A 68,326-nucleotide genomic window follows, 5' to 3' on the forward strand; every position below is an offset into this window, starting at 1 on the left:
TAGGACATAGTTAGGAAGGAGGGGGAAAAAAAGAAAGAAAGAAAGAAAAATATATCTCTTTTAAACCTGTATCTGTGCAGATCTTTATGCCATGGCTCTGGGTCCAGATGGGAAAGATCTCTGATTTAAGTGCTCTCAGCCTTGGGTGGTTTGGGCTGTTTGCCTCAGACGTGCAGAATCTACCACAGCCTAGAGAAACCTCCCCCTGAACTCACCTGGCTCACAGCATCTTCCACTTCCTAAAAATGAGTGGAACCAGGCTCACTTTTGCCTTTTATTTTGCCCCCTGTCCTGCCTCTTTAGCCTCTCCCCATCCCCGAAGGTTTCCTATTTCGTTTAGTAAAGCCTTTGTAAACCTGTCTGGTATTTTAAAGGGGGGGGGGAGACACACACCTAAAACACCAACCCCCAAAGCAGTTATTTCTCACCCCCAAGTCAGCCCACTCTACACAGACTGGAAGAACTGAGCTGAGCATCTGTATTAATTACACCCCCCACCCTTTTGGGTCATCTCCCCAGGGCCCTGTGTCAGGGAGGACACGGGACCCCCATGTCCAGGCTGCTGCTGAGGAGTGAAAAAAGAAATAAAGGAGAGATGAATTTTCACCTATAAAACCCCCATTTGGTTCAGCAATAAATGGGGAAGGGGTGGGGGGTTGGAAAAGCGTCTGTGAGCCTCCCAGGGAGGTTTGGGGAGCTCTTTCGTGCAGGAGGCAGCTCGCTGCTGCAGTGCCATTGTCAGGCCATCTTGAATGTCATGGCTTTATTTATTTTTATCTCTTATTTTACGAGTTCCAACCTCCCCCCCCAAACACACACACACTCCGCTTTCTGTAAGCGTTTGAGCATTCGAAAACCTTCTTTGCTCCCTCGGCGCCGTGTAACGCGAAATCAAAATCCCTTTTACAGCCAAATTTGTTAAAGGAAAAACCCAAACAAACCAAAACTCCACAGGACAAAACAACGATCGAGGAGACCGTGCTAAAACCACACCCAAACCAAAGAAAACCCCCCCAGCCAAAAAAAATCCCACCCCAAACTTCACCGAGGTAACCTAGTTAAAGACGCCCGCGATGCCTTCTTTTCTCTACTCTCACAACAACACACAAAAAAAAAGTGATTAAAATCTGTTAAAGGATTTAATTAAGAGAATTAAATGAAAAGGAAAGGGGCACAAATGAGTTGGGGGGGGGGGGAGAAAAAAAAAAGGAAGGGAAGGGGGGGAGGAAAAAAAAAAAGCGAAGCTATTCTAAACGATTAAATCGCCATTTTAACAGTATAATGGGGTTTGCATACTGAAAAGAGAAATCAGAGCTCATATCTCATCAATAATTCATAGGCAAGAGGGATCATTCCGAGGTCAGCAGACTTGTACAGCCCTCAGCTCCTCTCTGGGAGGAGAAGGGTGAGCGTCGTATCACAACACAACCCCGAACCCCGGGGGCTGCCGGGGCACCTATTTAAGGAAAACATCAGCTCCAGGGATTTCCCCCCAACTCCCCCCCTCCCCCTCCTCCCCCTCCTGGCCCTCCTTTAATTATTCTCTTTTTTTCTTCCTTTTTTTTTGTTGGTTAATATTAATTTACCAAGTCTCACTACCCGGGTGTGCTGATGACAGGCAGTAAGAGAGGGGGAGGGCTGGATGTGGCTCATATTGCTCCAGTACAGACACAGACCAACAATGTGGTGATTATGCTTTTGAGAAGCCAAAGGGATCTCTTCTCCCCCCCCTCCTTTTTTTTTTTACTCCCTTTCCCCCCCTCCTTTTTTTTAATTCTTTTCTTCCCCCTTTTCTACACACAAAAATGAAGGTTAGGAGGCTGCCGGGTCCTTATCTGCCTTGTCTTGACCGCTTGGATGGAGGCGAGGGACTCCAATCTGAGTTGCAATTCTTGTGTTTCCTTCTATTTAGAGGAAGGCTTCGATTATTCACCTATTTATTTGCAACAGTCCTGTAAATTACTCCAGCCTACACACCGCCACCCCATGACCTCCTCCAAGAAGGGAAAGCTTTCGAAGGAAACCAGCCCCTTCCCTCCAGCTCTGCTCCCCAAGCCTCTTTCCCTCCCCCACCGCTGAATTTCAGGCAGAGAAATTGCTCTTTTCTTTCCTCCCCAAACCCTTCTTTCCCCCCACCCCCTTCTCTCTCTCTCTCTCTCTCTTTTTTTGCCTTGCTTGCTTTTCAAAGTATTTTGTTTTGTTGTGTTGTGTTTATTTTAGTTTTATTACACGTCCGACCTGAAGTGAAGGAGCTGAGCGAATTAGTTAGCATTCACTCGATAAAAGTCTCTCCTCAATTAGGGAAGCCAACACACACACACAAAATACTTTGATGGGCTTTGGCTCCTCCTCTGAGGGTCTCTTCCCAGTCCTAGAATGGATTTAAGAATGAAATTTTCTTTCAGAGCGTGGCTCTTTTGCTTGGTCTGGGTTGATTTTTCAACCCCCACCCCCACCCCTCCTCATTCTTTCCTCTTTTGATGTTAAATAAATTAGATTTGGAAGGAGGTTGATAACTTAACTCGAGAGGTGTCCACCCAGCATAGTTTTTCCGTGTTCTGTTACCCTAAATAGCTTTAAAAAGAAACTATTTTGACAGGGAGCGTTGAAAGAATCAGACTAGTCGGAGGCTGGTTTTTTTTTTCCCCTTTCCCTTTTTTCCCCCCCTTCTTTGATTTATCTCTTTTTAACATGTGTATGTATGTGGATGTATATATACACATATATATATACCCTTCAAGTCAAAACAAATTACAGCTCTGGGATTTGGTGTAAAAGACGTTTGTTTGGTGGCAAATCAGGGCTGTGTTTACGTAGGGGGTAAAGCAGGCAAAGGAGTAGTGTGTGTCGGGGGGTGAATTTAGGATGGAAAGGAGGTGAAAGAGGCGACCCAGGGCAAGGGATTCAGTGCAGCCTTCTCGCCTGTAACATCCCCAAGCAGCCAGCAGAGCTCGCTTCAGACCAAGTTCACTGCCAGCAGCCACGGACCGAGCCGGGCCGGGCTGGAGCCGGAGCGGGAGCGGGACCGGTCACCCCGTAGCCACCCGCAGCATCACCCACGAAGCTCCGGGTACCCCCTGGGGAGGTGGAGACCGATGCTTGTCATCGAACTCCCGTGCTTCAAAAAAAATAATCCTAGGAGAACCTACCTTCTTTTTTATCCCCTAAAAAATGAGGAAAAGAAAGAAAATAAAGCAGAGCGGGCTCGTTACCACCGTGAGGTGCAAACCCCACAAATAAAAGAGAATTATAGCAATGCAGCCGTGGATTAAGGGATTTTTTTCCCCCCCTCCCCTCTTACTCTTTTAAATATAAAAGCAGAGAGCGAAAAAGGAAAAACAAATCAGCAATGAGTTGAGCTGGAGATAAACATCTAATTCCTGCAAAGCTCTGACTTTTGTTCTCTGCGGGGAAGCAAAAATATCGCGAAGAAACGTCCAATTGTTTCCCCCTCTTTCGGCTTAAAATAAAGCAGATAAAATTGGGAAGTCAGCTCTGCTTTAGTTTCTAGAGTCGTAGACGGTAACTCTGGTCTTGGGGGGCTTGTTAGTACAGCATTATAGCTCGAGGGGTCAAAAAGTTGAGGGTCAAAAGTTTACGCTGTGCGTGACTCAGTCTTGTGTATAACCCTGATAGACTGATGTCAGGGTGGAGGGGAAAAAAAAGGGAGAGAGAGAGAAAGAAAGCGGGGAGGGAGGGGGTGTGGGGTGTGTGTGAGGTGGGAGGAAGAGTCTGTGCTCATGGGCAGAGATGGGAGAAGATGATAGCGAGGTGGGAGCGACCTTCAGCCGTGAGCCGGAGATGTAGGAAGGGGGGAATTGAGGAGGGGGGGGTGGAAAAAGAGTTGGAGGATTTGGGGTGGGGGGGTGGGGGGGAAAGAAAGTAGATTGATTTGGGTCTCCCGTGAGGAAACGCGAAGCGACTTTTTAGTATTTTTCTAAGATAAACCCTTTGAAACGCTATTTGGAGGCGAATTAAGAGAATAGAGGGCGAAATGCATTTATTAAATCCAATTAGGTGAAGGTCCCTCTAGGATATTAACGCCAGCAGTTAAAAAAAGAGGGAAAAAAAAAATAATTCCAGCGTCAATTTTGTTTAAATTATAGTGGGGAAAAAAAAAAAGGAGAGAGCCTAACACTGTTGGTGAAAATGTGCCCGAACATCTTGGCTTGGAAACGCTTCCAAAGCCTTGGAGAATTGCCTGTATCCCTTTCCCTGGGCTCCGCAGCCCCCGAGCCAAACGCGTTTTAATCCATGCTTGGAATGAGGGCGAATATTCCCCGTAAATAAGTAAAGAATTACACCAAGAAACGCCCTGGATTTACTCTTTGCCTTTCTACCTTAACCGTAGACATCCAGAATAATGATCGATGGCTACAAATCAGCGGATTGATGGCTTTAAAAAATCCAATATATGTACTTAAAGGCGGTTTTAAGTGGCCGTTTCGTGGCTCGGATGGGTTCAAGTAGCTAATTTTGTTGCGGAGAGCGATTTTTTTTTTCCCCCCGTCGGATTTTGAATGAAATGTTCTCTTTTTCTTCCCGCCCCCCCTCTCCCCCCCCCACCCCTTGCTTGAAACGCGACTCCACACTGGTCACTGCAACAGTTTAATGAACTGATATAATAAATATTTCCCTTGGCCTTTCAAAGTTATTTCTACGCTGCCAGACTCTGAACCTTCCAAACTCTAAATATTATTTGCAGTGGGACCGGGGAAGATCTTTTCAATTGCTCCTTAAGCAAACAGTCGGCGCAAGGAAAACTCTTCTGGACACAAAAATAGGAAGAACAAAAATAATAATAATAATAATAACCACACACACACACAACCCTGCGGATTCCCCCCCCTCCCCTTCGGCTCTTAAATATTTTCAGTGCCTAAATACTTATAACAAGGGTCATTTTTCTTGGAGGGGAAAGAGAGCGAATATTAGAGCCCTGGGAAAGGCGTTCTGGAAAATCCATTTGCTTTCCCGACGCGGCTATATTCGTGGAGTAGGTGAAATTCAAGAGAACGCAAAAGCGTTTTGTTTCGCGTGATAAGGCTCGGGCTTTAATTAATTGCCGTGAATTTGCTTGGTATTTATAAAATATCACTGTATAAGGGCTACCGTTTAGTTGGGACTCGGGTGATCCATCTCTGCGCCCTTGTAATTACTGCACTTATCTCCCTAGAACAGTCATTTCTACTCCAGGTTTATACAACAGGTAATGGATAATAAAGGCCATTTGTTTTCGGGGTATTAAAACAAGCAGGTATAATTTCACGGCAATAAAAGGGGAAGGAAAAAAAAAACCCAACCACCAACGCCACACCAAATAACCAACACCCTTCCCCCCCCCGCCACATAAACACACACATCCCAACTTTCCTTATAATCTTCCCTCCTACATCATAGCGTTTAACTTTCAATTTAGGGACGTGTTGGTCTGGAGAAGGTTCATTCGGAGTGGGGGGAAGGAGGGAGAGCGAGGGAGGGAGGGGAGGAGAGAAGGAGGAAATTAAAGGTATCGTTTTCAAGGATATTTCTAATTTATCTCCCTCGCTTAGGACGGGCTCGGCTTAGCCGTGGCTGGGGAGCTGTGGGTACCGGCCACACACTTCAGGGTGGGATTTCCTCTTATTTTGGGTTGTTTTGGAGTTTTTTTTCCCCCGACTGGATAATCAATTAAACGTGCTTTTTAATCCCCATTTACTTGCCAAATGACCCCTTGAGAAACACGAGCTTGGGGCTGTTGGGGTAAACGCAGAGATGGACCTCGTAGGGATGCCCCGCTCCCTATTCTGGCCCTTCCCGCTCTCCTCTTTTACTGATCCAAGTGGTTGAGGTGAAAATGGGATTTATTTTGTTTCGTTCCAAAGGCAAAAAAAAAAAAGATGTAGAAAGCTGGCTGGGAAAAATCACGCAAGGCTTAAATCTTGTTGCAAAACAGGTGTGGGCTGTGTTCCACCCAACCCTGCAGCCACTCTCCTTCTATTTATACCTCTTAAAAGCAGCCAAGGAGCCGGTTTGCTCCTTATTAAAAGTTTTACCGTAAAGAAGCACCTCAAACCTCCAGCGCTCCCCGGTTGCTGGGCCTGGGGAGGGGAAATTTTCCCAACTTAATAAACAATCGCGAAAGATTTGCGCTTCCAAAAAGGTCGGGGGTAGGATTAAAAAATACATTAAAAATCGCCATTCTCATTGCTGCCAGAAAACAGATTTCCGGAGGAAGAAGGGGGGGGTGGGGGGTGGAAGGGGGGACTGGGGGGGGGGTTTGTTTTGTTGTGTGTGGGTGTGTGGAAATAGTAAAAGTCCTAAAACTGAGAGCGCGGAGGGGCGCGGAGAGAGCGCGGGGTGAAGCGCGGGTCACCGCGGCTCTTGGCGGCTGCGGACACGCCTCGCTGTTTAACAAAGACTGACAAACTATGAGATTAATACCAAAACTTGCGGGTTTCCCACCCCAAAATGCTCAGAGGGCCTCCTGGCGCTGCCAGGAGCAGTTCCGCTCGCCTGTAAGGACAATAGTGGTTTATACTGGGGGGGTCGGAGGGGGGGTGGGGGTGGGTGTGGAACGGAGAAAGGGGGGTACCAGAAAACCCCACCAAAGGGAAAAAAAATACAGGAGGAGAAAAAGAAGGAGAGAGGGGGAAAAAAGAATGTTCTCATGGAGAAATAATCGCAGTGAAAAAACAAGACGGGGCTGGGGGGGGAGAAAGAAGAACAGCCCAAGTTAGACTGGGGAGGGGGTGGGGGGGGTTGTTGGTGTTGGATATTTAGGGGGTTTCTATAGGGTTCTGCCTGCAAAACCTCACCAAGTTTTGGGGGAGCGGCCCAACCCCCTCGGGAATTATCCCAGGAGAGGAGCCACGTTTTGCCAAGGTAGGTACCGCCGTCGGGGTTACACCTGGGCTGAGGAAGGGGGGCGAGGGGGGACACCCCTTAATTAATGTCTCTGCTTTTGGGGCGACTACAGGAGTTTAACATCAGAAGTGGTCTTTAAACGCCCCCTGCACTGGCAGGTGCCTTTAGGAGGCTTTGAAGGAGGGTTGAGGGTTCTCTTGATTCCCTTTTAGGGGGATAACAGGCCAGGGGGGTGGGGGTGGGAGTGAAGCAGGAGAACCCCTGCTTTTCCCATGCTTTGAAATGAAAATTCCGGGTGAAATTTGCTGGGAGAATTTTCCGCGACGTGGGGCGGATTCGCAGAGCAAGGGAGAAAGGTGTGTGGGGAGGCGGGGGGGGTGGGTGTGGGTGTGGGGGAGAAAGCAGAGAGGGGGGCTGCCTTTAATTTGGGATCAGAGGAAGCGAGGGGGAGATTTCTGGGAGGTGTGGTGGGGGGAAGAGGTCTGGTTAACGCTAGGGGTGCTGGTTTGCTGGCACCAAACCCCTGGTGTCACCGAGAAGGAAAATTAAAACCGATTTCTTTCTTTCAGTTATTTTTTTTTCTTCCTATATATTTTTTTTAAGGGACGTGGGAGGGGGTTAAAAAATATGGAATAGGCCTAGTTCCTTCTCTCCAGGCTTTTCTTCTGGGTTAAAAGACTGCCAAAGTAGCGGCTGCGAGGGAATACAATAAAATAAATCAAGGAAAGGGGTTGGAAAAGGGGGGGGGGGGGGATAAAATTTAAGAGAGAAAGAGAGGGAGAGAGGTAAAAAAACAGAGGTCTAATGGGATTGGCTCAGTGCAGTTATTTTATGGCTTCCACCTACACCTTGTACAAGCAGATTTGGGTTGGCTCCTTGTTTTTATGGCAGGTTTTAGAGGGGAAGGTAAATGTTGGAGCCTGCTGCTCACTAAAGTGTCGGTGCTGGTTTGGGGGAAGGTGGGAAACTCTTTGCTCGGTGCAAGAGGCTTCTCCTCCGCTTTGCTGACCTGATCTGGATGGAAAACTGCGTTCGGTTTGGGCGTGTAAAGTGGTCTCGGGGTTCGCAACTTAGGTGGGCTTGGGTTTGCCGCTTGAAAACGCAGGTTGGTTTTTCTGCTTGCCTGGGACTGCTATGGACATGAGTCAGGAAAAGCGACTCGTCACCTCCAAAATACCTGAAAAATCTCGAGGAATCATGGCCGGGAAACCGCGGGACGCGTTCATTTTTTTTTTGGCCATAATTGTTAATTGCTAGGAGGAAAAACGGCGCAGTTTGGTGAAATCTATTGACGCTCTTTCCAAGGAATTTTAATGCGAGGAGAAGCGCAGCTTTTCCCCCCCCCCCGCTCGCCTCTCCGCTCTGGCATTTAAATGCGATTCATTCAGGAGATACTTGACCAACAAAATGTTCTGCCTTTTGAAATACCAAAAAAAGAAAGGGGGGGGGAAGACCAAAAAAAAAAGGGGGGTTGTGGGGTGTGATGGGGGGAGGAAGAAAAAGGGAGAGGGGGGGAGAGAGGATGCTGTACTTTTAATCTCTCTAGCAACTGTAATTTTAAACGAAATCTCAACATGATGCTACCCTCATTAGTTCCGAATGAAGGTTCATTACCTAGACAGTATGAATATTTTATTGCTTTATATCCCTTTTTTTTTTTTTGGTCGGAAATGAAACGCCTTTGATCTTTTTCTCGGGTTGTAAAAAGAATTGCCTGTCATTAAAAAAAGAAAAAAAACCTGTCGTCCCATCTGCCTTTACATTCTGTATTTCTTTTCATCTGCTTCTTTTTCCCCCCCTCCACCCCTCTCTCTTCCCCCCCCCCTTTCTTTCTTTCTTTCCCTTTTTTTTGCTTTTTTATAATCATCACGTATAAACCCAAAACCTTGGTTGACCTCCAAGAACGCGAAGAAAAAAAAAAGTATGGATGAAATCTTTCCTCTGCGTTATCAGAGAATAATTAGGAAGGTTTGAGGGTGGTGGTGGCGGCGGGGGGACACACACGCGGGACGGCGTTTTGCTTTCAAACATCGATTATTTGGATTCGAGTCTCGTTGCGCGCCTGGATTTAAATATTCAGCCCAGCAGCTGAGTTGGATTTCTCTCTAGCGGCAAAAAAAATAATGGCTGAGGTGGGGAGGAGAAGGTAGAAAAGTTTTAGTTTTGCTCCTCTCCTATCAGGTCTTCGGACACTGAGTTGCTGCTTTAATTAATCGTCTCTCCTCTGAAGGGTGAATTTTTTCTTGCACCGCCTTTTGATTCATTCTCGATCTCTCGAGTCACAAAACTTTGCGCCCCCTCTCCCTATTTTCTTTCCTTTTTTTTTTCCCCCACCCCCTCCTTTCTTTTTATTTGTTTCCTCCCCCAGAAGATAATTATGGCGGTAGGCGAAGATCTCTGACCGAGGAGGATGCATCTGTCTTCTATATGTACCCTGTAGATCCGAATTTGTGTAAAGGAAGTTGGGTCACAAATTCGTATCTAGGGGAATATGTAGTTGACACAAACACTACAGGTCACAATCCCAGAAGGCATTAAAAACAGAAACACCCTCCCACACTCCCCCCCCCCAAAAAAAAAAAAAACCCTAACAAAACCACAACACAAAACCCAAACAAACCCAAACAGACCAAAAAAAAAACACCAAAAGCCCAACACAAAACCTAAGGGGAGAAAAAAAAAAGGCAAAAGCCACCCACACCCCCCAGAGTCCTAAATAAAAGGGTGAAAAACAAGGGTGAAAGCCGTTTTATAGCTGAAAAGAAATACTTTGGATTTGACCTTAGCTCAACTCCAGCGCTCCCGCGATAAACTTTATCATCACTTCGAGATAAAATCTGAGCTGGGAAAGAGGAAGGGGGAGGTGGAGGTGGAGGGGGGGGTCAGAGAGGGGCGTTATTGCTGCGATTTGAAAGCCACCATCCCGCTATTGCTTTTAATTTCGCCTAATCTCAGCGCCGACAACCGAAAACAACAACCAAAATGAACAAGGGAAGGGAAGAAAAGTAATTACACGTTTCTTGCGAGGAGCTTATTGCGCGTTTGGGGTTTAATCACGGATTTGAGGGACTGAGGTGGGGGTTGGGGGGGGGGGGGGAGCGTTGAGAAGCTGCTGGTTTTGCTTTGGCTTTTAAAGCGTCTTTATTAGAAGGAGGGCGAGAAGATGCATTAGGACTTGGGCTAATTCGCTTTTGTAATTGTTCATCAAGTCCTTGATTTCTGGCTTGGAGGACGGGCTCCCGATTTGGATTTTGTTGTTTGGTTTGGGGTCGGTTGGGGGTTTATTTTTTGTGCGTGCGTTTTGCTGGTTGTGGTCGGTTTTGTTGTTTGGTTGGGGGGGTGTTGTTTTTTTTTTCCACCCGTGCGTGGGAAAAGAGTCAATCTCGGAGGAGAGCTAAACGTGATTTAGGAGCCCGGGCACCCCGAATTAGCTGATGAATTTCTTATCGATCCCAAACAAGCCCTATTCATCTCTGCCAGGCTCGGGGCGCAATGTCCCTTTTTCCCCGTATCACCTTTAGCAGAGAATGAGATGCAACCAACCCCCCACCCCACCCCCCATTCTCATAGCCCCCCCCCCCCAGAGGGACTGCTATGGATCATGTGCTGGGGCAGCAACTGGGAGCCGCACCCGTCACCCCCACCCCCACCCTCCAACCCCCCGAAAAATAATTTTTACCCTCGATTTTAATTATTTTTTTTCGCTTTTAGTTTTTTTTTCCTTTTTTTCTCTTTTCCACCCTCCTTTCCCTCCATTCCCCTCCGCCCCGAGCCAAGACACACCCCCGAGGGGTGTGGGCCGGGAGGTTGTGTGCGCGTTGCGGGGGGGGGGGGTGTGGAATTGCGGGGGCCCGGTTCTTGCCCGTGGGGCGCTGCGGAGCCCGGGACGCGACGGGGCCCATCGGGGCCAGGACCGGGGAGGCCGGAGGGGAACGGACGCCCCCCGGTTGCCTCCCCGGGGATGCTGGGGGGCCCCGGGAGAGCCCGGGCTGGGCAGATTTCCTTATCCGGGGATCGCAGGGCACCTCGCTATTGGCCCGCGTTGTCACATGGACTCCAACTTTGTTCACTTGACAGTAAGTAGGAGGGTTTCACGAAACAGGAAAAGGAGTAAAGGGGGGGACAGGAATAAATTTTTAGGAGAGACACATCTATATCTATATATTATTATTGTTATTATTATCATTTTTTTTTCGTGTGTGCAATTCTAAGAAATTAATGGCCATGAGCTCGTTTTTGATCAACTCCAACTATGTGGACCCCAAGTTCCCACCCTGTGAAGAGTATTCCCACAGCGATTACCTTCCCAATCACTCGCCGGAATATTACAGCAGCCAGAGGCGAGAGAACACTTTCCAACATGAAGCGATGTACCAGCCACGATCAGCCTGCAAGGAGCAGCTCTACTCGTCCTGTCAGAGCTCCGGCCACCAAGCAGCGGTGTTATCCCCCCGGGGTCATGTCCATCCTCCGGCCGGACTGCAGAGCCACATCTCTGAACCAAATCAGCCCTGCGAGCCGGTTACCCCCAGCCCACCACCACCCTCTTGCAGCCAAAACTCTCTGAACCAAAGCCCTTCCAATTCCTCTTGCAAAGAGCCGGTAGTTTACCCCTGGATGAAAAAAGTCCATGTAAGCACGGGTAAGTGAACTAAAGTGGCTTTGCTTTATACTGAGTAGCACCTCAAAGTCTTGTAGAAATCTTATTGCACCAGTTGTAAAATAACCATTCGTGGAGATTTACGATCGCCTGTTTGCAGAGCGGTATAATTACATCCTCCATAAATTTTTATTGCTCTGCTTGGCCATGTGCCTTTGAAGTCTCTGTTACCATCCTCCTCCAATTTCTTGCAGGCTACTTTCCCTCTCTCTCTCTCTCTTTCTCCCCCCCCCCCTTTTTTTTTTTTAATGGCTGTTGAATCTTCGTGAGTTAAGTTTTATGTTTTCGTAATTTGTTTTTAAGTGGCGGGTCGAGGAAACTTTTACTATTTTCCCTCCTCCTCACCCCCCTTCTCTCTCTCTCTCTCCCCCTCTCTCCTTTTTTTTTTCCCCTTCTCTTTTTAACCCGATATTAAATAAAAAGGAGGCTCTGTCCTCGCCTTTTTGCACGTGTCAGGGGCGAACTTTAAAGGTTTGGGGATCATTTTTTTGTGTGCGTGCGCGATGCTCCAGCGGAGGGCTGTGTTTATATATAGGCATATATGTGGATATCTAAGTGCAGATGCACGCGTAGAGGGCACGGAAAACGTATCCGGGGGACCTTGTGAAAACCTTTGGGCAGGAATAGACGTCAAAGGGATGAGGATGGAGGTGGAGAACTGGTTGTATTTTTAGCGGGTTTGCGGTGTATTTTTGTTTTTGAAGCGTTTCCCCACCGCCGACCCCCAAAGAATGCGTGATGGTTTTTTGTTGTTGTTGTTATTGAAGGGGGGGGGGGGGGGAAAGGACCCATTAAAGGAACAACAGCTCAGTAATTCTTCTGCTTCTTTTCCTTTCTTCTCCTTTTTTTCTTTTTTTTTTTACCCCCCTCTTTTCTGTTTGCCTCCTTTGTGTTTGTTCAGTAAACCCCAATTACTCAGGAGGGGAACCGAAACGCTCCCGCACAGCCTACACCAGGCAGCAAGTCCTGGAGCTGGAGAAGGAATTTCACTATAACCGTTATCTCACCCGGAGACGCAGGGTCGAGATCGCCCATTCCCTCTGCCTCTCCGAACGCCAGATCAAAATCTGGTTCCAGAACCGGAGGATGAAATGGAAAAAAGACCACAAGTTACCAAATACCAAGATCAGGTCTAATTCTTCCAGCTCCTCCACCAGCCTGCAGATCCCACAAGGAGGATCTCAAACCCGATCCCATGGACCAGCCACCAGCTTATAACTATTCCTGGGATGGATGAAGGGATGGGATAGATGGATGGAAGGATGGATGGATGGATGGATGGATGGATGGATGGAGCGTGTTTGTGGCGTGAGGTTGTGTGTGTGTGTAGGGAACACATGAGGATATTTTTTTGTGTTAAATGCTCCAAGAAGCAGAAGGGAAGGAGGGCTGCTCTTTATTTATAGGGGGAACAGAGGGAGGCTCAGCTGCAACAAAGCAGACCGGTGCTGTTGTGCCTCTCTTCCATTAAAAGGAGACTGTAGATAGTAGTTTTCAGATTTGGCTAAGATGGATCCTTGTTTCATCTTTAATCACGCCAAGCTCTGCCCCATTTGTCATGTTTACTCTCCCGTACAAAGGATGGACCTTATGTCTGCTATTACCTCGACAACCAGCGCTCACTTTAATAAATGAGGCTCAGTTTCTTCAAGACGAACTGGATTTTCTCCCCCCCAACCCATCCCACACCCCCGCCTTTTTTTCACCCCCCTTTTCTTCCCCCCCACCCCGTCCTCTTTTTATTTTCTCGCCAACCATCCAAACCCACAAAGTTTGTGCTCCGCTATCCCCAAACCACCACAGTTCTACCACAGCCTTGAGATGGAGGTTGGGGGGGGAGGAAAAAATAATAGTCCAAACCCAGGTCCAAACCCAATCCAAAATCCTTACAGGGAATGGACTAGGGACGGGAAGCGGGGAGAGAAAGAGGGGGGGGGACGGACTCACGGACACAGGGAGTGTGTGGAAGAAGGAAAGGGGGACACTCTGGAACATAAAAAAGAAGGAAAATTAGGTCAAGTGGTTGGTGGACAAAGACAGCGAGAGAATGGAGAGTGATGTAGGAACAACCCCCCCTGCCATTTTATTTTGAGTCCAGCAGGTTGTGAGTCTGGGGAAGGGGGGTGGGTGGGGAGAGGGAGAAGCGAGGGGGTTTAGGTTAGAAACTGGGTGATAACAGTGGCACCCTGGCCTCACCCCCTCCACCTCCCCAGCCCAGGGTAAGGGGTGGCGGTGGGGAGCTCCTCTCCCACTGTCTAGCCCAGTCCTGTACTGAAAATGTGAATTATGGCCGGGGGAGGGGGGTGTGGGGGTGGGTGAGGGCTTGCCCCTCTCGGGGTGGGAGTGGGGAGCACGGGGTAAGATTGGGGTTTGGGGAGGCTCCCCCGACCCCCCCCCCCCCCCCCCCAACCGGCTTGGCTGCTTCGTCCTCTCCCTTTGTCCTTCGGGATGTGCAGATTTTACCTGTAAATAGCAGAGAAAAGGAACAACAAGAAGCCTAATTGGAAATAAATCTCTTTTTTTTTTCATTGTGACTGTGACCTTGAGTAGTTATTTATTTTGGGGGGGGGGGGGATGGAGTGCGGGGGGGGGGGGGGGGGGGCGGTGTTGTCGTATTGTTCTGTGTGAGGAGAAAAAAAACAACCAACCCAGGAGAAAAAAAACAACCAACCCACAACAAAACAACAAAAACCCACCAAGGCAACCTATTTTAAAGAAATTAATTAAAAAGCAGGTTTCTTACAGGCATTTCTGTTGTCAGTGGCCCAGCCTCAAGTCCCTAATGAAAACAAAAGATGTTTGACTGGGGTCTATCAGCCTTAAGTACTGTTAAGCCGCACATATGATGATTTATTTGTTTCTAAGCAGATATTAATATGCTCATCCCAAACTGGGCTCAGACAAAACCAGAAGCACTCATTAGCGCCTTGCTTCGCTGTAAGGAATGGGCTGGAGCGATGGATTTCTCTAGAGAGACCTCTCTCTTTAAGCACACCCCCCCTCCTTCGCCTCCTCCTCCCTCTCCTCCTCTTTCCCTCGCCCCAAAATCTCCTTCTCCAAGGTAGTTAATGCATTAATGAGTCTAATTTTTGCACAGATGTTTCTCGGTGTTTGCAGGTTTTCTGTGTATTTTGATATTACAAAGGAGCTGGCTCCTGCGATAGCTCATGGCCTGACAAGCAAATAGATAATCAAGAAGACAAATGGCTTCTTTTGTGAGCCGCAGCTCTTGTATTAATTTTCATTTTCTTTCTCATAGAAAGTATCGAAAATAACCACTCAGGACGAAAATAACGTTCCAGTTCTAAGTTAGAAATAAAGAAGAAAAGAGAGAAAGAGAGAAAGAAAGAGAGAAAGAGAGAAAGAGAGAAAGAAAGAGAGAGAAAGAAAGAGAGAAAGAGAGAAAGAAAGAGAGAGAAAGAGAGAAAGAAAGAGAGAAAGAAAGAGAGAAAGAAAGAGAGAAAAAGAAAGAAAGAAAGAAAGAAAGAAAGAAAGAAAGAAGAAAGAAAGAAAGAAAGAAAGAAAGAAAGAAAGAAAGAAAGAAAGAAAGAAAGAAAGAAAGAAAAGAAAGAAAGAAAGAAAGAAAAGAAAGAAAGAAAGAAAGAAAGAAAGAAAGAAAGAAAGAAAGAAAGAAAGAGATTAAAACAAAAAAAAAGTGGTGTACTCAGAGGGGGGGTTCTTGGTGGGCAGGAGGCGGGAAACCTCCACCAGCAGCTGGGAGAAAATCATTTTCTTCTGCTCGCCTCCAAAATAAACCGGGTTTGTGCTTATTTGTTCAACGGCCACGGAATTCTTCGAGTTCCCCCAAGCCGGGGCGAAATATTTCCCTCCTCGTTATTCAGAAACAAAGGCAGGGCTCGAAATATTTCAGTGGGGCGGGAGGGAGAAGAGCGGGGGGTGGTGGTAGGGGGGGTGGTGGGGAGAGAGAGCTCATGTGTGTTTGTACCTTATTCCTAAGTCACTGCGTAGCCACCTTGCAAATAAACTGTCCCCCAAAGCCTCCCCTGCCCCCCAGCTCGAGCAAAAGGCCTCGGTTCTTTCTTTTGTGTTTCCCACCCCCCACCCCCCCCCTTTTCCTATTGACATTTTAATGCTTTTAAAATAATATTAATGCAGTCACATGGCGCGGATGTTGCAGGAGAATTTGATTTCTGGGGGGGGGTATTTGGAGTTAACTATGGTGGGCTTTAGAGGTAGTCACAGCAAACCTTTAAAGTTTCTTTTTGTCGTTGCTGTTGTCGTTGCTGCTGTGTTGGGGGGGTGTTTTTTTTTTTGCCTGCGTGTCGTTCACACACAGGGGTGTGTGTGTGTGTGTGTTAGGGGGGGTTGGCAGGGGCTGTATTTTATTGCAACGCCTAAAGGTTGGGGTGTTTTGTTGTTGTCCTTGCGGTTTATTTCCCCGTTCCTGGCTTTGATCTGCTGGGGGGGTGGGGGGGTGGGGGTGAGGGTTGTAAAGAGGGTGTTATTTTCAAGATAGGGCTTCGAAGAATGCCCCAAAAATTGTTCTGTTCTTTTTTTTTCCCCTCTTAAGTCTTCCTTAAAAAAAAAAAAAAAGCATATGCTTCGAGGAATGCGAGGTCTATAGAGGGGAAATCAAAGCTGGAAAGTATGAATAGGATAGAAGGGGGAGAAAAGAAGATTTCTATAGGACCTAAAAGTTCACAGCCATTATAAGCAGACAGAAGCCAAGAAAAATGCGCGAATTATACAGAAAATCATTAATCACTTCTTTTCTTTAAATACTTATCCTTTTCCCATTGTTATTCAACAGCAAATCTCCGCAGACCGTCTGTTGGGAAAAAAGCACCCGGAGTCCTACCAGAATCTTCCGAGAGAAGGGGGAAAAAAATATATATATATATATATACACCTCTAACATAATAATATTAATAATAAAATCTGGATCGTAAAGGTGAAAGCTTTGTTTTTGGGGGAGAGAAACCCAAAGCAAACACATCACCCCAAAACCATCTTTTCCCCCTACCACCACAGCACCCCCCCCCCCCACCCCCCCCCACCCCTCCTTTCCCCAGACCTCTCACTTTGGAAGAAACCACCCAAACCATGAGGGCCGACTCTGGGGCGTTGGAAAAAGGATGTGGGAGCGAACCAGGTAACAGAGCTGCTCTCTTGGCATGCATTTCTGATCGGTTTATTGCCTCCTTTCAGGGGAACGCGAAAAGGAAAGAAAAAAAAAGGCGAAAAGGGGGAAAGAAAGAGATTAAAAAAAAGAGGGCAGAAAGCAAAAAAAAAAAAACCACGTGAAATTGAGTGCGGGTTTTTTTGTTGTTGTTGTTTCTTTTCCCTTCTGTTTTGCTTGTTTTATTTTGACCGATGTGGGCGAGGGGAGCGGGTAGAGAAACTTTGCGGGCGGGTTCTTCCTTGTGGCGAGAGGACTTTTTCTTTTCCTTTTCTCTCTCCTCCTCTTCCTCCTCTTCGATTTGGGGCTTTGCGGCTTTGGGAGGGCGAGGGGGGAGGGGGGGGTGGGGGCTTGGCCCTGCGGTGTTTTGGTGTGGGAACCCCGGGCAGGGCGGTGGAGAGGCTGAGGGGTCCTTCCCGTGGCGGGGTTTTAGGGTTACAGTTCTTGAGTCATTTTCTGCAATGATTTCTTTTTTGGTTTTCCTTCTCCCTCCCACCCGCCCCCACCTCCCCCCCCACCTCCCCCACCCGCCTTTTGATTTTCCGAGCAAATCCTCCTTGCCCGGTTTGGAGAGGGCTTGGCAATGTCCCGAAGGGGACAAGAGTATCAGGAGTGCGGGTGACCTGGGGGTGTCTTTGTTCCACGATTATCGGTATCCCCGGGTGCGGTTATCCCGGGTTAAGGATATCCCGCGGGGTCCGTGTGTGTCTTTGTCCCAGGAACGGGGGTGTCATGGAGGTGCTCGGTGCTTCGCGGTGGTTGCTCCCTCATCATGGGAATTGTTGTGGGGATATTGTGACTGAGGAAAAAAAAAGGGCTAAAAATTGGGGAGACAAAATCCAGCTCTGGCACGCCTGGATCAGGGGATAGAGTTCACGCAGAGGACACGTTTTCTAGGCGATTAGCTGTGTATTGCAGCCGGGGACTGACCTCGCAAACCCCTTGACCTCTCCGAGGCTGGACATTGTGCTGGGCAACCGCTCAACCCGCAGTTCAGCAAAACTTTGCGTGTGCGGGGTCCTGCCGACCCCGGCCCTCGCCGCGGGCCTGCCCGAGGAACCAGCACCGGGAGAAGGTGTGGGGGAAAAGAAAGGACTGGAGAAAAGATTTGGATTTGGGTTTATTTCTGCTTTTCTCACGGTTTAGTTTGTCTTTTTTCCAAGCCTGGGCCCGACAAACGTTTTCCTCTCTGATTTGCCTCCCCAAGAGCTCGGTGTTTGCTTGGGGTTTTGGCTTCTTTGTAGGAAAGAAAAAAGAAAGGAGAGAAGGAGGGAGGTGTGTGTGGTACTCTGTCGTGTTTGGACTCTGCAGAGCGGCCTGCCTGCTCTTGGCTTCACACAAATAATTCGGGGGAAAAACCGATAGACCGAAGCCCTCCGGACCCGCCGCCTCTTCCCTCGTCCACATCTCATCTCGCTTCTTATTTTCAGAAATTCCTTTGTTTCCGAGAGTCCTTCTCCGTCCTCACCACCCCCCCCCTTCTACCCTCCCCCATGCACCTCCTCCCACTTCTCCCCTGCCCACGGCTCTTTCAAAAGCCTTTCTGTGCCCAGCTGCAGCGCGGAGCTGCGCGGAGAGGCGCGGAGCACCCTATCGGCCAGGGTGGCCTTTCCCTGGGACCCCAGAAGTGGGACCCACATCTTAGAGCCCCCCCCCCCAACAAAGGGCTGCTGAACCCTTTTGTTACGTCTGGGTCCAAAAATCGGACCCCAAAAGAGGGGGTTTTTAATCAGAAAAATCGCGTGTAACAACCCAAGTGAGATGTAGTTAGAGAGAAAGAGGGGAGGGGGATTAAATATATATGTATGTGAATATATGGATTCATGGATATGAGGTGGTGGGGATGGGGAGGGGGGGTTGGCTGGTACGGGCAGCCGGGAGAGGAGAGGGTTGTGCCGCCCCCCGGTATAACGCTGGGTTGCTTTAAAGCCGGTCCGAGCGGCTTGGGAGTTTCTCAGCCCCGGTGACAGATTTATGATCCGCAATAAGAACGGCGTGTTTAAATCCGTAAATCAATCTCGCTTTCTCACTATATAAACGTTCATTTTCTCTTTAGAAAGCAACCGGCTTTGATCACGGCACCTCGGAGGGCGAAGCTGCGGTTTATGGCCGTGTTTCCGACCCTTTGAACTGGGGGCTTTAAAAAAAAAAGAGAGAGAGAGAGAGAAAGGAAAAAAAAAATCCGCAAACCAAAACGGGTCCTTCTTTTGCATGAAACAAACCAAAAAATGCCAACGGAGGTGCAGGGGGAAAAAAAAGAAAGGGGGGAAAAAAAAAAAGGAATCAGCCCCATTTGCTGCTCGCTGCCTTTTATTTTATCTTTTTTCTCTTCCCCCCTCTCCCCCCTTTCAAATTTGATTTATTTATTTCCCCGGCTTCATTCACAGGGACACCTCTCTTTATGATTAAGGGGGAAAAAAAAACAACAAGATAGAGGTGGGTTGTGCGAAGTGAAAGTCGCGGCTTCTGAACTGACCTGAAGTTGCCCCAATAAACATCCCACCGCCACCCCCTCCCGCACCACCACCTTTTCCCAAAGTTGCCTCCCTCCTGGGATCCCTCCTCCCAGCTACAGGAGTCCCTTTTTAATCGGATTTTTTTACCCCCCCCACACCCTTCCCCGGTTTCCTCCCACACCTTGACCAAACGTCTCTCTTCCGACAGCCACTTTCACTCGATAAAATCGATTCAGAAATAATCGAGGGCTTTTGAAAATGAAGCGTTTCCCCGCTCACTCCTTGCTGGCCGGAGGTGGGGGGCCTACAGCCTCCTGCCCCCTCCCCTCCAGTCCTCTAGGGTCGTGTTAAAATGGGGAACACCCCATTTTTAGGCTTTGCTTTTACTGATTTTTATGTTTAATCAGAAGCTCCCTACAGGCTTTACCTGTGAAACATTTCCCTGCTGGGCTCTTTTCTGGCTGGGGGGGGCCCAACCCAGACACTCCTCATCTCCCCTCAGATCGGTTTAGAGGGGGAAACTCCCACTTCTAGACTGCTTGCAGTCATTTTTATGTTTAATTCGAGCTCCCTCCAGGCTTTACCCGCGGAGCTGAGGGTTCCCAGTGGGTTTTCAGCGGTGCTGGGGTGCTGGAGTGGGGTAGGGGTGGAGGAGATGCTCTGCCCTGGATTGTGCCGTCCCCCACCCCAGCACTGGGGAAAGTGGAGTCTCTGGGACATGCTCTTGAGGCTTTCATGCTTCACTCTCGGCATTTTTCTCGGGTGCCAGTTTCCCCGCGTGGCCGTGGGGACCCACCCCCTTCTCCCTCCACCCCCCGCGTTGGTTCTGCCAGCACGGTGCCAGGACTGCCAGCTCCGCGGCTGCTCCGCGGCTGCTCCGCGGCCTTTCCCAGCCGCTCCCCTTTGTTGCTCTTTTTTTCCCCCCCTTTTCTCTTTTCTTCCCAGGATCCTTGTACTTGGCAGCTTTCCTCAGAGTGGAAATTTGATTTTTGATTTTATTTCTTTTTAATGCAATAAAGGCTGGCCAAACAATAACAGCAGCGAGGGAAAGGGGGGAAAGAAAAAGCCTGGAAGTGAAGCAAAGGACTAAAAACAGGAGTGAAAATATTCTCAGCTGGTTTAGACTGGGAAACAGTTGTGCTATTCACTACAAGATCGTAAGAAAGAAAAGAAATCTCGGTGTGAGGAGAGGAAAACAAAATAACCCAAACAAAACACACCAAAACCCGCACAACACAAGAAGCTCGGCGTGGCTTAGCTGAGCCAAAGTCCAGCAAAGCCAAACCCCAGGGTAGGTTTAGAGCAGGGTTTGAGTGCTCTCAGCTCTTCAAAAGGTTTAGAGCAGGGTTCAAAATGCTCCCAGCTTCAGGAAGGGAAGGTTTAGGGCAGGGTTTAAACATTTCCAGCTCCAGGAAAGGTTTAGAGCAGGGTTAAAATGCTCCCAGCTCCCAGCCAGGAAAGGTTTGGAGCAGAGTTTAAACACTTTGTGCTCCAAGGAAGGTTCAGAGCAGGGTTAAAATGATCCCAGCTCCATGCAGGAAACGCACAAAGCAGGGTTTAAATACTCCCAGCTCCTGCCAGGAGAGAGGATGAAGAAACAAACCCCAGATCGTGCCCTTTATTAGAGCAGAGGCTCAGAGGTGGGTGCCCTGAGCGCACTCTCACCCCACGTTGGCACGGCCGTGCCAGGCAGCCCTGGGGAGGGGGTGATCTCTGTCCACCCAGAAAAAGCTTGGTTCACTTCGAAACTTCTTTAACAAAAAATCCTGTTCCGGTGGAAGGTCACAGTGGTCCTTTGAGTATGAAACTGAGAGACCCCCTTCCCCCTTCCCCATCACGTGATTCATTAAATAATTAATGCAGAGGTTGCAGAATAGATATGTATTCGTCAGGAAAATCGCAGACATGGTCTCCTTGTGTCTGACGTGAAATTCAACTGTCCTTTAAAAAACAAGCCTATAGCTGAGGGAAAGGAAGGAGGAAAAAAAAAAAGAGAGAGAGAGAGAGGAAAAAAAAAAAGAAGGGGGGAGAGAAAGAGCGAGAGGGAGAGAGAGAAAAGAGGGGGAGAGGAGGAGAGAGGGAGAGGAGTCTGCAATAAAACAATTCTCAGGAACCACGAAGCCACGCCGAGGGCTGGATTATTGTAAGTAGCAGGGGCTTCCCAATTCCGAGCGTGTCTGTATGTCCATGTAAATTTATTGTTTGTTATTAATGTTATTGTCGTAAAATGTGACAAATCGCCGTCTTCATTTCCTCCCATTTCTCTTCACCCGGTGGTATGTGTGTTTATACCCATCGAGGCATTTCATTGATATTTTTAGGAATATTCCTCTCTCTCCCTCTCCCTCCTCTCCTTGCAACCTTCTTTTCTGTTTTTTTCCCCCCCCTCCCTCTTTCCCTTTCCCCCCTCTCCTTTTCTCTCTTCCCCCTTTCTTGATTTATTACAATAAACATGTCAGCAGCAGCGCGGCTGCCATTGTGTGTGTGTTTGGGAGCGAGTTGTGTTGTTTATAGTGGTGTCCAAGATAAATCATTTCTCGAGTGAAAATGATGTGCGAGCGATGATATTTTAGAGCGAGGATCTCTCTCTCTCTCTCTCTCTCTCTTTGCCCCACTCCCTGGAGTTGATTATTTCAGGCGATTTACAGTAATAGATCAGCAGCTAATATGAAAGCTCTGTAGCTGGGGGTCTTAAATTACAGCATCTGTGATTACCAATTAAGGAGAGATTTGTATAAATTTGGGATTGCGGGAACGCCTCGTTGGCATATAAACCTAGGAAAAGAGCACGACCTTAATAGCAAAATTACAGCTCGGAGTCCTGCGTTGCAGCATCCCCTTTATCAACGATAACTCATTTACTCCCCAGCTCCCTCCTCTCCCCAGTCTTCGACTGGATTCCTCACCGGAGAGCGGGCACAGGTTGCTCTAGCAAGAGCAAAGAGATTTCTGGAGGTGCTTCATTTTAAACCAAACACAAGAACGAGACTCAACATGCAAATAATTAATAATAATAATAATAATAAAAATAATGGATTGCAGCAGGAAAGCTGCAAAGTAGCTGCCTCTGAGAGAGGCTCACTCCGGTCCCGCGCAGGGAAGGGAATTCGCCCATCAAAAGCAGAACAATAGGGATCTGTGGGAACTGGGGCGCTGCCGGGGGACCCCGGCAGACCCCTTCGCTCCTACAAGCACTGACAGAAAGGGGAATAAATTCATTGCGGATGCTTCACTCTGCTTTTCTAGCGGGAGGATAAACTTTGTGAGTTTCTTTTTTTTTGGTTGCTAAAGCGCCCGAATCTCAAAAGGCTGAGGAGGTGATGGATGGAGAGAGCTTCTGATGATGAAAGTTGGAGACGGTGCTCTAAGGAGTGTTTTTTAGGAGCCGGGCCTGTTATATCTCAGTTTTAAAAACAAATGAGCTCCGAGGAGAAATAACACTAAAATTAGCCTTAAATAGCAGCAGAACCTGGCCGGCAGCTGTTAACCTTTGTAGTGATTCCTCTGTAGAACGCAGCTGAGCTCTAGCAGGGAAATCTCATCCAAGACACAGAGGTTAGGGAACGAAGATGAAGCTTTGGGGACGAGCTGCGTGCCCCAAAGAAAGGAGACCGATACCTGTTTCACTGCCAGCGCGGAGAGCGAATACTCCGCGGAGAACAAGGGAGGTCAGGCGCTGCCCTTTCCCTCCCATCTCCAAACTGGACCAAATTGGTCCTAGCCGGGAGTGTTGAAAGGGAAGGAGGAAGTGGGAGATGGCGTTTTTAAATATTTTACAAGCTCCAACATGAGAGGAGTCAATAAAACTGACAACAGGAGCAAAGATTAAATGTTCGCACCCGGATTCTGGGATGAGAATTCCCGGCTTTTTCCCACTTTCCTTTTTTTTCCCTCCCCTCTCTGCTCGCCAGCCCCAGCTCACCCCACCCTAGCGCGGATATTTAACTCTGTCTGACAGAGTAAACCTTTATGTAGTAAAATTAGAGCAACTCAGCGACTTTCATTAAATATTAAGGGAGATCCAGGGACGGTGACTGAGCCAGAAATACAGCATCCTTCTCTGTCAAGCCCCATATTAATTTAAGTTGGCGGTTTCAAAAGGATGCAGACCTCCCCTCCCCTCTTTCCCCCCCTTCCTTCCCTTTATTTTATTCGGTGGTATTTTTGGTTTATTTTGTTGCGGGTTTTGTTTTGGTTTGTTTTGTTTTTCCCCTGTCGATTTGCGATGTTGAGCGTGAGAAATTGGCCCTTGGTAGGGGGGAAGTTGGCTCGGTGTGGGGAAGCTACCACCCCGCAGCCCCCTCCCTGGGCGGCAGTCCCCTCTAAATCAATACTAGGGCTTTATTTATCCCCGGTCCAGACGTCTTTGTGCGAGTGTCCTTTAATAATCAGATGTCAGGAGGAGATGGGGTGGCCGAGGGCTGCCGGGTCGCTCTGGTCCAGCCTTCATGCTGGGGACACAGCTCCTACCCCAGGACACCCCCTTCCCGGCTAGGGAGGGGAGACTGGACCCGGGGTGGGTCTCCAGACCCCAAATATGACCCTGGATAAAAGCCCCAGACCCCATTTAAAGAACTCAATGTCAGCACAGAAGCTCAGATCCTGGATAATGGCTCCCTGCCACCATTACGAGATCCAGAGACAGCACCCCATAACAGAGACAGGACCCCAAACCTCTTGAGAAGAGCCTCCAACATTGGAGGGGATCTCAGATCCAGGACAAAACACAGATTAGGGAGGAGACCCCAGATCCAGAATAGGACACAGACTCGGAAGGGGACTCCAGACCCAAACTGAGAGCAGGGCCGGGCGGTGGAAGCAGAGCTCTCCCCATCCTACTCCGTCCCTGGCCGGGGGCTGTGGAAGGGGTGCAGGACAAAAACGGGACTTGGGTGATGCAAAATGTCCCTCCGTGGGGGATCCGGGCTGGGAGGGCCACCCGTTACCATCATTACTTCTCTGTTACCCCCACCCTAGTCCTTGTTTATGACTCGGATCCTCAGCGCTCTGCCCCACCCCTCCCCCTATCCTCCCTAACCCCCCATATTTCCCTTCTCTGCGGTTAACAGGGATCCCAGGGAAAGGGTTTAGTTTCGGGCAGAGAAACCTGGAGCAAAAGCCTTTGCCCCGCGCATCCTCCGCGCATCCTCCGCGCATCCCCGCCACCGCCTCTCCCAACCCAACAACTTCAGTCCTCTCCCAGACCGACTGAAAAACAACGAGCGAGTAATTCCTTACCATATTCAAGCTGCATTTCTTTATTAGCTCGCTGAAATGGAGGTGGGATTTTGTTTGTTTGTTTGTTTTTTTCTCTAGAAACCAGCTTTTGGGCTTTAGAATTTTGGTGCCAATGAGCTGGAGGAAAGGCTGTTGCTTTAATTTCGGTGCCTTTCTCCTTGCCTGTCATCTCCTCAAGAAGCTCCTGGGCTAGCAGCGCTGCCAATCCCTGTTTATCTCATCTCATCCCCAAAGAAATTTCCCTCCCTTCCCTCTCTGCCGGCCTTTCCCGAATGCCTTTTTATTTCCACCCCCCTCTCTCTCTCATTTTTTTTTTCTTTTCCGCGGAGGAAGCTATTAACGCTGTAAATATGAGTCAACAGCACCTTAATTCATAATTTATTGCAGGCGGTAGAGGAGAGTTATTTAAGATCAAAGCATCGCGGAGGGCGAGGGCTGCGAAGCTTGGAGAACAGGGAGCGGAGCGATGAAGGAGGATCACTCAGAAACCTGTGGCTTAGGCGCGGAGCGGACGCGTTGGCATCTTTCTCCCCACCCCACCCTCCCTTTTCGGCACTGTTTTCCCTTGAAAAGGGGTTTCACGTTGCCCAGCTCCCCAGAATCACCCCCGGGCAGTTCAAGAGAAGAGGCTCAGGCCAAAGCAAACCCAGCATCACCCCAAAAGCATACCCAGCATCACCCTAAATCCGAGGCCTGAGGAGTGGCTTGGGGAGGGCTGGGAGCGAGTTCAGCCGCTTCATTCTCCTGTTTAAAATGGGAGTCACAGACAGACGAGACAAAAGGGAAGAGCCCGGTTAAACAGGGAAAAGTTTGGGAACCGTGACGTTTTACTTTGATGTGTTCTCCTTTTTTTTTTTTCCTCTGTGTGTGTGTTGGGAGGAGGGAGAGGAAAGAAATAAAAGGCAGCGACCACATTTCAACACTTCCCTGCACGTTAGCATCCCGCTTGAAAAGGAAAACTGTAAATCAGAGGCGATGGTGCAGATTTGACTACTTTTGGGTTTTTTTTGCTTAGAGTAGATATGAGGGGAGGGGTTAAGCAGAACACCACCACCACTACCCCTCCCGGTCGCTATTTCGTCTCCTTTTGATGTCCAGCTCAATGGGAAATATATCAGAGTTTTATTGGCAGCGGTATCTAGAGGTCAGGGAAGAAGCCTGAAAAACTTCGGGTCAAATTCTCCCGAAGCAAGTCCCGCGGAAATCAATGGGGAACGGTGATCCAAAGCCTCTGGGCTGGGGGTGGGGAACAGGGGGAGAGGGACCAGCCACCACCACCCCGCCAAGCCCTTCTCCCACTGCTCCGATACCACGGCTGGTCCCCGGAGCTTGCGAGCCCGTCGCCCAGTTCCAGTTCCAGCCGCTCGACGCTGCCCGTTTCGGGATGGGTGGGTGTTATGTGGGGGTGGGGAGGGTTCTCTCTCGCCTCTCCTCCCGTTTTTTTGGGAGCAGGAACCGTGCCATGGCACGCTTCTCCCTTTCACCAGCATCCAAGATCCATGTTTCCTCTCCCCGTGCTGAGGTCAGCTCCAGCAAAAACCAGTCTAAAAATAACCTCCAGGATCTGGGTTGTTGCTACTGGTACCTCTCCTTCTCTCTGCTTCAGACTTCAGAGACCACAATACTCCCTAAAAAAAGGGCAGGATTTAATGGCAGGGGCTGCTGAGGAAGGGTCGGTAGGGCGAAAGAAAGTAAGAAACCCGCTGGGCTTCGCATAACTTTTATTCCCCCCACACACACCATTTCTTTCTCTCTTTCCTTCTTTCTCTGTTTTCTTCATTTTTTCCCCCTTTCCCCGGCCGAGACATATGGAATCAATTTTGAATCCTGACATTGAAGGCTGGCCAATTCCTAGTGGCTCTGAAAAACCAGAATCCATTTGGTTCCCTTCTCTCCAGCACCCCTTGTCACTCAGTATTAGAACAGTCTTGCAACATTTTTAAGTCTTTATAAAGAGAAACAGCTTTCCAGACAGATACCGAGGATTTGGGAGTGGGGTGGGGGGGGGGAGGGGGGGGTGGGTTTTGGTTTGGTTTTGCTTTTCTTTTTGCGTTTGTTTTGAAAGAGAAACTTTCGTGCAATCCTCCCCTTCTCCAACCCACCCCCCCCCCCCCCAATCTCACCCCCCTCCCCTCGGTATCGGGGGAGGGGGTCTCATCCTTGCGATGCTTTAAGGTGTTTTGGGAAAGTTTATCTTTTTCTCCACTTCAAGTTGGAATCGAGAGAGTCAAAAACCAACCAAACAAAAAAAAGGATCTTTGAGGGGGGAAAAAAAATCCAAACCGGCCGAGAAAGCTGTCAGCAAGATCCGCCGGGGTGCAATAAAGTAGTTTCTTCTCCTTTAATTTGCCTGCTCCTCGCCATCACCCCGATCCGGTTCCTTCTTCTCCGAGCCTTGGGTCGGCCAGTCTCACAGGTAAGAAGTTAAAACAAATAAATAAAACCAATGCTGCAGCTCTGCTTTTCCTCCTTCCTCAGCTCCGGCTCTGGGAGATATAATTAATTGCTCCAAAAAACCCTCTGACAGGCTTCTCCACCGCTCACCCTGAGCTGTAGCTGACTTTTCTCTCCCGGTAACAAATTAAGACTGATGCCTCGGCGAAGATGAAGAGGAGCCCTTCCCTCTCCTCCCTCCCCCCAAAAATATGATTTTGCAAGGTCCAGATTCGAGACTGACCCAGAACTGCTTCTTTTCCCCAGCGATGTTTGTCCGGGATGCATTTGTTCAAGGTTTAGCACCTCTCTCCCCCTCTCTCTCTCTCTCTCTCTCTCTCTCTTTCGTTTGAAAAAAGAAACTACAAAAGCCCGTTGGAAAAGCGGGGTGTTAAACTGAAGAATGTATGTGAGGGTGATTTATGGCCCTACGAAGTTGTTTTGTTTACTTGAGGCAGACCCTAATTACGAGGGCTTCTTAAAAAAGAAAGAGAGAGAGAGAGAGAGAGAAAAAAGAAAAAAGGAAAAGATTTCCCAAGCTCTGTCTATGCCCGCAGCGAGTTTTCCCTCCCCAAGTCTGGCTGTAGTGGCCAGATGTGACTAACAAACATCTGGTTGCTTGAGCTGCTTTGCCTTTTAGCTGTCCACTGCGTTTGACCAAAATGGGTAAGACTGGGGTTAAAATATTCGGTTGTAAAAGCCGCGGGATGTTGGGAGAGTCCGAGCCGGGAAATACTGGGGGTGGGGGGTGGGTGGGGGGTGGTTTAAAGAGGTTCAAGTTTTGTTTGGGTTTGGGGGGAGTGGGGGTGGGTAATAGCCTCGAAAATGGGTAATTTCTCTCAGAAACGCCTTTTTTTTTGGGGGGGTGGGAAGGATTGAACGGGAAAGGGTCAGATTCCACGTGGGAATAGTGGATGAAATATTTTCTATGGACTTGTGCTATTAATTTCTGGCTCTAAAAAAGAGAATTCTCCCTCCTCATCTCCCACCCCCCCCACCCCTCGAACACTTTGAAGAGCGAGGCAGGGAAATCCTTTGTATGGAGGATTAAAAACCCCCACCGACAAATCGAATTCAACCTGCGAAGTTGCTCTGCTTCTCTTCTACCTTCTCTGCGCTCTCTTTGGTTCCTTTCCCTTCAGAGAGAGATAATAACTCAAAGGACAAGCTGCCAGCTCTAAAAATGTCCTCATATATTGTGAAACCGGGAAAGTTTTGACTCGGTGTCTAATATTTCCCGAGGCAAACCGGTATATTGGCAGAGAGCAGGAGCTGGGATGAACAAACGTCTGGGTTGGGAGGTTTGTTGGGTCTTTTTTCGACCTTTTTTTTTGTGTGTGTGTGTGTGCGCTGAAAATTGCTTTGCATTAAATTTCCTCAGCTTGAGAATTATCTTTACTCGCCTCCAGCTAAACCTGATTTCTCTGCCCCCCCCCGCTCTTTTACCAAGCTCTTGATCTGTTGGCGAATGAAATCTGAGAAGAAACCGCAGGCCCTAAGTGGCCGTAATTTAATTGATTTTATCATAAATCATCAACTTCATGAAGAACCAAAAGTTTTCATTGAAGTAAATTGATATTAATGGAGACTTTCTGAGATGTAACCGTGGAGATCTATAGGGTGGCGGCGGTGCTCCTGCTCTCCGCTCTTTTGGGACAGGAGATTTGAGGGGGGGAGGTATTCTTCCAGCCTTCTAGCTTTCATTTCTCCCACCCTCCCTAAAGCATCGACTGTTTTTTTTCCAGCGTGGGGAAGCTGATCCCAGGTTTAAATGGGGGTGGGGTGGGGTGGTGGATCTGAGGGCTCAGATCCTCTGTAGAAATCCAGGAGCGCCGAGATGAGGCTTTTATTTTTGAGGTGCTGAAGCCCGGAATAGTTTGGTTTCTTCGATTTATTCCTCTAGGTGGGTTGTCCCCTGTACCCAGGGGTTTGGTGGGCGTAGGGATGGGATATTTGGGGGGAAAACCCACGCGTGTCGCGGGGAAGTGCAACCCGGCTCGGCCAGCATCGTGTTAAAAATAGAAATAGGGTTTAACCCCCCACCCCGTTTCCGTCTTCGTGTCCTCTTCTGCGTTCAGCATCGCTGTTCCCACAGCTTTTCCTCCGGATTAAAAATTAACTAAGAGCTCGGGATGGCTGAGAGCCCTTTGATATGGTGATGAGTTGACAGAGCGATTACCCTTACAGTAATCGAGGATTTTTTAGCGCAGGGCAGTGGCCTGAGGGTTGTGCGGGGTGTTTGCGGGGTGCGGGGAGGACGTAGGAGTCCTCCTGTGGGATGTGGGATCCACACGATTCCCTACAAACCATGAATACTCGGTGTAAACATCCCGAAAAACAGAGGAATAGAGAAATTCCTCGACACCACTTCTCTCTCCCTTCTCTTGAGGCTCCCTCCTCATAAAGTGTTAGTTTTTAGGAACCCTCAGAAGGAAGCAGGTAAAATGGAATCGTTTCTTCTCTCAGGTTCCTTCTCCCCCATGCCCAGCTCGTCCTCCAGCAGCGGCCGAGTCCAGGAATCAGGCGAGTATCACTGAAAAAAAAACCCAAACTCCTCCTTTTTCTCACAGAACCTGCCACACTGCTAACATGGGCGCACGGTCCTCCGGGAGGAGAAGGAAAGACAGTGGGAGAAAAACTTTGAATCATACTTTTTTACCCCACCCCACCTCTTTTTTTGTTTGTTTTTCTCCTTGTTTTTTTTTTTTTTTCCCCTCTGAGGAGGAGGAGGGTAGGGGTTAAAGTGGGAAGAAACCAGGAGCCTGGATGTGAGCGCAGGAGCCATGTCCTCGGTGCCAGGGCCAGCGGAGGCTGTCTGGGCGCAGCTCCTGGTGGGACTAGGAGCCCATTCCCCGTGCTTCAGGGCGCTGCCCCACTGCTGGGAAGGCAAAAGAGCCTCTCTCCCTTTCCCCCGCCTCCCAACCCCCTTATTTTTCCCCCTTCTTTTCCGACGTTTCTTGACCGCTGAGGCTTTGGGAGCGGAGGCTGCTGCGGTCGCGTCCCTCCTTAGGGTTTGGTTGCTTCTTTCGCTTTGGGGTGAAAAGATTAACAAGGAAACGTAAAGAAAATAAACAGAAAGCAAAAGCAGCCCAGAAGGGCCCCCCAAAAAACCCACACCAGAGCAAACCTCGGCTGCGGCTCGGGGGAGCGGGAGGCATCGCCTGCCAGAGAAGTTCGAGGAGTTTGCTGATGGGGGAACTGGTGGGACTGGAGGAGGGGGAGAGCCTAACCAGTTCCTAATTCTGTACAAAATGGGCAAAAGGTTGACGTGTCCCAGTCACGTGAGCGCATAATTCAAGCTATTATTTTGGCATTTGGAAGAGGAGGGGTGGAAAGGGGAGGTGGTGGTGGTGGTGGTTAAGGGCGTGGGGGGGGGTGTGGGGGGGAGAAAAGTAGGGAAGGTGATTCCCAGCCCATCTCTGTTGAGCTGCTCCCAAAATAGCTACTGGTAACGGGCTGGTATCGCAAACTGCCTCTTCGTGTCACCCCCCACGCACTCTCTCTGTCCCCCCCCAAAACCCACCAGCACCTTACACCTCACCCAGGGGTTGAGGAGAGGCTGTTGGCGATGGGAGGACCCATAGAAGAGGGGGTGCTACTGGGGTCAGGGCTGGGGGGTTGTGTATCCGCCCGGTTGTTGTTTTGGGTTGGGTCGGGCTTTTTATTTTTCTTTTTTAAAGATAATTCCAAAGCACTTCCGCTGATTGATCATTAACCTGGTGAGTTATTGCTCTTCTAAGCAAAGGTCAGGGGGAGAAAAAGGTCTAATCTCTCAAGGCAAACCCACTGCTCACTCAGTTTCATTTTGATTTCTTATCCGAGCTGGCTTCTGTTTGGGGTTTCAGAAGGTCCTGGAGCCTCCATAATTCTCTCTTCCTTCTCACAGCTCTCTCCTCCCTCCCTCGGGCATACTGGTTGCGGAGTGGGAAACCCCCAAATCTTTCTTTTTTAGAGAAAAAAATGAACTAAGGGAGGGAGAGCAGCCCCATGGGAGGAGGCGGTGGGTACTACCCCGGAGAGGGGGGTGCGGAAGGAGCAGGGCCGGGCTGGACCGGCACCGCCTCCATTGGAAAATGAATGCAAAAAATCCCCAACAAATCCCAAACAGAGAGGCAAAAAAACCGCAAATGAAAAACAAAGACCATGGGGAGGGGGAGTACTTCTCTCTCCATCCCTCCTTAGTTTGTTCTACGAAGGAATAAATGGAAAAACAAAGCAAAACCAAACACAGCCCCCCTCCCCTCCGTGCTGGAGCCTTTTTTAACGCCAGCTTCTTTTTTTTTGCTTGTTTGTTTCTCTTTTCCCCTCCTCCCTTCTTCATCCACTCCAAATGCCGGCGATTTTTCCCCTCTTAATTTTTTCCCCCCACCACCCACTTCTCCCTTTCCTTCCCAGGCCTGGCGTGGGAGGAGGAACTGGCTGGCGTTCAGGCAGCTCTCAGTATAGAAAGGGTGGTTTATCCCCCCCTTCTTTCCTTTTTTTCCCCCTCTCTCTCCTCTCTCTCTCTCTCTTTTTTCGTTTTCCCTCCTCCTTTTTACATATCTCTGTGTGTGCTCTACAGAAGGAGCTGAAACCCAGTTAAAGTGGGGGGTGGAGGGGGCGGAAGGGGGAGGAAGGAGGAGGACGGCTGTGATGTAAGTGGAATATTGCCAGGGCTGTGTATTAAACTGTGCGCTCATGTAATAATAATACTAATAAAAAATACAGCGATAGGCCCCGACTCGAGAAGGTCACGAAGCATCCGCGGGTGATTTATGGACTCGGGGATGTTGTCACAAGCAGAGCAAGGGTGTGAGGGGAACATTTTTATTTGAGATTAATAACATCAACATACAGAACGGAAACAGGATTATTAAAGCGACTGAATGTTTCCCCAAACGAAAATAATTCTAAATGAGATTGCTTTTTCTCTCTTCCCCCTTCTTTTCTCCCTGCGCCCGGCCCTCCGTGCCAAAGCTGCGGTGATAAATCTCGGCGTGGCTTTAAAAATGTTTACGGCTCCATACCGTTAATTCTGATGGCAAATCGCTGCTGGCTGAGCGGGGTCCTCGTCTGCCACAAAGCAGCTCAGTGTCGTGTGTGTGTGTGTGTGTGTGTGTGCGTGTCCCCCTCCTCTTTTCGTGGGGACCACGTTGGAGAAACAGGAATGAATAACAAGCACATATTCGGCAGATTTGATGCTTCTTGCCTGTCTTTTAGGAAGCCGGCCTCGTCTTTTCCCTCCTGTTCTCCTGTAGTTGAGCCCCGAGACAATCAGCTGCATGCATTTAATTTCCTAAGCGTATTAACTCTGAAATTAACACCAGAATTTAACCCCAAACTCCCGATATCTAGAGAATGTAAATTACGTTCGGGTTCACCGCCAGCCGTGGGCAAAACACCCACGGTCCCCATCCCTAACACGAAGTGTTTCCCTCGCCGAGGCGGGGTGAGGCATGGGAAGGGATTTCCACAAGAGAAGGTGGGAGGAAAAGTCCGGGAGAGAGGGAATTGCATCAAAGCCAGGGAAATAAACTTGGGATCCACCGCCTGCGATGCGAATATCGAGTTATCGATGGGGATGGAGACGATGCAGGCCCTGGAAATGCTGCGGTGGCTCGGATGGGAGGTGATCTCAGAGGAAATGCTGGGGTGGGGTGGGGGGGGCTTTTGTTCATTTGATTCCATCTTCTCCCCATTGCCCACCCAAAGGTTTCTTCCTATCATGAATCCCTTTGGCCACGTTTTTCTAACCCAAGTTTCATACTTCTTTTTTTTTTTTCCTCTCCCCACCCCCATCCCCCCTTTTTTTTTGTTTTCCTTTTCCCCTTCTCAGCTCTTCTCGTTTCTCCAAATCCAGCGCTGCCTCGGGTTTGCTGGACCAGACATCCGAGAACTGGTGAGTTTGGGATGAATGTCCTACCTGGGCCCCCTGTCTGTGTCTGCATGCGTCTCCGTGTTCTCCCTCTGTAATCCCACTCGGGAGCCATTCCTTCGCCGAAGTCACCCAACATGACTTCTTTCCTTCTTTTTTTTTTTCCTCCCTCCCCCCCCTCCACCCACCCCCAAAGGCGGCCGCCCTGGATCTCAGCTGAGTATTTTCATTTTGCTACTGGCTTGTCTTTAAACTTCGGTGATTTATGGCCGTTAACTCCGAGGGAGTGTTTTAAAAGGAAGATATTTCCTGTGCTCCCTTTGAAGGGGGAAACCCGCTCAGATCGCAACATTTGCTGCTGATTTCGTGGCCAGGGAGTTACATTTTTAAAGGAGAAAGGCGGGGGAAAAAAAAAAAAAAGAAAATAAGAAACAAAATAAAAGGGAAGAGGAAAAGCTGCAACCCAAAGACATCAACACGCAGGGGACCTGAAAAAAAACCAACCCCACCTACTTACAGGAGTTCAACATATAAACGTGCAACGACCTTCTTAACAGGGTTGGGGTGTTCTCCCTTTTTTTTGTGTTGGGTCAGTTGTTAGTGAAGGTTAAACCAAAATTGTTGCACTTCAAAGGAGTTCCTTGCAGAATCCGAGGTGCTTCTGATTGCCTGGGTCCTCCAAATAGGGCACTGGAGATCCATATTCACCACCCTGTAAGAGTGCTTCACCTTTAAAGAAGTCTTGAATACTCCACTGCTCTTTTTCCTCTTTTCCTTCCCTGGAATTTCCACGCCGGGGCTCCAAAAATAGGAAGCATCTTGTAGCAGGAGATTTATGTTGGGTAAAAAGTCGGATGGGAGGGAAAACAACTCTCCCCCCAAAAGATCTCCATAACGGTGTCCCCTCGTTGAGACCCTCCCGTCTGGGATCTGAAGGCTGCAGACACAACAATAGCTGGAACCACCATAATTTTATCCATTAACTGGAAAATCTTGGCTGTCCAACTCAGAGTGAGTCCTCTCCAAAGTCAGATGTTTGCTGGGACACGCTCCCTTCTCTTGCCAGAGTTATCAGCCTAAAAGGTGCACACACAGGCAGAAAAAGAAAAGGGGTGACAAAGCCCTCTGCCCCCCGACGGCTCATACCTTCCCAGAGAAGTCTGCAGAGTTTTTGTGATCCCTCTTTTCCTTGCTCTGCCAAAAAGCAAATTCCCCCCCGTCAGCACTTCACCCAAAGGGGCGAGAGGAGGACTGCCAGGAGGGAAGAGAATCGGGTTGGGAAACAAAAGTAGCACTTGACTCACCCACACACAAAAAAAAGTGCAGACACCTAAATTCCTCCTTGCCCTGCCTTCCTCCCACTCGTCACCGACTTTCCCCCCCCTCTAAAAAAACACCACCACAATGTCTTGGCTAGTTTCAATTCCCAGTAACCGGGATGGGAGCCGAGGGAAGAGGCGTAAATCTCAGAGGCGACAGAGCAGCGCCTTGCACCGTGCCAACGGCGTTATTAATAACAGCAATAATAGTAATAATCAGCTTTATTATCCATCACCTCGCTGCTTTAGCCTCCCCCGGGGGTGATTTAACACCCCCACCCCCTCAAATCTACGTCTAGCCTTCAGCGGGGGGCGAGGGGGATCCCCAGGAGCCCCCAGAGGTTGGGACGCTCCAACTTTATTCCGAAGTTCCGCGGGGCTGCGGAGTTGCAACGCGAGAGATTCCTGCCCCTGCTCTCCTCCATTTTTGCAAATCTCAGGGGCTCCCCCCACCCCCACCCCGAAAAAACCAAGTGAGTTTGATATGGGGTGGGGGGGTGGGGGTGGGGGTGTGCGCTTTGCAAGGAGCCAAACGCGGCCGAAGGGTTTGGGGCGGAGAGGATTGGAGTTGGGGGGGGGGAAGGCAGAGCTGCAGCTATTGAAAGAGCGGCGCTGGCCGGCGCGGAAAGGGGAGAGGAGGGAGTGTGTGTGGGGGGGCCACACTATGACTATGTTGAAACGGTTTATTAGCATAAATTGACACCTAATTGTTAAACACGTGAATCAAAGGCAAAAGCTTTGCCATCTCTCTGCCTAGGCCTCTGTCCACCGCGGCTGCAATTAGCATAATTTTTCACTAGTGACGCTGTTTGGGAGGCTCATTTCGCCCGACAATCCTAACCCAAATCTGTAGTTTTAAACATCCCCTCGGCTTTTTTTCTCTTCCCCTACCCTCCCTACCCCCCACCCCCCCCCACCCCCGCCGCCCCGCTCCCCCATCACCCCGCCATCCTCTCTTTACCTCACCCATTTCTCCCCCCCCCCCCACACCCCCCCAACTCCCCTCCTTAGGCTGGATTCTTTTCGTTATTATTTTCATCCCAGCCAAGCATTGCATAGTTAAAAGAGGGGAAGAGGAGGAGGGGGGGGGTGGGGGGGGGTGTTGTGTTCAGCTTTTCTTTCTTTCTTTTTTTTTTTTCCTCCCTTCTCCTTTCCCTTCTTCCCCTTTGCCGTGCTAAAGCAGAGGCCATTGTTATCACTGAGCAGCGCCTACCAGGCTAGAGGGCAACCAGAATCTCAAGGTTTGGCCACTTAAAGCCTTCGTGGCTTTTTTTTTCCACACCCCCCCCCGCTCTGCACATCTCGGAAGCTGGAAAGCATCTCGATTCTTTTTTTTTTCCCTCCCTTGTTGTTGGTTGTCGGGGTTGGATTTTTTTTTTGCCCCCCCTTCTCCTCTTCTCTCTTCCTAAACGGAGGCAGAAAGACAATCTGAGCTGCCGTAACCGAAAGCTCCACTGGCTGAACCCCCTCCCCCCGCTCTGTTTTGGCTTTTTTTATTATCTTTTAAAATATATATATATGTATACACACCTATAGATACGCATATGCTGGATTTTTCGCCTGGCGTTGATTCCTTGAACGTTTTTAAAGGAAGGAGGGGGTTGGAGCTGAGCGCGGGGGGGTGGGGTGGGGGGGGTGTTGGAATCATTCCTTGCTTATTGATTGCGTGGATGCTGGATGTGAAAATATATTATGTCTGCCTGTGCTTGGCTCGTCAGAGACTAAGGTAAGCCGGACTCAAATAGGCTATCACTTTGTGAATGGCGGAGTATATGTCCCAATGATTTATGACCATATGACTCCAATCTCGGTTCAAGAAGAGTTCACAAGCTTTAAGCTTCCTTCCACGCAGAGACTCTTTTGCAGCCCTCACCCAGGGCCCTTTTTTTTCTCTCTCTCTCTCTCCCCCCCCCCCCCACCCCCCCCTTACTTTTCTTTCTTCGTGTTACAACTGGGGAGTTCTGGTTGGGGTGAAGCTGGCTTGTGGGGGGAGGGAAAAAGGGAAATTTTAGGAATGTGTCTCTGATGTTGCAGGCAGAGCCCACCGCAAAGGCAGCGGCCGGGGTTTGAGCTCTTTCCTTCAGCGGCCGACCTATTGTTAAGGGCAGGTTTAGAATATTTATTATTAATAACGATTTAAATGAAAAGCGGGGCTCTGCCCGGTTTGGCTGGTGGTGGGAAATCTACCTTGGGAGGGGGGGCAGGGGGAGGGGAAAGGAACTGCTCTTCTTCATAAACACACTCAGGTCGGGAATTTAGGATTTCCAACATGGAGGGGATGGCTTTGCAGCAGAATCCCTTTGCCTTACATTCCTTATTTTTTTTCCCCCCTCGACTGTTTGATCATTATTATTTTTTCCCCCCTCTCCTCTTACCTCCCTCCCCCCTCCCGCCTTCTTTTTAATTCCCCCCCCACCCCCTTCTTCTCACTTTCTCCTGGATTTATTTATTATTTATATTATCATGATGATTATAATTATTATTTTTGGAGGAGGGCTTTTCGTTTCAACCTGCCTAAATCCTCGCCCTCCGAAGTTGCAGCGGGCAAAGAGTTTGTGGTTTAAATGTTACCGCTCCTTGCAAAGTGAAACTTGGAACGGGATGGGAAAGAAAAAAACAAACCCCAACCAAAACCCTCCCCTCCCGAAAAGGGGGGGGGGAAAAAACAGAAGGAGAAGTAAAAGCAAGCCGATCCTTCCCGAGTTTAATTGGAACAGGAGATAATCGAATATTTATTATTCTGCCTCGGATTTTTTTTTTCCTCCCTCTCTCTCTTTTTTTCTTCTTCTTCTGGGTGTGTGTGTGGGGGGGGGTGTGGGGGGTTAAACAATTCCTTGGAGTAAATAATTAGGATCGCGGCCGTCCTGGGCGAAGATAAATGAGCAGCATTTGTGAGGCGCTGAGAGATGAGGTACAAAGCAAAACCTTCTGTGGAAGCCACAAGCCGGCGAGCATTTGGGAGAGGAGGGTTGTAAATTTATCTTTATGGCCGTTTAAACAACAGCAAGAGAGAGAGAAAAAAACCCAAAACAACAACCCCAAACCAAACCCAACCCAACCGAAAAAAAAAACCCACCCCGACCCCAAACCAAAGCCTCATCGCTGTTATTTTTAGCTAGCTGCTCCAGCCGAGCCTCTCACCTCGGTGCTGGGCTCGGGTTTGGTTTGTTGTGATTTTTTTTTGGGGGGGTGTGTGTGTGTGAATTATTTTGTTTTGGTGTGGTTTTGTGTTTTTTTTTTTTTCCCCCTCCCTGTGGCAGACAGAAAGGCCTTGGAGAAATTCCCACCTCTGCCCCTCGCAGATATTTGCAGGGAAGCTATTCATAATGAAGGCGCTGCTGCTTGCTAATTAATTCACAGCTCGGGTAGTGGAGTCTACTTTTTAATAAGACATATTTATCACGGTGAGGAAACCCAAATGAGGCTACCAAAAAAAAAAAAATCCCCAACCCATCCCAACTCCCAGCCAGGATATCACCCCGGCTGGAAGACAATAATGCATCTCCGTGGAAGATACGATACAGACTGGGGGGAGAAGGCAGAAAGGATTTAATCGCTCTTAAGAAGCAACAAAAAATCATCACCAAAATAAAAGCCAAGCAGTCCCTTCGTGAGCATAGTGTCTAGGGCTGGTTTCATGTGACATGACAGAACACAGCAGTCAGGGAAGGGGGGGGGGGGAGGAGAGGGAAAAAAAAGCCCCAAGATGTTATTTATCGTTGAGTTGTGGCTTCTGTTACACCACCCCTCCCTCCTCCCCCCTCCATCCCTTGGAAATATCGTGTTGGACTTTATCTGCAGTGAGTTTGTTTTATTTTATTTTAAGGGAGTGAAAGAGCCCAGATAAAATGAAATATACAAGAGAGACAATTAAATACACGAGGGCTATCAATTCCAAAGCAGAATGCAGAGTGGCTCCTTGCAAACTCGGAGCTGCAGAGAGCTCAGAGCTTGACCTTTTTAATATCTGTGAGGTGCAAGATGGGCCCTTACAGAAATAACCTGCAGATTATTTTTAGGGCAAGGTGGCTTTGCTGTTTCAGGGGGTATTTCTGCTCTGTTTTTCTGGTGGAGGAAGTTTATGCTTTGAGAAAAGAGAAAGAGGAGAGAAAAAGAGAGAAAGAGGAGGGGAAGTGAAAGGGAAAGGAAAAGTGAAAGAGGAAAAGAGAAGGAAGAGGAAAAGAGAAGGAAGAGGAAAAGAGAAGGAAGAGGAAAAGAGAAGGAAGAGGAAAAGAGAAGGAAAAAGGAAAGAGAAGGGAAAGGGAAAGAGAAGGGAAAGGGAAAGAGAAGGGAAAGGGAAAAGAGAAGGAAAAGAGAAAAGAATGAATTAGAGAAAAAAATAAAAGGGGAGAGAGAAAGAGAAATAAAAATAGAAAGAAAAAGGAAAAGATGAAGAGAAATAAAAATAAATAAAGAAAAAATACAAAGGCCAGAGGGAAAATTAAAAAGAAGAAGAAGAAGAAAAAAAGTAAGGTTTTATTTTGTGATTTGAGGCTCTGGAGTGAGATTTTGAGGGTTTTGGAGCTTGGCTTGAAGGAAAGAGGAAGGATGAAAAATCACAGGGGTAGAAAGTTAAGAGCAAATGGCCTGCTGAGGTGTTTGTTTTCTAAGGGGGAAAAAAACCCCACCCAAATCAAACCAAACCAAACCAAACCAAACCAAACCAAACCAAACCCCCACACCAGCAACTAAACTGGGTTTGGAATCACATTTTTGCCAGTGGTAGTTGCAGACTGGGGCCTGAGGAGTACAAAGCAGTGCAGGGGGGGATGTTTGCTAACTACAACCTGTGCTGCTAGAAAGAGAGAGAGAGAGACACCAACAAACAGCCCAAAGCAAGCACATTGCTGAAGCCATTGCTTTAAATCTGCTTAAAATACATGTCCAGCTGAATTCCAAAGGTGCTGGGGGAGTCCCTGTGCCAACAGCAAATAGAGCTGATTGTGCCAGGACACTGTTACCTGGGTAAAAGATTTGCTGTTTTCAAACTAAAAGCCCCAAATAATTTGGACAGAGACCTTTCCAAGAAACTGGGCAGAACCTTCATTTCTGGTGGCATAATGCCTTGCTGGTTTTCCTGCCTGTGAAAGGGTGGTGTGAGGAGGTCAGGGGTAAGAAAGCAAGGCTCTGATTCCTTTCATGCTTGTAGCTGGCAATTATCTGCTCTGTATTCTTCTGTTTAGGTTAATTCTCTGCGTTATCTGCACCCCTGTGCCTGTGCCTGACACATCTAGGTGCTCATACACATCTATGGGGGTGATCTGGGGGTGCACTGATGTGTAATAGCTAAATACAGAAGTCAGTAGCTGCGTGCTGATGAAACCACGTGTGCTGATAGAGCATGTGTGCGCTTAGACTTCCTGGCTGCTGTCCTCTAAGGAATAAAAAGGTGCAAATAACCAACCAGCCAACCCACCCACCACCAAACCAACCAGGAAAAAAAAACCCCAAACAGCTAACACCCCCTCCCCACCCACCCATCCCCTCCAAATCAGCTTTTGCACTGTAACATTTGCTGAGCCTTCTTCAGCTGCACGCAGGATGAAATCTGCTCCAAGCATCTGTTCACCCTGTTCTGCGGGACCCTATTCATGTCATAGGCCTTTCAGGCTCCAAGATGGATTCATAGGCTGGGTACTATTATTGTGTGTTTTCTCCTAACCTTTCAGGTCAGCTTCCAATAGACAGCTGGAAACGGCCTGTCACGTGGCCTTGGGGTGCCAATGTTCTGCCATAGGGGTGTCAAGACCCTGGTAGCCGGAAAAATCCTTTTGGGGAGTCCCAGAGATGCAGAAGACGACTTACTACGACAGCTCCACGCTCTTTGGGGGTTACTCCTACGGGAGCGCCAACGGGTTTGGCTACGAGGGTCCCCAGCAGCCCTTCCAGACGGCTTCCCACGTGGAGAACGACTACCAGAGGTCCGCCTGCTCCCTCCAGTCTCTTGGCAACACAACCCCGCACGCAAAAAGTAAAGACCTGAATGGGAGCTGCATGCGTCCAAGTTTGCCCCAGGAGCACCATCCACCTCCCCCAGTCTCACCACCCCCAAACCCCGCCACCAACAGCGCCAGTAGCAACAGCAATAACCAGTCGGGAAGCAGTAAAACTGTCCCCAGCAAAGCCAACCTCAGTGCAAACGCCAGTCTCACCAAGCAGATTTTCCCCTGGATGAAAGAATCGAGGCAGAACTCCAAACAGAAAAACAGCTCCCCCAGCACAGGTACACTGCTCTGCTTTTGTAACCCAACCCCTTCCCCAACAGCAAGGTAACGGAGTCACTGCTCAGAGTGGTCTTGTTGGGAGGGAGGGGGGGAAAAGGGAGAGGGTCCAGAAAGGATCCAGGTGGTAGGCATAACCCCCGAGATTGCCACCCCTGCTTGAGGAGGGGAGATTTAGGCTGGATGTTAGAAAGAAATTCTTTGCAGTGAGGGTGAGGAGACTCTGGAGCAGCCCAGGCAGGTTGTTGATGCCCTCTCCCTGGAGCTGTGCGAAGTCAGGTGGAATGAGGCCTTGAGCAACCTGGGCTAGAGGAAGGTGTCCCTGCCCATGGCAGGGGGGGTGGAACTAGACCCTCTTCAAGGTCCCTTCCAACCCAAACCATTCTATGAATCTATGAACCCTCATGCCCTGGCCAGGCTGTGCAAGCTTTGGCCCATCCCATAACACTGGCTGAACACATTTGGGTTATTTTTGGTTTATTTTAAGCACATCCACACCACCACAGGGAAAATAATAAGCAGGAGTTTGTGTGCACAGAGACATGAAGACATGCATCCATCACTCAGGGCAGCAAGGCTGGAGCAGAGCCCTTGTTCTCTCTTTAAACATGGTTTAGTGGGCATGGTGGTGTTGGGTTGAGGGTTGGACTTGATGATCTTAAGAGGTCTTCTTCCCAGCAAAACAACTGTGTACTTCTGTCATCCTATGGTTCTGTGATTCCATGGTTCTGTGATTCCATGGTTCTGTGATTCCATGGTTCTGTGATTCCATGGTTCTGTGATTCTGATTTAATGATTCTGATTCAATGCTTTTATGATTCTATGATTCTGAGTCTATGATTCTATGGTTTTATGATTCTATGACACTATGATTCTATGATTCTATGATTCCCTGAGTCTTCTCACCTCCAGGCACAGCCATAAGCATGGTGCTTGGGGTGGGGGTGTGCACACAGAGGGCATGTTCACAAACAAATCTATGTCCTGCTGTGCACATCCCTCTAACGTGGCCAGGAAAGAAAAGCAGTGTGGAAATGTCACTGTTCTGTCCAATAGGTTCATGCAAACTCTGTGGCACACCCACCTGCCTCCACACTGCTGTAATTTATCTGTTTATAGTTTGTGTTTATCTCACCAAAAGGTAGGTACTGAGCAGTGCACACAGGAATGTTCGTGCTGCACCAACGCAAGAGCCAGGAACAAAACACCTCCCCGTGCTGACCTGGTGTTGGTGTTAATTGGCTTTGCAGTGGTTCCCTGTCCCTTCCCCCTCTCCCCCCCAACCCCTGCCAAATATTATTTTCTCCAAATTATCTGTTGGAAATAATTGACTCCTAAATAAATGGCCCTGGAATCCTTTTCTCCATGACATGATCAAATTTTCATAAAGCAGGGGCAGCTTTGGAGAACAGAACTCTTAATAAATGACATGATTATGGAGTGCAGGCTAATGTGAAGGGGTGAGGGAAAAGGGGAGGGTGGGGGTGGGGGGGGGGGCCTGGGGTCGAGCCCATGTGCCTGTTCCAGGATTTATTAAGAAACGATGCATTCAATTTCTGCATGTAAGTAATTATCTTTCATTTCATTTCGTGGCCAGCAGAAACCTGCAGTGGTGAGAAAAGCCCTCCAGGCTCCTCGGCCTCCAAGAGAGCCCGAACAGCCTACACCAGTGCTCAGCTGGTGGAGCTGGAGAAGGAATTCCACTTCAACCGCTACCTGTGTAGACCCCGGCGGGTGGAGATGGCCAACCTGCTGAACCTCAGCGAGAGGCAGATCAAGATCTGGTTTCAGAACAGGAGGATGAAATACAAGAAAGATCAGAAGTCGAAAGGCATGGGGTCTTCTTCTGGAGGGCCTTCTCCCACCGGCAGCCCCCCCCAGCCCATGCAATCCTCGGCTGGATTTATGAACGCCTTGCACACCATGAGCAGTAACTATGACGCCCCCTCACCGCCTTCCTTCAACAAACCCCACCAAAATGCCTATGCCATGTCAACTAACTACCAAAACCCCATCAAAGGCTGCCCTTCCCAACAGAAATACGCCAACACCGCCCCCGAGTACGACCCCCACGTCTTACAAGGGAATGGGGTGGCCTACGGGACTCCCACCATGCAGGGCAGCCCCGTCTATGTTGGAGGTAACTATGTGGATTCTATGCCCACCTCTGGCCCATCCCTTTATGGCCTCAATCATCTGCCACACCACCAGGCTGCCAACATGGACTACAATGGGCCTCCTCAGATGCCCCCAAGCCAGCACCACGGACCGTGTGAGACCCACCCCACCTACACAGACCTTTCCACGCACCACGCTTCTTCTCAGGGCAGAATCCAAGAGGCTCCCAAGCTGACCCACCTGTGATAAGGAGCAGGGGCAGGCTCAGGTGAAGCGGATAGGACCCCCAACCATGGGGCCTGGGAGAAGGGAAGAGGGCAGGATGGGCTTCAGGAACATTTGTGTTGAGCAGTTTTCTTCCTTTCTTTCTTTGTCAGGGTGATTGCTACCAGGGCGTTGTGCTTGCTGTTAGTGTTTTTGGGGGTTCTTAGGCACAGTTTCCAACCATTTCAGTATCTGCTGCCAACAGCAGCTCTCTCTCTCTCTCTGAAGAGATAATACTTCCCATGTTTCAACACAAATGCTTCTGAAACGGGTTTGGGGTAGTTGTGTGGGAAAACAGCAGATTTTAAGCAGCAACATCCTTCATTTCCAAACGAAGTACAGATCATCACTGCTAACTCTTGGGACACTGGGAAGGAGAAGAGTCAACCAGCCAAGTCTTGACAGTTGGTGCCTCTCCATCTACCTAACTTGAACCTGTACCTATATATGCAATCAAAAGAGGTTCACGAGCAAACCACCCTCCTCTCCAACTCCTTCCCAAGAAGAATCTGGAGCTTCCCTTTCCAGCCTTCAGAGGAGTTTCACTGAACAAACTCCCCACCAACCCCACGAGTAAACTGCAAATATACACCCCTGCCAACGCTTGGGATTCACACTCTTCCCCTCCAGACCCTGCACCTCCTCTCCAAAGGAACACCAGTTGAAGAAATTAGGATGAGAATTGCAAAAGGGTTGGGGAAGACACAACCAAAAAGGGTTTGAAATGTCAAAAGAATGTCTAAACCCTCCCAACACTAACAGCAGCCCAAAGAGAGGAAGAAAACGTTGACAGGTTTGGCTATTTCCCCATCTTCACCTCCGAGGAGACGAAACCTCCCTCCGACAGCGCCGGGCTGCTGGGGGTTTTTGGGGTGCTTTGGTTTGTTTTGTCGTCGTTTTTGGGGGTGGTTTCCCTTAGGGTTCCTTGACAGCGAAGCAATCTTGAAAAGACTTGGAAGTCCTACACGCTTCTTTCCTCCTCCTCTTCTCTTGACCTTACGTGAAAACAGGGTATCTTTGAACACATGGAATGTCCTCCGACGGAAGCAGAAGCGAAGCGCTCTCTCCCCTCTGCCAATGCTTCCTCGCCTGGACATCTTTGTTGCACTTAGAGTTTACATATAAAGGGTATGAAAAAGAATGAAAACAAACCCAACTTTGAAGGGCTTTTTGTCCAGCTCAGTCAAAAAGGTCCTTCAGTTGGTGTGTGTTCTGGTGAACATTCAGATATATTTATTGGTTATAAGCCAGTTTAAAATATTTTGTTCCCTTTTTTTCCCCCTTTATTTTTTATTGTTATTATTATTATTATTGTTATTTTTTCTTTTGCTTTTGGTTTTATTATGAACTTTTTTGTTGTTGTTGTTGTTGTTGGGGGGGGTGTTATTTATCCCCAATATTATGTATTTATACGAGGGAAATTAAAAAGGGGGGGAAAAAAAAAGGTGGGGAAAAAAAAAGGTGAAAAAAAAAAGGAGAAAAAAAAAGGTGGAAAAAAAAAGGTGGGAAAAAAAAGGTCGAAAAAAAAAAAAAGGTGGAAAAAAATGGTGAAAAAAAAAAGGAGAAAAAAAAAAGGTGGAAAAAAAAAGGTGGAAAAAAAAAAGGAGGAAAAAAAAGGTGAAAAAAATAAAAGGAGGAAAAAAAAAAGGAAGAAAAGAGAGAAAAAAAAAACACCACTGGAAAAAAAAAAAAGAAGAATAAAAGGGTAAATTTTGGGGGCTTTGGTTTGGGTTTATTTTAGTATTTACTTGTTACAAAGGACATTGTGTTTCCCTGTCGTTGTACAACGAGCTTCTTTTAGTTATTGTCATTTAGGAGGACCAGTAGTTTTATGTTACCTTCGTACTTATGGATAATGTAATTAGTTCTACTGGAGGCATGAGAGCAGAACCCGACTGTAATTGTATAGTCCTGAATTAGAAGAACTATAGAGAATCCTTTCCCTCCCATCTCACCTCCCTCCCCCTTCCCCTGCCACCCCTTCTCCTCCTCCTCCTCCTCCTCCTCCTCCTCTTTGGAGTATCTTTCTTTGTTCCTACGGTAGTTCAATTTGATTTCCTCGCTGAAGGGTTGTCTGTTGAGCAATTCTTGAATAAACTTTCTGTTATCAATTTTACCTTGTCCTAGCAGTCGGATTTCAAGGCAAATTGAACAACAGCAGCAGCAGCAGCAGCAACAAAAATCTGCGTGTGGGGAGGGAAAACCAGTGGAGAAATGGCAGGGGGAGAAAAAGGATTCCTCAGCATAGTCCATAGGCTTCATGGCTGGGATTTCTGGGGTGGAAACGTCAGGATTTTGGGCCGAAAAAGTGCTAGGTTAACCCCTGCGCGGCTTCCTGCGCGGTCTTTACGCGGCTGCGGCCACAAAGGGGGGAATCACGTGGTGCTGGGGTCGGGTTGCTATTGGGCCGTAAATGAAAACAAAGGAAAAGGATTAATCGGAGCCGGGGGGGGGGGGGGGGGGGGGGGGGGAGGGAGGGGAAAAGAGAAAATAAAAAGGAGAATAAAAAAGAACAACAATGGAAAATAATTAATCAGGAAATTTAAAATGGGAGAAAAAAGAAAGGGAAGGAAAAGAAAAAGAAGGGGGAAAAAGGAAAGGGGAAAAAAGGAAGGGAAAAAAAGAGGGGAAAAGGGGGAAAAGAAGGGGGAAAAGAAGGGGAAAAAAGGGGGAAAAGAAGGGGAAAAAAGGGGGAAAAGAAGGGGGAAAAAGGGGGAAAAAAGGGGGAAAAAAAAGGGGGAAAAAAGGGGGGAAAAAAAAAGGGGGAAAAAAAGAGGTAGGGATTCCATGCAGGGAGCTTAAAGTGAAGAGAGACTAAATTGCTTATAAATAATGATTTTACTTATAAATAAGGATTATTAAATAAGGATTGTTAAATACATGTGCACACCCACACACATGTGCACACAACCCCCCAAGACCCACACCTTTAAAATCGTTCTGAAAAGCGGAGGGGGGGGGGGGGGGAGGGGGGGCAGGAATAAAAGCCTCATCCAAAGGTTACATCACCAGCAGAAGGGAAAAGGAATGAATCCCCCCCCCCAGCAGCACAAGCAGATGGGATAAAACTGTGAATAATTTGCTTTTTATGGTCTAAAGCCCCTAAGAAAACTTATCTTAAAGCAGCGAGGAGCAATAAAAGTTTTATGGTTGTGGGAAGGGGGTGAACCACTCAGCAGGCTCAAAATGTTCTGTTTCCAGGGCTGATCGAGAGGGGGAAAGTTCCCTTTGGGAGGAGAGGAAAGGGGGAATTGGATTGCTATGGGGAATAAAAGGTGAAAAGGCTTGGAAAAGTACTCAGGAGAGGAAAGGGGGAATTGGATTGTTGTGGGGAGAAAAGGGGGGAAAGGTTTGGAAAAGTAGTCAGGAGAGGAAAGGGGGATTTGGATTGTTGTGGGGAGAAAAGGGGGGAAAGGTATTGAAAGTATTCCTCAGACTCAAAATGCTCAATTTCAGGGGCTGATCAAGATGGGAAAAGTCCCCTCTGGATTCAAGGAGTGGGGGGATTTGGATTGTTGATGGGAAAAAAGGGTGAAAAAGGCTGCAAGAGGTACTGAAAAGGGAAGAAAGAAAAGCTGGGTTGTAGAAATAAGGAGTGTGTGCCCATGTGTGTTTTATCCACCTGTGTGCACTGCCAGGGCCATCCATAGGTGCCTGGATAAAGCCAGAGGGATAAAAAAGTGGAGTGGAGCAAGCTCTGTGTGAGAAATGGTGTCGAGCTTCCTCCCATCCGTGTGAGCTCTCTTAATAAATGAAGTTCCAGGTTAATAATTACAACCTTGGCGCCATCATAAATAACGGTGGAAGAAGGAGACAAGGGCTTGGATTTTCCTCTCCAGGATGGGGTTGGGTGATGCTTGTCCATGCAGAGAATAATTCCCCCTTCGGGGATACTATCACTTAAGAGCATAAAAGCGTGGAGGCTGGGATCATCTCAGAGAGCAAGAGCTTGGGGTTGATCATTTCCCCCTCACCCTTCACCGTGTATATTTTGTCCTCCTGCATCCCCATCGCCACTTTGCTGAGGTTTGTATCAGGAATTGGCTAAAAAATCAGGGGGGAAACAACCACCACCACAACAACAAAGGGTAATTCCAAGGCTCAGAGTGTGATGCTCGCAGTGTTTCCATAGGCTCCTTCTCCTACAACTCCTCACATCCAGGGTTTGATTTGTGGCACTGCATTCAAGCAGCAGGCCTGGGTTTGTCTTACAGTTAGCACATTTCTCTGTCATTCACTAACCCTCTGGATTTATTCTCCTTCCCCCTTGGGCAGGGAGATCTTTTTTTTCTTGCCTTGTTCCTCTGTGTGGTGCGTGGGAAAAATCTCTCCTTCCCCCAGAGCTTCTTTTTTCTCTTTGTTGACTTTTTCCCCTCCTTCTTCCCCCCCCCCTTTTTTTTTTTCTCTTCTTTTTCTCCCCTCCTTCATTCTTCTTCTTTTATTTTCTTTTCTTTCTTTTCTTTCTTTCCCCTTCGTTTTCTTTTTTAATCTTTTCCCCCTGCAACTTCAGTATCAGCAAACCCAACCAGAACAGTTGGAAGCAGCTGGAAAGATTTTTCCCTTCGCTCCTCAGTGAGCCTCTCTGTCCCTTAAAAAGGAGGAACCAGCAGGTCATGACAAAGCCTGAGATACAACCCCCCCAAAAAGCCACTTTAATCCAAAACAGCAAAAAAAGTATCAAAATGGAACTGCTCATTTTTGCATCCACCTTCCTCTGCTGAAGTTGAGGGGCTTGATGCTGATCCCCATGAGCAGGCAGAAAATATTCTGGGGGATTCTCCCTCCAGCCGAGCTGCATTTTGTCAAGGTCTTTATTATTTCCTTCTCTGAGCTAGCTCCTCGGCTTTAGATGTGTTCTGTGCTCCTCAGAAGCCTCCACCACCCACACACAGATGCTTGGACTGACAAAAGTTTCCAGGCTTCTCCCTGCGTGAATGCAGCCTGCCCAGTCCCTCCCTGCTGCAAAATGGGAGAAGTGGAGCTTGAACAAGCTCCCAACCAACCAGGCTGCCGTTCTGCTGGTTATTTTTTGCACTCCCCTCCTCAGGATCTGTATTTTCCAGCCTTCCCAAATTCAAACCCTGGGATTAAGCCTTCAAAAATCTCTCTTTCTTGTTTTTTTCTTTGCTTTAAGCAACTCGTTGGCAACAGCCGAATTTCTTTGCCGAGAGAGTTAGGCCTGAGCTGTCAAAAGTCTTTCGAGAAAAAGATTGATCGTTTCTCACTTCGTCTTTTTTTTTTTCAGGGGGTTGTGAGGACTCAGGCTCTAAAAGGAGGGCGGGGGGGGGGGGGGGTGGGGGGGGGAAATAACTTCCTGGGAAATGTTATTTACTTATTTTGTAAACTCTGGAAGTGGTGCTGCTTGTTGGCAGTAAGGGGCAAGAAAAAAAAAATGGGAAGGAAGAAACGAGATTGCAAAGATATTCGTGACCTTAAAACATGTTTGGGCTTTAGGAGAGTGTAAAGAATCCATTAAGCCTGGCTCTGGGAGCAGAAGGATTCTCTAAAAGTCGTTTAACCAGGTAAATGAGGCTGCACTTGACTCGGAAGTTCACTTGATTTCCTAAGTGCTCGCATCCAAACGCAGAGCCAAAGCTTCCCGCTGCCTGGAATTTCCCAAATGCCACAGGAAAGATGGGATGTGCGAACGCACCCAGGCGGCCCAGAGCTCGTCCCGGTTATGCTTCCCTGAATGACAGTGGGCACGTCGGAGGGGGCAAAGCCCTTTTTCCCACGCCTGTCCCCCCTCCCGCGGGGGTACGGACTTCTGGGAGCTTAGCGAGGGTGTCTGGAGCAGCCCGGCACGGGCAGGGCAGGAGAAAACAGGCAGGGCAGGCAGGGACAGAGGGAAGGCAAAGTAGGAAGCACAGGCAGGTTAAAAGCAGGGCAAGGAGTGCGGGCAGGGCAGGGAGTGAGGTAACATCGGGCAGGGACAGTCGGCACAGGCAGGGACAGTCAGCACAGGCAGGACAGACAGAGCAGGCAGGGACAGGGAGAGCAGGCAGGGACAGGGAGGGAAGGCAAAGTGGGAAGCACAGGCAGGTTAAAAGCAGGGCAAGGAGTGCGGGCAGAGCAGGGAGTGAGGTAGCACCAGGCAGGGACAATCAGCACAGGCAGGGACAGTCAGCACAGGCAGGACAGACAGGGCAGGCAGGGACAGGGAGAGCAGGCAGGGACAGGCAGGGTGGGAAGGAAGAGGCAGGGAAGGCAGAGGACAGGACAGGCAGGGACAAGCAAGAGAGGAAGGAACAGTCAGGACAGGCAGAGACGGGCAGAACCAGGTAGGACAAACAGGGACAGTAAGGGACAGGCAGAGACAGTCAGGACCAGGCAGGGGCAGGCAGCAGCTCCCTGCCTCCAGCCCTCCAGCCCCACCAACCTGAAGCCATCCGAGGGGTGATGGAGGTGGGGGGTGGGTGTGTGGTTTAGAGGCTTTTCTTAGGGATCTTCTGTCGCCTTTTTTTTCCTCCCTTTTGCCTCCTTTCTTTTTTTTAATCAATTAAAGAAAATAAAGCTTTCTGTTTGCCAGCAGGCCCCGCCTGCCATTGGCCGGGGCTGGCCCACGTGACCAGGAATTGGCTGCAATTTCGCCCCAGTCTGGAGTTTAATAGAGCAAGGTCCCCATCCGCCTGTATTATCAGCAATATAACAATTATAAAAAGCCCGAGAACCATCATCATCACTGCCATAAAAACTGAGGCCCTCAGATTTCTTCCCCTCTCCCCCTTCCTCTTCCTCCTCCTCCTTTTCCCTCCTCCCCATCCTCCCCCCCCCCCCCCTCCCCTCCTCCTCTTCCCCTCCCGCTTTTTAAACCCTGGGCCCTGGAAAAGCCATGAATTTTGAATTTGAGAGGGAGATCGGGTTTATAAATAGCCAGCCTTCGCTTGCAGAGTGCCTGACGTCTCTTCCCGCTGTCCTGGAGACATTTCAAACTTCATCAATCAAGGACTCGACATTAATTCCTCCTCCTTTTGAGCAAACCGTCCTCAGCCTGAATCCTTGTTCCAGCAACCAGGCAAGACCGAGGAACCAAAAAAGAACATCTCATGGCCTGCTCCAGCTCCAACCCCAACCTCCGGCACAGCCTGGCCCTTTGGCAGCAGAATTCCCATGGATGAAGGAGAAAAAATCCTCCAAGAAATCTACCCAGGCTCCATCCTCTTCTTCCCCCCCATCCTCATCATCCTCGGTGCCGGTCCCTGCCGCAGGATCTCCTGCAGGTTGGTATATGGAGGGTGGTGAGGAGGTGTTTGCTGAAATATGAGAGGATCTGAAGAATAAACCATCCCCCCCCCACCCTCCCCACTCCCCTCCTGCCGCTCCAGAGCATCCCTACCCCACCACCCCCTCCCAAAAAAAACCCCTGGACTTTCCCCCCCGAAACTTGCATCAAAATGCATCCAAGCCGAGGTGGGAAGGTGGGAGAAATATCTCCTACCTCCTCCCCCAGCAAATAAAAAAGCAAATTGCTGCAACTTGTGCGAAAGCCAAGAGGAAAGAGGGGGCTGAGGGAAGCGGGCTATTTATTAGCTCCAGCGGCAGTGGGGGGACAGGGACATCCGCGACCTGGCAGCTCCTTTTGCTTCATTTTCCCTCCCAGCCCTGCATTTGTATTTATTTTATTTTATCACACTTTACAGAGGGAAAAAAACCAACAAAACAAACCCCCACAAAGCAACCAACCCCCTAAAGAGCAGGGGAAGGGTGGAGGGAGAAATAAAGGCGGGTGGTTGAGGGGAGGGTGAGCAGGATGAGAAGGTGGAAGGAGCAAGAGCAGGATCCTCAGATACAGCAAAATAAATTAAATACACCCCCAAATCCTCCCCCTCCCCCTCCAGACCTCCAGTAAAGCCTTTTTCCAAGGTTTGCCTCGGCCAGGGAGCTCAACAGCCCTGCTCGGGGACCCTCCTTCCCCCGGGATTTAAAATGTTTTAAGGCATAATACACCATTTGAGTGTTTTCACGGCCGCGTTCAAGGAAATGCTTGGGCAGGAGAAGGGAGGACACCAGGTAATTCAGGAATAACGAAATCAAAGCCCCGCAGAGACCCTCCCGAACTCCTGGCATAAAGGAAAACAAATAAAAAGGAAGGAATGGGTGGGAATTCCCTTTTTATTTCCCCGCGAAGGTAGCAGAGAAGAAAAGCCTCCAAAGGAAGAGGCCATTGAGAAAAAGAATTTCTTCTGCTTGGGGCAAGGGGACCGGGGAGTGATTTCCAACCCTCTTCCACGGTGGGAAGAGTTTAATTAAACATTTATTTCCTGCCTCCCCACTCCCCGCTCCCAAATCTCTTTAGTTCTGGGCGCAGCTCTGCCCTGCCCGTAACCGGGAGGGGACGAATCCAACCTCACTTTTTCTCCTTGAAGAGTGTAATTTTCTGTGTGTTTAAGATATCCAGGGATTGGGAGACAGTGGTGGCTCCAGGAGGCTGCGGACCGCCTACACCAACACCCAGCTGCTGGAGCTGGAGAAGGAATTTCACTTCAACAAATACCTCTGCAGGCCCCGGAGGGTGGAAATCGCTGCTCTGCTCGATCTCACCGAGCGACAAGTCAAAGTTTGGTTCCAGAACCGTCGGATGAAACACAAAAGGCAAACCCAGTACAAAGAAAACCCTGACGGGGATCTCGCCTACTCCAACCTGGATGAAGGCAGCGACCCAGCGGAGGAACCTGAAGAGAACCCAACGTTCGGGTCGCTTCCGGAGCCCTCTGGGTCATTCCAAAGCGAAAAGCAGGGCAGTGAGGAACCCGGCAGCCCGAGAGGGTTCGGGGGAGACCCCAGTACCGCTGCCGGCCCCTCGGACCGCGGTTACCCCGAGAGCCAGGACTCGCCTTTGTTACCAGAGCTGAGCATCTTCTCGGCAGAGTCCTGCCTGCAGCTCTCGGAGGGGTTTTCCCCCGGGTTCCAGAGCTCCCTGGAGAGTCCCGTCCACTTCTCCGAGGAAGACCTGGACTTTTTTACAAGCGCACTTTGTACTATAGATTTGCAGCATTTAAATTTCCCATAACCAACCCCCCACCTCCCCTGCTCCCCATCCCGACTGGCCGTTTCTAACCTTTCCCGGAGCACCAGCCCCGTCCCAAACCGCTTCCAGTTCCCCCCCCAACACCTCCCCAGCCTCCTTTAAAGGGTGAGGGGGACATTCCCGAAAAATAACCCCAAACCGTCTCTCCTTAATCATCCCATCCCACCCCTCCCAAACACTTTCTTCTCAAGCTCCTCACACTGGGGGATGCGAATGACCCTCTCAGTATTTATTCTCCGAGGCAGACACGAAAGAGCAGCCCGATTTTGGCTAAACACAGGTATTTAATGAAAGTTTCGTGTTAAACTCTTCTTTATTTTAAGGGAAGCGACGGATAGTTCTCACTCACATTAAAGAGGTTCACATCGCCCCCCTCCCCTCGCCCCCGCCCGAAAACCTTTGTGAATCCTTTCAGCGACTTTCTCAGGAATCGGAATGAGACTTTTAGCTTTCGTAATAAAATAAATAAATGATAATTAAAAAAAAAGAGAACTAAATAAATAAATTAAAATAAGCCAGAGGAACTTTCCTTCCTCTTTTTTAAGTTTTAGATGTAGACTATTTATTCAAATCCTTTATTAGGCAAAGGCAAATTATTTATTGTACATTATTTTCATAGGGTAAATAAACGTCTTTATAAAACCAGGACAAGTGTATGGCTATCTATTTAATTCCCAAATGTGCCCCCCCCTTTTTTTTCCCCTCCCCCTCCTCTCCCCACCCCCAGATAATTTTTCCTTCCCCTTTCCCGCTTTGCAGGAAAACCTTCCTCGTGTGCTTCGAGAGGGGAGACAAAAGAAATTGCTTCCCAACTAACATTTCGAGAGGATTCGGTGGCAGACAAATTCGCTCTCGCCCGTTTTGTTCTCATTTTCCTTCAGCTTGGGGGTTAATTTGACTCTTTTCCCCCCCTCTCCCCCCCCTCCCTTCCTCATGACTCGGGACATTTGTTACCAATTTGAACATTCGCCCTTCAATTATTGTTTTGTAACTGTAAATTCCTCCCGTAAGGAAGTCAGCTGGATAAAGGGATGGGAAAAGACACAAAAGGCAGCGCTGGGAGAGGCTTGGGGGATCGCGGAGCCCCCGCACATTCCTGGGGGCTTGCGGGGGCCGCTCGGCGATTTCTCCCAACACTTCTTCTCCCACCGGCCGGCCTGGATAAGGCGAGCGATGCTTCTAAGCCTTCAGTCCTTTCCTCCTCCTCCTCCTCCTCTCGTCTCTTGAAACAGAAAATGCAGCCGGGCTACATCGCAGTTGGTGTTTTAAACATCTCGGACTCAATAAAACAAAAAAGGTAATAAGGGAGAATTTGAGTAAGTGCAAAAAAACAAATCCAGCCCGGAAGGGTGATGCCTGAGGGGTGTTAATCAACAAATAAATGTTATAGAAGCAAAGGAGGTAAGAATTTAGCTTTAAAGAGGGTTTTTTCCTCTCCTGCCTTTCTTTCTTTCTCCCCTCCAGCAGCACAAGCCCTGCACTCTGCCTCGGCCTCTCACAACGTGCAATTTTAAATCCAAAACTCATATATCAGGGGAAGAGGGCTGGGGTGGGGTATGTTGTTTATGTGGGGGTAGGGAGGCTTATGAATGAAAAGGGGTCAGCGCAGGAATCAATCGCGGTGACACCCCAAATAAATCACGTTACGTCTTTGCTAAGTCATGGGTGTTTCCTCAGCCACGGCAGAAATTTGGTTGCCGTTCGAACGGGGTCCGTGCGAACGCAAGGCGGAAAAACGACCCCGGGGAGGGGGGTGTGTGGACGTTGGTGTGGTGTGGGGCAGGGAGTGGGTGTCTGGCCATGGGAAAGAGGACAGACCCCACGGTGGTGGCTTTAAAATGGCGCAGGGAGCGGTGGTGTGGAGTGAAGCAGCCATGACAAGCAGCGTTGTCACCAGTCCCTTTCTTCAGGGTTAGGGAAAGGGGAGGGGGGGCGCAGCCCGCCTGGTTCCTCCGCCCCACACATTCCGTCCCCTACCACGGCCTTTGGGGTTTTTCTCTTGGGATTGCTGTGTCCCCACACAGAAATCCAGGCCCTTTCTAGTTTGCTGGGTGCTGGGAGTTTGCCTGGGTGCTGTCATCACCGGCCGGGAGTCCCTGGGGAAAAGCTGGAGTCCGAGAAGCCTCCTCGTTGTCTTTTCTTTGGGATTAGAAGCCTCAGAGCCAGGCTTGTTTTCTGCTTGGGGTTGTAAAAAGAAATAAAACGAAATAAAACAAGCCCTCGACAGATGTTGTCGGAATTGCTGCTCGCAGATCTGGATTATCTCTTCCCGCTGTAACAAAGAGAGTGTGTGTGTGTGGAGGGGTGTGTGTGTGTGTGTGTGATATTTTACGGCTACCATTTTACCCTTAATAATATTGCCAGCTTCTTCCCCTCCCAAACCAGCACACGTTCCAGCATCCCACTCCGGGAAGGATTAGGTTTATATTGAAAATCGAAGTAGGATGCAATTAAAATCTGCAAGCGAGCGTTACTTAACACCTCCCCATAAAGAGAAGGAAGAGCCTAGTCAGCCTGGGAGTCATCACCCCCCCGCAAAATCATGCTGCCCTTTCTCACCTACTCTTCTCTGCTCTGAAAATCCCCGAACCATGCTGGAAGAGGAGAGGCGGGAGGAATCCCAGGCACAGCCCAAGCACCACAGAAGGCTATTCATTATCTTTAAGTTTATTTAATGTCTCCAGCTTCTGGAACATACTCAGAGGCAGCGTTGGCACTGCCAGACGTTGTCTATCAAAGCGCCATTTGTTCCAGTGCTTTACATATTTCCCCTCTCTCCCTTCCCTAACCCCATCCCCCTCGCAATCCTCAATACAGGCTTGTTGGGGGATGGCAGGAGCAGGGAATCAGATGGTCGAGGCTGGCCCACGCCAAGAGCCCCGGGCTAGGGAGGCAGCGCTGGGTTCACAGCGGTGGGGGCCACTCAGCCCTGCTCGGTCCCTGGGCAGGGCAGTCCTGCAAAGTCCCCGGGGCTGCTCGGTCCTGCCTAGTCCAAGGGTCACAAAGCCCTGTCCGGTCCTCGGGGATGCTCAAACCCTGCCCGATCTCAGGGCTTCTCAGTACTGTTCAGTCCAGGGGCCACACAACCCTGCCCGGTCCCCGGTGTCACTTAACCCTGCCCAGTAACGGGGCTGTTCCGCCCTGCCCACTTCCCAGGGCTGGTGCCCGGTCCCCGGGGCCTCTCAGCACTGCCCGGTAGCCAGGGCCACTCAGCAGTGTCCAGTAACGGTAGTCACTCAGTTTTGCCCGGTCCCCAGGGCTGTTTCCCTGGTCCCCAGGGGTGCTCAGCCCTACGCTGTAACAGGGACCACTCAGCGCTCCCCACTTCCAGTACCATAATAGCCCTTTCCGATTCCCAGGGCCTCTCAGCCCTGCCTGGTCCTAGGGCTGCTCCGCTGCGTTACGGTTTGGCTCATGGTTCCACACATCCCCTTTGGCCCCACCAGAGAAAGAAGCCTCTTGTTCAACTTCCAAACCCGTGCCCAGACAGATCTTTCCGCAAATCGATCTGGCAGCGGATTTCCACCAACACACACACCCTTTCCGTGGGGAAGGGAGGAGGGGAAGGGAGAGGCGCAGAGGAGGGGACACGAGGGGACACCATCCTCTGCAGGATCCCTCCGCCTCCCTTGTCGGGGCTGGGAGAGGGCGAGCCGGTGTGGGACAGGGGGAGGCAGAGCAAGGGTGGGACGGGGAGGGTGTGGGGCAATGGTTTCCACAACCCCCCCAACGCAAACCCTGACACCTTATCGATACAGATCTCTAACGAGGGCCCTTCTGCAGCTCATAATGACTTCTCCAAGTTGCTGCAGGTCTAGAAAGCATGCCAGTCACAGCCACAGATCAATTCGACACCCACGGAAAGTGACTTAATAAATGGAACCTCGCCAGTTATTATCCTTGCTAACAGCAGGCCCCTTCTTATTTGTCCTAATTAGCAAGACTGAAATGTCGGAGGAAAGAAGGGGGAATATTCAATAAAATCTAAATTATTGAATGACTGTAAGATTCCACCATTAGTTCAGCCATTCTTTACCTTCTTCCAAATGTCAAACAAATGGGGGATGCATATTTGCAACCCTGCCCTTCTGTTCTCCGCGGCTGCGGGGCATATATTAAGCATATTAAGCATATTAAGTGTATTCTGCTCCCGACCGTTGTCAAAACACCGCGATTGCCTCACGGTTATTAACCTGGAAACATGCAAATGAGACTCGCGCGGCACGTGTGGTAGGGGATGCTAAAGTAATATTTGTCTTGTGCTGATCTAGCCTGCGAACATGTTTGCTAAAGAAGCTGCTCGAAGCTCTTGGAGATGTTGAATCAGCCTCCCTCAGAGCCCCGGCAAGGCTCAAGGCGTAAGACTTCGCTGCTTCGTTTCATTCAGATGAAGTCAGCGAGGCAGGAGACTTTGAGGGATGAGAAGTGGAAGAGTTAACTTCTTTCTCCTGAGGAGTCACCCTCACCTTCCTCCTGAGCTTTCCGTCCCCCCAGTGACGGCTGTCACATCCTTTCCCAGTGCATCCAGTTGCTGGGACCTGAGGAACGCTCCTGATGCTCCACCACCCCCAAAGGAAGGAGCTGGCAGGGGGGGGACTTTCTTCTGTTTGCCATCCTGGCTCCTCCTGCCTCTGTCCCAGCTTTGCTGGTTAATTTTCTCCTCTTTATCTACATGGAACAGTGTCTGGTCCAGAAAAAAGTACTTTCTGGAGTTCTTCGGGGTGGATGACTTTAACTGGTGCTGGTTGATGCTAATTACTCTGACCTAGTAATACTAGAAACGTTGGTGATGTTGTTAATAAATTAATGCCCTTGTTAAAGTGAGGGTTTGGGTGGAGCTGGCCCACACCGGGCCTGCTAAGTTCTGGATCTATTTCGGGACCTCTTCCCAGGTTCAGTCCGGGTTCTGCACCCTCCGTGGAACTTCCTGAGCCCGGCCTTGATGAACCCAGACCCAGCCACGATCCCTGAACGATCTCTGAGCTGTCCTGGGGGAGGGCAAGGATCGTTCGGAGGGGGCTGGTCCTGGATGAGAAGCCCAGTAAGAGAAGGAGCATCGCTGGAGCCAGGGGCAGCGGGTACAGAGGTCACCGAGCAAAAAGGGTTGAATGAACCTCATTAGTGAGAACACCCATCTTACCGACACACCTCTGCCCTGGGGACCATAGAAAAAGAGCCAATACAAGCCACAAGGAAACAGGACATGTTCCCCAGAGCAGTCGGAGAACGAATTTGATGTTTTGGAGCAGGATGAGGTGGGATTCGAGGGGTTTGTACCACCCTGAAAAGGAAAAAAATGTCAAAAGAAGCATTTCTTCCCCAAATTTTCCACTCGAAGTGTTGGTCAGGATACCGAGGACACAACACTTGTCACTTGTCCCTGGCTAAACCGGCTCCCATCCACCACCTGTCCATCATCCCCATCCCGAGACCCTCCCGGCGTCGGGCTGGAACTGGTCCCTGTGCCGGTCCCCATCCCGTTCCTGTTCCCCAGAGCGGCAGATAGAGTTATTAGATCTTATCTTCATTATTCCTCGTTTATTCTGCAGCTCAGAACAGCCCAGTGCTGGTAACTCACTGGTAGGATTCCTTCTGCGTTGCTTTGAACTCCCAAACTCTGTAGCATTTCCCCCCCACCCCCATACATTATATTCTCTCTTCATTTTTTTTAGCCCTAAATATAGCTCAGGAGGCTCCGACTTCACCAAGACACACGCCTGGGCTATAAATTTCCCTGACAAATTCTAGGGACAAATCCTCGTTGGTGATAACCAAGTCTGCAGCCAAAACCAACCCCCCTAGCGCCAGCACCGCTTCGTATAAATCACCCCGGCAGGAGCCAGAAGTGACATTTCTTATGCACGACACAAACTTTCTCCGCGGAGAGTTATTTTTAACTCCCAACCGAAGCATCTGAAGACTCTGAGCACTCCGGAGCCTTTGGAAACGTCTCGTATTCCTTCTCTGTCGCCTTGCCCAGGAAAAAAGAAAATCTCACAAGAGAGGCGGCTGCAAACCGCCCCAAAAGGGTCCAATCTTCCATGTCTGAGCTATTTGAGAGCAAACTCATTTTTGTTTCCTTTTTATGTTAAGGAAGAGGTGAAACCTCACCTCGTTGTTCCCTCCCCAGGCTGCTGCAGCCCCGAGTTTCGTGGAGCCGCCACTTTACACCCTATTTAAAGGGTAAAACCGCTCTTAGGAAAAGGTTTATTTTACTAAATGAGGTCGATTTTACTCCTTGGGGTTGGAGTAAAATATGTGGGCTTCCCTTACTCCCTAAGGTTGGAAAAAAAAAATACATGGAGTTGCCTAGGGGAGGAGTGTGGGGAGATGTTTCCACCGGATAAGATCCCCCTCGGGTTTGTTACATCGCCTCTGGATGGGTGGAGTGGCCAAGGGATGCCCTCGGTGGGCATGAGAGGTCCCCCGCCGCCAACAACTCCACGGGAAGACAATGTGATGCTGCTGTGAGCTCCTCGTCTCCTATCTGCTCATTAGATAGAGCTGTGAGGAGTTGAGGGGGCGTGAGGGGAGGGGGGCGGTTCAGGCCCGGATCTGCTCTCGAGGTTGAGGAAGCAGCTCTGTCCAGAGCGATCTGGACCAGCGTGCGTGCAAGTGCCGTGTCCTCCGCTCCCAGGGATCGGCCGAGCCCACTTCTGGGCAGCATCATTTCCAGGAATCAAAGAGCTAAAATTTGGCCGCTCACCCTCTATCCTCATCCATCTCCAGGTCGTTTCTTTTAATCCTCTTGAGTGAAAGGCGGCAGCATCGGCAAAACAGTGCTGCCTGTGTTTAAGGAGGCGAGGAATAATTAGTCTCCCTCAGTAAGTGGAAAGTCAAGTAATAGATATAATGAAAGGCTACAAAACTGTTTGGGAGAGTGTAGGACAGAGCTCGAATCGTCTGAGAACCTCCAACAACGTTTTATTTGGCCACTTTCCCTCTCTTAACTTCCCCATAAAAGAGGTTTTGAGGAAACAAAGGTGCCAGTGATAGAATTCGTCTCTCCCGGTCATTATTTATTAGCAACAATCTGATTTTTCTTTCCCCTCCACGTTGTGAAGCACCGAAAGTGGCTCTCGAACCTCCTCCATGGGGGGAATGAAACCAAATAATCACAGAATCGTTTTGGTTGCAAACCAAGATCATCACGATCCGAGATAATCGAGTCCAACCATTCTCTAATTCTACGAAGTCTGGTGCTAAACCATGTCCCTCAGCACCACGCCTCTGCTTCTTTTAAACACCTCCAGGGATGGAGATTTAACCACCTCCCCGGGGAGCAGCAGTTTGGTACCGTATCCAGGGCAAGAGGCTATGAAATCCATGTTGGGAAGCAATTCCCGAGCCATTCCCAGCGTTCCTGCTGAGGTTTTGGCTTCCGAAAATCCCAGGCAGTCCCCACAAACCACTGGTTTGGGGAAAGACCTTGTCACCTGGGGGTAGCACAACCCGAGCCAGGTGGCAGGGTGGGATGGAGCGCAGACACCTGCCTGGGGCCACCGGCCTGGCATCTCCAGAAAGGAAGACTTAGGGGACAACCCAGCAGCCCAAATGAGGACTCAACACCCTGAAATCTGCCCGTGGTTTGCTGCCGGGACTCCCCCAGCACTGAGAAGGGGGCTGAATAAGAAGAGAAGCTGTGGAGAGGAGCAGATGGCGAGTGGTCCCGCAGTGCCCGGGGACAGGGGGGGCTGGGAAGGCAGTGGCACCTTTTTGGCGGGGACAACCGGCTCTGACGCCCTATCTTTTGAGATCTGATAGTTACCTCCCCACAGGAACAAAAAAAAACCAAAACAAGCCTTTGCCAAGGTGATTTCAGCTCCACACATGCTCTGCTCGGCTCTATCTTCACTTATCTCAACAGTATCTCCACTTTCCCCCAAAAGCCGGGGCTGGAGCAGCTCCCAGGAGCCCGCAGACTTCACGTCATGGGGATATTTGCTGGATTTCGTGGCTGAAACGGTGATTCCGTCCTATCCGGTTTTCCACCCACCAAAGGAACTCGGCGCTTTCACCTCAGAGCTTCCTCTGCTCTAAACTTCGGTTTAGTTTGGCTGGGAGGAGCTGGATGGCAAAACTTTTCCCTCCCCGCCAGTGAGCTCTTGGAGCTGCTGTGCAACTCCAGAAGACGGCTGAGTTTTAGAGACAATAAAGCATCCCTCAAGGTACCAAAGGAGTGAGTTCAGGGTGGAAAGTTAACAGACAATACGGAACACTCGATTCAGGGACGAACTGAGCATTTATCCTCTCCTTGTTTTCATTTTACACCCATAAATCACCTCTCGTAGGCATCGTTTAAATATATCGTTTAAAGATATCGTTTAAAGATATCGTTTAAATGTATCATTTAAAGATATCATTTAAATACATCATTTAAACGTGAGTGCAATGTAAAATAAACCACCCTGGAATGAAATTAAGAATCGATTTCTCTTGCAGGGGGGAATGACATGAGAGTTGTTTCGGATCTTCATCATCACTTTCAGTTGTTTTTTTGGAAGAAAACAAAACCCCCAAAAAACAGGAGGTAGAGAATCGCAGAGAACATTTGGAACCAAAGAGGTTTTCCTCCTGTCTGTCTCAGCATCAGCAGAATCGGCGGAATAAATCGAGGTGCAGCTCTGGAAATGGTTTATTTCCCTTCGCTCCTTTTTATTGAGGGACCAGAGGTCTGATTGGCTAAACCTCGCGTTTTCTCTTGGTGGGGACTTAAAGGAGGGAGGAAGGTTTGGTGCCATCGCTGCCTGTGTCGCGGTTTCTTAACAAATGCTACCCCAACGTGTTGCATCAGCCGAAGCCACCCGCTAAAGGACGTGTTTATGCTTTTCAAAGTGAACTTTTGGCCTGGGGAGGGGGGGGGGGGGGGGGCAAAAAAAAAAAGAGAGCCCTCTTGGTTCTTCCTAGAGGCTGAATCACCAGTAAATATCCTGACAAGTAACAAATGACTGTGGGCGTCATATTGTTGGGTGCTCTTGTCTCCCTTCTGCTAACAAGTAAATAAATGTTGCCTACCTATGTTTCCATTCTCTGAGGAGTGGAGTGGTCGGCCTGGAGTCAGTGTCTTTCCACCTACTCATCGGCTGGACGCTGCTCCAGCCTGGCAACAGAGATGGGGAAAGATCAGCCCGCGTTTGGCATGGAAAAGCTGAACTTAACGCCCCCCAAACTGGTTAAACTCCTTAAACGTGCCCTGTTTTCAGCAGCAAACCTTTGCATGGGTGAGTGGATGGGGAGGAAGATACGCGGACAGCCACGCGGAGCGTTTTTAGCCCCATCCCTCTAATTATTTGGCGCGGTATTTCTCCAACAAAAGCCAGGCTGTCCTCCTAACTTTATTTCATCACCTCATTAGAATATTGATTTAATTATATCGCTTTTACCCGCACCGCTCCTAGACACAAAGCGAAGGAAAGAAAAAAAATTCAAACACATGGAGCCTGTTTTTCTTAGGAGCTTTTAATCAAACTCCTCAGCCCAGAAAGCACCAAATGTGTTCAAGCTGATTATTAAGTGGGGGGGAAAAAAAAAGTTCGAAATGAAGGAAAGAGCATCCTTTTGTGCCCTGAGGGGAAAACAGAGCAATCAAGACCTCCCTACCTCTTTTCCCTCTGTCTTTTTTTCCTCACACGGGTTGGGCAAAACCTTCCCCCCCCCCAAGCTGGAGTAAAAGGAAGTTCTGCCGAAATTGGCTAATCGCATAACTTGGGGGCCTTTTTAGCACTTAAAACAGTCATGGATGGTTCTAATTCTTCTCCCCCAGCCCCTCCACCTCCCCGCACCCCACCTCCCGCCTCTCTTTTAAAGTCTTTGAGGAAAGATTTTTTGACGTATTCGTGTTGTTATCAGATTGATGGGCAGGGTTTGATTGAAACCCCTTTGTCATGTAAATGTCAGGCCCTTGATGGATGAGCTCAGAGATGTGACAAACTTCGGGAGCCACTCGCTCATTGGGCTGGGGATGGACCACGTGGCCGCCTCCCCTTGTCCCCCTCAACCCCCCCCACCCCCCCAACGCACACCCCAGCCCCTCCGAGGGCTGCGGGGTTCGAGGGCCAGCGATGCATGGAAGGAAGTTTTACAGCTTTGACATACTACCTAAAGGTTGTAGGGCAGGCGGGATCCCCCCCAAAACAGGCTGACCCTCCTCCATCAGTGGCAGATGGACAATACGAGGATGAACTCCTTCTTAGAGTATGCAATTTGTAACCGTGGGACGGGCGCCTACCACCATTTAGAGCAGAGCTCCTCTTCCTTCCCCTCCTGCTCAGGTAGCCCCGGCAGTGACACTTTTCACGGAGATGGTCGCTTTGGGGTTGGGGGGAACGCGGTTGCAGCTGCCCATCTCCCCCAGCAAAACCCCAGTTACTCCCCACCATCCTCCAGTCGTTCCGGTCCCTTCGCGGGCGCTGCCCCAGCCGCTGGGTACCCAACCCAAAGCTGCGGCCCCAGCTACGGGCACCACCAGCTCTACCTCAGCCAGCAGGACGCGGATGGGGTGTACTTCCAGACGGCTGGATACTCCGCCAGCGCGGGATCCAACCTCGGCTCCGTAACTGAGAGCTACTGCACCCCCGGGCCGTACCAGCAACAACACCACCACCACCTTTACGGACAGGAGCAACCCAGCTACTTGTCCGGCGTTTACAGCAACCTCTCACCTTCTTTAAATGAGGACAAAGACCCTGCGTGCCCCTCGGAGCCCTGTCCCAACGCCACGCAGACCTTCGACTGGATGAAAGTGAAGAGGAACCCACCCAAGACAGGTGAGTTTGGGGAGCTCTGGGCGAGGATGGGGAGGAGAGAGGTAGGGAGGCAGCTCCCCAGCCCATGAAGGTTGCCTTCTCCTTCCCCCGGAGTTGGTACCCAAGGTAAAGTGGGCTCATCTTGCAAGGAAACACAGATGGTTTGCTTTGGGTTTCAGTTTTTTGTTTCTTTTTTTGGTGGGGGGGATTATTTTAACCACTTGTTCAGCGCCGAGGGAAAAAACAGCTGGATATTTTCCAGACACATCTGATGGAAGGGCCCTGAGCTCAGTTTCCCACAGGCCCAGTGAGATTTAAGCCCAGCTTGGGATAGGAAAAGCTCCGGGCTTCCCGCTTCTTCCAGAGTCGTGGTTTCCATCTCCTCTATTGTTCAACTTCCTTCTCCACAATCTTCCTTAAATCACAATCTTCCCTCCTCCTCCTCCTTCCATCATCACCCTCCTCTTCCACTCCTTCCCACGCACGTTCAAGTCTTATGGCAGTTTGGAAAGAACTTGGGGCTGGAATGGTTGTAAGGGAAGCGGGGGGCAGCCCTGCAAAGGTTGTATTCATGGACTGAAGGATAGGGATAGGTGAGGATCCAAGAGGGAGCATGAAGCTTCATGCTCCGGGTGGTGGAGGGACCAAAAGTCTAAGGGATGAGGGGACAAGGGAGGCGCGGGGGGCGGGGAGGGGGGTGGTGGTGGGGAATCCAACATCCCCCATCCCCCTCATGCCAGAGAGAGAATTGTTCTGGCTGCTGCTGCCCTGTTGGTGTTTGCTCGTTAACAGCTAAAGTGTCGGAGTACGGACTGCTGGGCCAGCCCAACACCATCCGCACCAACTTCACCACCAAGCAGCTGACGGAGCTGGAGAAGGAATTTCACTTTAACAAGTACCTCACCCGGGCCCGGCGGGTGGAAATTGCTGCTACCTTGGAGCTCAACGAAACCCAGGTCAAGATCTGGTTCCAGAACAGGCGGATGAAACAGAAGAAGAGAGAAAAAGAAGGTCTCGCTCCGACTGCTGCCTCCAGGTCTGCAAAGGACACCAGTGAAGCCTCGGATCAGTCCAACTGCACCTCACCTGAGGCCTCCCCCAGCTCCGTGTCATCCTGAAAGAAGGAACATAGGGACCAGCCAGGGGCTGCCCTCGGGGGATTGCCCTCCCTGCAATCCCCCCCCCCCCCCGCCCTTCCTCTAGACACACACGAACACGCAGCTCCCGCGCCCAGCCCTGTCCACACACACGCGTGGAGGCCAGACCATGCTTCCCTCGGGCTCTGGCTGTCTCCCCACGCGTGATGCTGGTCGTCCCACTTGCAATTTCTCTCTCTTTATTTATAGACCCTTTGTAACCCACCGGGACTCCAAAGGAGCAGCCGCATCCTCCCACACCCTTAGCAATAGGCGTTTGTCTCAGGGACGTTTTTCCCCCTCTCCCTTCTCTTAATTCCTCCCCTCTAGGAACTGCACTTTCTACTACAGAAACTTACAAACGAATTTAGTTCCCTCCCCCACTCCTTTTTCAAACTGTGCAGACGACTTTCACCCGCAGGAATCCTACATTCGATATTTTTAATGTTTGGGGTTTTTTTTAACCTCCCCGAGAGGCTGTTAAAAAATTTGAGGATAATTATATTATTATTATTATTATTATTATTTCCCCTTTCCTGTCCTTTTATTTGCTATCTGTATATTTTGGAACCACAGATGAGGGGACCAAAGCGCTGGAGGCCGTTGCAAAGATCCAGACACCAAGTACCAACGAAAAAACCCAACATCCCCAACTCCTCTGCTGCTCTTTTTGCACTATTTCTGGGTGTTTGTTTTGGGTGTTTTTTTTTAACAGGGTTTTCGACACGCCCTGCGACTGTCACTGATTCGAGGGTGGGAGGAAAGTTGTGTTCTCAGAGTAAAGGAGATGAGGTGAAGGCTGCTTTGGACAGCGGTCACTGTGGTAGACGTGTGAAGGTGGATGGGGAGAGGGCTGCGGGGTGGGGAGGGGGGAGGGGGGTCGTGGCAACCCCAAACACTGATGCTGCTATTTGTTGTCCGGCTCGACAGCCTCAAATCCGGGAGCTAAGTAGCGCAGTTCCCTGTGCTCCCCACCCGTCTCGGGCTTATCAAAGTCCGATAAAACCATGATTTAACCTCAAACTCAATTGTTTCCTTTCCCCACGAGGAACTTCAGGCTAGGACCAAGTGAAAGCCAATTTTGGTAAAAGATTGTTCGAAAGGGAAAAAAAGGTCAGCTAGAAAAACCGAGAGGTTTCTTAATCGGCTTTCTCCCATTTCCCCTCCACTCCCTTCCCCGTGCTCTGTATCTCGAAATGAAACTACCTCACTCGAATAAAGTTTACTTTTCGGCTTTGTTTTGTTTTGGTTTGTTTTTCACCCTCAAATCCTTCAAGGGATATGGAAATCTCTTCTGTCCAGGGAAATGTGGGGAGGGGAAAGCCCGGGCTCGGCGGGAGGAGGAGGAAGGAAGGAAGGAAAAGGTCTCCGGTTGCTGCTAAAACTCCCAAACAAAACGTCCCATCCCGCATCCTGCCTGTACCCTCCGACGTCCCCCTTAGCATAGGCAGGGTCGTGTTTTGGGGACGGGATTAAACCACGGAGCTGCCCCCAACAACTCCAGTTCCCTCAGCTGCCCCTCATAAGATCTCTTCTCCAGGCCCTTCATGGAACGGACTGGTGGGGGGGACCGGTTTGGGGGCTAAGCAAGTTTCTCTGTTACACGGAACAGTTTTGTGAGGCTGATCCAACTCAAACTGGAGCGTTAATTTGATTTCCTTCCTTCAGCTTCCCAAAGCAATCCCTGGAAGGGTGTTTTCCATAGGATAAACACCACACGGAAGCTTTTGTCGGAGGGATGGAGCCGGTGGCTGGGCAAGAGCCATCCTGGGGCCGGGCGGGGAGCAGAGGGAGGGAGTGAGGCAGAGAGCCTGGGTCCAGCTCTGACCTTTTTACCTCGAAACGCCTCTGGGATTTCTAAACAAGTAAACAGAGGGCTGCCAGGAGAAACTATTGTTCTGGCTTCGTCAAATTTGCAAATCTTTTCGGTGGGGGCTTGAAGTGAAGCGAAGAAAGAGCAAAGTACCTGCTGCAGCTGCAGCCAAGCCCCGCAGCACCCTTCGGCCCCGGGACGGCTGAGAAGGCTGAAGGAAGACCTCATTGCTCTCTATAAGTCCCTGAAAGGAGATTGGAGTGAGGTGGGGATAGGTCAATTCTCTCAAGGAACAAGTGACAAAGAGAGGAAATGGCCTGAATTCAAGCCAGGGCTGGTTTAAATCGGGTATTAGGAAAAAAGTCTTTACTGCGAGTGTGGTCAGGCATTGGAATAGGCTGACAGGGGAGGTGGTAGTCACCACCCCCTGGAAGTGTTCAAGAAACCTACGGACATGGTTTAGTAAGCATGTTGTTGGTAGTGTGATGATTGGACTTGATGTTCGAGGGCTTTTCCGACCGAAACAATTCTATGATTCTATGATTTTTTTGCTTTTGGGGTGTGTGTGTCCCTGGGCAACAGAGCATCGCTTTTGCCCAGCGATACCATCTTCCCCCATCGAACACACCTCTCTTGCTGGAGAGAAAAGGGTTCTGAGTGTCCAATTAGCTCAGAGATAAGGAGAAAAAAAGAAGGGGAAGAGGTGAAAAGGTGATTTGGTTACATGAGCGATTTGCAAAACATGAGGAGAGGGAAGGAGGGGGAGGGAAAGCAGGCAGTCAGCCTGACTTTGTAACCTGTTGGGTGTCAGCCAGCTTGGTTTAAGTTACTCCTTGAACCAAGACGATTGAGGGTTTGGCTGAACCTGTGTGAACAGGGCCTTGTGCCTCAAAAAGCTGGTGGGTTTCCACTGAGATATTTCCCCTCCTCACTGACTCCGTTGTCTCCGGGCCCTGCTCTGTCCGGAGCAAGGTCTCGGAGCCCCTCTCACTCCCGGGTGAAGCGGGCAGCGCCGGGATGAAACAACCCCCCCAACCCCGCGGTGAAAATTGGGGAGAGAGGAAAAACTAGGACAACAAGGAGGGTCCTGATGTGACAGTGTGTCGGGCACAACAAAGGCTCCCATCTCCCATTTGAAACTCAAAGAGAGTCTCCGGAAGAGTTGGCAGAGCCGATGCGGATGCTCCCTTACATATGTAACCCCCTCCGGGGTCTCCCCCACCCCGTTCCCTCTGCCCAACCCTCTTTTCTCTTAACAACCATCACGGCACACAGCTCATCTCTTCTTCACCGCCCCTACCCCAACTCTCCCTCCAAGTTTCTCACGCTCCCTTTTGTCTTCAGAGTCCGAACCTCACCGCCGGGAAGCAGAAGCCGGCTGGAAAGGCCACTCCAGGACATCACGTTTTGGCGGGGGATGTCACCCGGCTGGTAGCAGATGCTGTGGAGAGGGACACCTGAGGGACATCCGTGTCCCCACCACAGCTGGAGGGAAGCGGATAGAGAGGTGCTTTAGGACCCACACGGGTACCTGTGCCTCCATCGGGATGGGAATTCGTGCTCTTGCCCTCAGAACATCGGTGTGGATTCCACAGGAAGAGGCACGCAGGGGGCTTTGCAGCACCCCCCTGCCCTCAGAAATCCCTGTTGAGACCCAGGCCTATCGCAATAGCTGGGGATTTGTCACGAGTACGAGGTCTACACACACTCCTTTGTCTGACACGAGTGCCACACAGCGATGTGGCTGTTGCTAACCCGGTTTATTCCCATCTTCACCCCGTGTGCCTGTCCCCGGGTCCCCGGTTCTGCATTTTTCATGAGCAGGAGAATTAGCCAGGTCCCCCTGACCACTCTCACACAAAGCCACGTCTTAATGGAGATTTATTCTTTTAATATCCCAAAGGAAGGGGAAATTCCCAGTTCAAGGAACCTAACCGTGTAAATGATGAATGGCAGCGGTGGTGTTGGAGCTGTTGTCCCTCTGCGGGAGGAGGGGACAGGGAAGGGACACCGGAGCCCCTCTGGCTGGTTTTTGCTCCCCGAGCAGCCTCAAGGAGCACACCCGGAGCTCTGGCCTGGTGGCAGCTCCCCCAGGGCCATCTGTTCCTCACCCCTCGGTGGCAAATGTTTCTGTTCTCCCTAAAGCATTTGTTCTCACGATGTGAGGCCCTTTTGATCTCAGAAGAGGACATTCTATTAAATAATAATAATAATAATCCCCTGAAGACCTCCTCACTTTCAACTCCACTTTGCTGCCTGCTATTAACACTTCTCCTGGAGCCTCTTGGCTCTCAAGGTGTGAAGCATTCCTGGGGGGGGGTGTCTCTGTCTGGTGACAAACACCTTCCCCCCCCCCAGTGGCTGTACTGTGGCTGGGTTGGGCTACTGCTGCCTCCTAAAAGCCTTTGATGGCTTGAAGTGGAGAAGAGGGGTGGAAACCTTCTGGTTCCTCCAAATTCGTTTCATAGAGAAAAACTGGGCAGGGGGCCAGTCCTTCCCCAGCTCTTGGTACAACAGAGCAGGATGAGGCTGAGATGTTTCCACCACACAGTGAGTCAGGGCTGAAGCAGAGTTTGAGCCATCCTCTGTGAGGCAGTGAGGTGACCATGCACCTGCTTCTGCATAAATGCTGCTGATGGAGGTGACACACCCTCAATCAGGTAAAGCAGGAGGAATTTTCATGCCTGCTAAGCCTTCTTGCAACATTTTGACCTGAATGCACTTTCAGGTGCCACTAAAATCCCTGAAGAACCAGGGAAAAGATCTGCAGCCGTGGGAAAAGCACTGATCTGGGGGTGGGGGTGAGTGATCCCTTGCATCCCCACCGGGCAGGAGATCCTGCACACCCAACAGCCTCTCCCCATTCCTGGGGAGTCCTCTTGCCCCACATCCCTGACAGCTTGGTGAGGCTGGAGCCTGGGAGCTGGATCTATATTTTTGTTTGGATTATGTATGTTTATAGCCAACCTATTTGTATCAAACATGTAGTATGCTTATTCTTCAGGATTGAAGCTGTGTAGGTCACCTGGATTTAAGTCAGGAACCTCTGATCTGC

General features: G+C 49.6%; 4 protein-coding genes across 15 annotated transcripts in view; all 4 read left to right on the forward strand.

Annotated features, from left to right (window-relative positions):
• The window catches only part of HOXB4 (homeobox B4), a 17,379-nt gene extending 3,569 nt beyond the window's left edge, over window positions 1-13,810 (forward strand). The window contains exons 1-3 of one of the 4 annotated variants that reach the window (XM_068166367.1): window positions 6,737-6,864; window positions 11,059-11,488; window positions 12,408-13,810. In XM_068166367.1, coding sequence (XP_068022468.1) covers window positions 11,065-11,488; window positions 12,408-12,724 — 741 coding nt within the window. In that variant the 5' untranslated portion in view covers window positions 6,737-6,864; window positions 11,059-11,064 and the 3' untranslated portion in view covers window positions 12,725-13,810. Of the gene's footprint in view, window positions 1-6,736; window positions 6,865-9,329; window positions 9,852-10,680; window positions 10,923-11,058; window positions 11,489-12,407 lie in introns of those variants that run through there. The other 3 variants (XM_068166368.1, XM_068166365.1, XM_068166369.1) reach the window with 3 other exon arrangements.
• Window positions 13,811-16,559: 2,749 nt separating this feature from the next.
• On the forward strand, window positions 16,560-44,530 carry HOXB3 (homeobox B3). 9 transcript variants are annotated; one of them, XM_068166370.1, is made up of 5 exons: window positions 25,877-26,031; window positions 26,553-26,756; window positions 32,589-32,651; window positions 39,616-40,169; window positions 41,765-44,530. In XM_068166370.1, exons 4-5 carry the CDS (start codon window positions 39,734-39,736, stop codon window positions 42,529-42,531), a joined length of 1,203 nt encoding a protein of 400 aa, XP_068022471.1. In that variant the 5' UTR covers window positions 25,877-26,031; window positions 26,553-26,756; window positions 32,589-32,651; window positions 39,616-39,733; the 3' UTR covers window positions 42,532-44,530. The 9 variants fall into 9 exon arrangements, 7 of the variants coding, with proteins under 7 accessions (XP_068022474.1, XP_068022471.1, XP_068022478.1 ...); XM_068166377.1 differs by having other exon boundaries at window positions 25,878-26,031; window positions 41,768-44,530; XM_068166373.1 differs by lacking the exons at window positions 25,877-26,031; window positions 26,553-26,756 and adding an exon at window positions 16,560-16,619.
• Window positions 44,531-48,992: 4,462 nt separating this feature from the next.
• On the forward strand, window positions 48,993-52,228 carry HOXB2 (homeobox B2). The gene is made up of 2 exons (XM_068166380.1): window positions 48,993-49,769; window positions 50,940-52,228. The coding sequence occupies exons 1-2, from the start codon at window positions 49,382-49,384 to the stop codon at window positions 51,557-51,559; spliced, it is 1,008 nt and encodes a 335-aa protein (XP_068022481.1). The 5' UTR covers window positions 48,993-49,381; the 3' UTR covers window positions 51,560-52,228.
• A 9,511-nt stretch (window positions 52,229-61,739) lies between these two features.
• On the forward strand, window positions 61,740-63,504 carry HOXB1 (homeobox B1). The gene is made up of 2 exons (XM_068166381.1): window positions 61,740-62,343; window positions 63,115-63,504. Exons 1-2 carry the CDS (start codon window positions 61,740-61,742, stop codon window positions 63,438-63,440), a joined length of 930 nt encoding a protein of 309 aa, XP_068022482.1. The 3' UTR covers window positions 63,441-63,504.
• Window positions 63,505-68,326: the final 4,822 nt, after the last annotated feature.

Source organism: Melanerpes formicivorus, unplaced genomic scaffold (assembly GCF_026170545.1).
Source record: "Melanerpes formicivorus ecotype bairdi unplaced genomic scaffold, bMelFor1.0.p_v2 SCAF_100, whole genome shotgun sequence".
Taxonomy (NCBI): domain Eukaryota; kingdom Metazoa; phylum Chordata; class Aves; order Piciformes; family Picidae; genus Melanerpes; species Melanerpes formicivorus.

Excerpts from the sequence above, each read along its gene's own strand:
- HOXB3 (XM_068166373.1), top strand. The coding sequence starts at position 39,734 with ATGCAGAAGACGACTTACTACGACAGCTCCACGCTCTTTGGGGGTTAC. Across the intron at positions 40,170-41,764 it reads AAACAGCTCCCCCAGCACAG|CAGAAACCTGCAGTGGTGAG; the intron begins GTACACTGCTCT and ends TTTCGTGGCCAG.
- HOXB2 (XM_068166380.1), top strand. The coding sequence starts at position 49,382 with ATGAATTTTGAATTTGAGAGGGAGATCGGGTTTATAAATAGCCAGCCT. Across the intron at positions 49,770-50,939 it reads TGCCGCAGGATCTCCTGCAG|ATATCCAGGGATTGGGAGAC; the intron begins GTTGGTATATGG and ends TGTGTGTTTAAG.
- HOXB1 (XM_068166381.1), top strand. The coding sequence starts at position 61,740 with ATGGACAATACGAGGATGAACTCCTTCTTAGAGTATGCAATTTGTAAC. Across the intron at positions 62,344-63,114 it reads GAGGAACCCACCCAAGACAG|CTAAAGTGTCGGAGTACGGA; the intron begins GTGAGTTTGGGG and ends GCTCGTTAACAG.